General features: G+C 43.4%; 3 protein-coding genes and 1 non-coding gene across 7 annotated transcripts in view; all 4 read right to left on the bottom strand.

Moving 5' to 3' along the window:
• The window catches only part of LOC121307358 (solute carrier family 12 member 6-like), a 39,488-nt gene extending 25,890 nt beyond the window's left edge, over window positions 1-13,598 (bottom strand). The window contains exons 1-5 of one of the 3 annotated variants that reach the window (XM_041239553.1): window positions 12,998-13,598; window positions 2,625-2,719; window positions 1,717-1,848; window positions 1,369-1,515; window positions 240-294 (exon numbers count right to left, since the gene is read on the bottom strand). In XM_041239553.1, the coding sequence (XP_041095487.1) occupies window positions 240-294; window positions 1,369-1,515; window positions 1,717-1,848; window positions 2,625-2,719; window positions 12,998-13,226 (658 nt within the window). In that variant the 5' untranslated portion in view covers window positions 13,227-13,598. Of the gene's footprint in view, window positions 1-239; window positions 295-1,368; window positions 1,516-1,716; window positions 1,849-2,624; window positions 2,720-6,858; window positions 7,868-12,997 lie in introns of those variants that run through there. The other 2 variants (XM_041239552.1, XM_041239554.1) reach the window with 2 other exon arrangements.
• A 4,718-nt stretch (window positions 13,599-18,316) lies between these two features.
• Window positions 18,317-19,950, bottom strand: nop10 (NOP10 ribonucleoprotein homolog (yeast)). The gene is made up of 2 exons (XM_041239632.1): window positions 19,785-19,950; window positions 18,317-18,643 (listed from the first exon to the last, which is right to left on the bottom strand). Exons 1-2 carry the CDS (start codon window positions 19,836-19,838, stop codon window positions 18,503-18,505), a joined length of 195 nt encoding a protein of 64 aa, XP_041095566.1. The 5' UTR covers window positions 19,839-19,950; the 3' UTR covers window positions 18,317-18,502.
• LOC121307439 lies at window positions 18,963-19,073 on the bottom strand. Its single transcript, XR_005948338.1, has one exon. It is a non-coding gene; the product is annotated as a small nucleolar RNA U6-53/MBII-28 (small nucleolar RNA).
• Window positions 19,951-33,569: 13,619 nt separating the features above from the next.
• Window positions 33,570-47,297, bottom strand: lpcat4 (lysophosphatidylcholine acyltransferase 4). 2 transcript variants are annotated; one of them, XM_041239575.1, is made up of 14 exons: window positions 46,889-47,297; window positions 45,881-46,023; window positions 45,227-45,447; window positions 44,450-44,562; window positions 41,932-41,992; window positions 41,688-41,746; window positions 41,116-41,150; window positions 40,830-40,884; window positions 40,570-40,652; window positions 40,325-40,450; window positions 39,738-39,894; window positions 39,307-39,405; window positions 38,176-38,317; window positions 33,570-34,840 (listed from the first exon to the last, which is right to left on the bottom strand). In XM_041239575.1, exons 1-14 carry the CDS (start codon window positions 47,003-47,005, stop codon window positions 34,647-34,649), a joined length of 1,605 nt encoding a protein of 534 aa, XP_041095509.1. In that variant the 5' UTR covers window positions 47,006-47,297; the 3' UTR covers window positions 33,570-34,646. The 2 variants fall into 2 exon arrangements, with proteins under 2 accessions (XP_041095509.1, XP_041095510.1); XM_041239576.1 differs by lacking the exons at window positions 33,570-34,840; window positions 38,176-38,317 and adding an exon at window positions 38,328-38,657.
• Between the last annotated feature and the right edge of the window lie 24,792 nt (window positions 47,298-72,089).

Genomic DNA, 72,089 nt, shown 5'->3' with positions numbered 1-72,089 from the left:
TGAGAGATAGAGATGGGGAGAGCAGAGGGAAGGGATGAGAGATAGAGATGAGGAGAGAAGGAGGGAAATAGGGAGAGATGAGAAGAGAGGGAGAGATGAGAAGGGAGGGAGGAATTAGGAGAGGGAATGAGAAGGGGATGAGGTGGAGAGGGAGACAAATAGTACAATGTTAAACTCAATACATACTCTCACAGACACCTCCATACACCCCCAGACTGACAGAATAAAGAGTGTCCTACCTGGCACCACCCCATTAGTTGCAATTGCACTCATAGAAATGGCTGTAAGCAGGGTCTGTAACAGAGGAACATTAAAACTTACAGTGTATTACACAAGCCTGTCTGCAACACAAACCCCTCTCGCCACAGCTTTACATTTAAAATCACAACTAGCAGTGGGAGGAAAAAGCTGACTGTGACATGAACTGCACAGTGTAGTATAGAACAAGAATTAGCAGTGACATGGTTAAGCACACATGCAAAACATGCAAAAAACATATGAAAAGTATAAGCGACGTGTGTTGGTCACAATGGGCTGCTTGTATGATGCATGCAAATGATCATTTAATGATGGGACTATTTTGTTAAATACCTGTTATGGAAATAAGAATCCTATTGCAGAGCAGATCCCCCCCCCCCCCCCCTCTCTCTCTCTCTGTCTCTCTCTCTCTGTCTGCTGCTCCCTGTCTCTCTCAGCGGCTGTGTGCTGCTCCCTGTCTCTCTCTCAGCAGCTGTGTGCTGCTCCCTGTCTCTCTCAGCGGCTGTGTGCTGCTCCCTGTCTCTCTCTCTCTCTCTCAGCGGCTGTGTGCTGCTCCCTGTCTCTCTCTCAGCGGCTGTGTGCTGCTCCCTGTCTCTCTCTCAGCGGCTGTGTGCTGCTCCCTGTCTCTCTCTCAGCGGCTGTGTGCTGCTCCCTGTCTCTCTCTCTCAGTGGCTGTGTGCTGCTCCCTGTCTCTCTCTCAGCGGCTGTGTGCTGCTCCCTGTCTCTCTCAGCGGCTGTGTGCTGCTCCCTGTCTGCTCCCTGCGGCTGTGTGCTGCTCTCTCTCTCTCTCAGCGGCTGTGTGCTGCTCCCTGTCTCTCTCTCTCTCTGTGTGCTGCTCCCTGTCTCTCTCTCAGCGGCTGTGTGCTGCTCCCTGTCTCTCTCTCAGCGGCTGTGTGCCAGTCCCTCCCTCCCTGGCTCCCTGGTCTCACACCTCCTCACGGCTGTGTGGAGGGAAGAGTAGACCCCTCCAGGAGGAGAGGAGGAGTAGAGAGTGAGGAGGAGGAGTCCTCTCCCCTCCTGCCGGAGGAGGAGCCTCCCTCTCCCTCTCCCTCTCTCTCTCTCTCTCTTTCTGTGTGGCTGTGTGCCAGTCCCTCTCATGGCTCTACTCACACAGCAGCAACAGATTAGCACGATGAGCAGGGCCTGCAGCACACCGGCCGTCCCCACCACCCAGGTGAGTCTCAGGAACAGGATCACCCCGAAGATGTTCTGAAGGCAGGGCAGGTACACTCCCATGAAGGTGCCCATCTTAGGAGCCTGAGACAGTGGGAGACAGGGCATCACCATACACTGACATCACTGCACAAAACTACACACACTGCAGGACATCCCTGTGCAAAACTGTACTACACTACACCAAACTAATACTGTGCATCTATATCACAGCACTTGGGGAATGCCCCTGGATTGGATTGCAACCTCCCACCTCTAGAGGGTGTGGTGGTACTGTGTTGATACCTTGGTGGGTTTCCTCTTGTCCCCCTCGATGCTCTCCGCCTCCTCATGCTCCTTGGCACCCTGCGTCAGGTTGGTGTAATTCGCCAGGTGGCTGAGGAGAGACGAGACTTTGGGCCGAGTGTCCATCTCTTCCTGAAACGACAAAGAAAAAGCAGAACTGTCAGAAAAGTACGAGGAGAAAGAATTCACCCACACAGCTCACCGACTGCCAAGACCAGACCCGGCCACTTTATCAGGACCGGGTCACCGCTTGCCTTGATCACAGCATTGACAGGGCACAGACTCCACAAGGTGTTGGAAGGCGCCTTGAGGGATCCATTTAGCTGCAGGAGTTATGAAGGCATTTCTTTACGGGCGTACTTATATTAATGAAAGAGAACACGCAAATTAAAAGCTAAAAGAAAAATCCACTGATGGGACTAAAACAAAAACACACACAATGCCACTCCACATTCCCCCAGGGAAGCAAGGCATGAACTTAGTCAGCCAGGTTTTGAACCAAAAAGAACCGAAATGCCTTTTTGATTTCGCCAGCAGAGAATCTGAAACCTCCAAGGCCATCCCATACTGGACTGAGATCCAGGGGTGTCCATGGAAAATGCCGGCTGTCTCCATCTCGCTCTTCAGTTCCCCCTTGCTAACTTAGTGTGTTTGCAATCATTCCGAGTGGTTCTGGGTTCTATTTTAGTGTGTTTGCAATCATTCCGAGTGGTTCTGGGTTCTATTTTAGTGTGTTTGCAATCATAAAAGATCATTTTTAGATAAAAAATGAACTCAAGATTGAAACAGGACACAGCACCACTCAAAAATGACTGCAAACATGAAATGAGAGCAGAAATCTAAAAATAAATGAAAATGGCTCTTGAAGCCATAACATTAAAAACGCCCGTACCGTCCAGCACACTTACCTCAAACAGAGCCAGATTTCGATCATAGAAGTCATCGTCATCCACAAAGTGAGAGTTATTGATGTAGAGATTGGAAGCCTTTGGGTGACTGTCGGCTAAAAAGGAGAGAAAAACACAGGAACGCCTTTAACATCTTCCAGACCCACTGACAGCCTCTACAGGCATGGGCACTGTGTGCTTTTTTCTGAAAGTGACTGTAGGGAGCAGAGCAGTGCCCCTCGCTTCTCCACCATGCACCTCCATTCAGCACTCAAATGCGCAGCACTGAAATATGTTACAGATAGTAAGAATTCTCATTTCAAATCATCTGGTACTATTTCCAGGTTAAAGAAATCTGTTTGCAAGCCACGCTTTTAGGGGCTCCCGGTGAGTGACATTGTCCCACCCCTTCACTGGCTTCTTCCCTGTCAATAACCAACCAGCTGCTTCCCCTTGTGACTGACATGCTTTCAGCCAGTAACACAACCCAATAGAACAGTAACAGACCTCCCAGAAGGCATGGCAAGCAAATTGAGAACTTTGTGTTTTAAAATGTGTGCGTCTTTCAAAACTGTGTAGCTAATGGAAGTGCAGCATGGGTCAGATTCGTGGAATTATTGTTATTTACATGGTTAATAAAAAAGATGCACATGGTTTTATATTAGTGTTATACAGTGTGGTCCTGCCAGCATTGCCCTCTGTACAGCACAGCGAGTCTCTGCCCAGCACACAGCAGGCAATGCCAGCGCACTAGATTACAGCTTTATAGAGACACCACTGTATTGGGTTGCTGCTGGACTTCTATATAGGGTTTCATTGTGTTATACAGTGTGGTCCTGCCAGCATTGCCCTGTGTACAGTAATTTATTACAGGTTACATAGACAGACTAACCAATAACTTGTACTGCATTTCCTAATCTACATTAATGATTTAGATTCTGGTATAGTAAGCAAACTTGTTAAATTTGCAGACGACATAATAATAGGAGGAGAGGCAAACACTGCTGCAGCAGCAAAGGTCATTTAAAATGACCTAGACAAGATTCAGAACTGGGCAGACACATGGCAAATGACATTTAATAGAGAAGTGTGTAAGGTACTGAACGCATGCAATAAAAAAATGTGCATTATAAATATCATATGGGAGATACTGAAATTGAAGAAGGAATCTATGAAAAAGACCTAGGAGTTTATGTTGACTCAGAAATGTCTTCATCTAGACAATGTGGGGAAGCCATAAAAAAGGCCAACAAGATGCTCAGATACATTGTGAAAAGTGTTGAATTTAAATCAAGGGAAGTAATGTTAAAACTGTACAATGCATTAGTAAGACCTCATCTTGAATATTGTGTGCAGTTCTGGTCACCTTGCTACAAAAAGGATATTGCTGCTCTAGAAAGAGCGCAAAGAAGAGCGACCAGAATTATCCCAGGTTTAAAAGGCATGTCATATGCAGACAGGCTAAAAGAATTGAATCTGTTCAGTCTTGAACAAAGACGACTATGTGGAGATCTGATTCAAGCAATCAAAATTCTGAAAGGTATTGACAATGTTGACCCAAGGGACTTTTTCAACCTGAAAAAAGGAACAAGGACCAGAGGTCACAAATGGAGATTAGACAAAGGGGCATTCAGAACAGAAAATAGGAGGCACTTTTTTTACACAGAGAATCGTGAGGATCTGGAACCAACTCCCCAGTAATGCTGAAGCTGACACCCTGGGATCCTTCAAGAAGCTGCTTGATGAGATTTTGGGATCAATAAGCTACTAACAACCAAACGAGCAAGAATGGTCTTATCTAAGCTAATATTTATGACACAGAAATCTCCCTTCAAAGGAGATTAACAATAACAGGGGAGTAATAGGGCAGTCTAGGATTAAACAATGACACACCGACACCAGGGTTTGAAAGTCACACTAGCCCTGCTGCTGCTGCTGCACCCAGTCCTGGGATTCACAAGTCCTTAATAAAATCTGTTATAATTATTAATATTGAAATGATCACGAGTCATGCATTTGAGCAGGGTTACAAATTCACACTAGCCCTACTGCTGCTGCATCCAGTCCTGGGGTACAGAACCCCCCTCAGTCAAGTCTATTATTAATATTGAAATGATCAGGAGCCAGGAGTTTGAGCAGGGTTACAAATTCACATTAGCCCTGCTGCTGTTTCTGCACCCAGTCCTGGGGTTCAGAACACCCCTCAAATGAAATCTACTATCAAAATGAAACTGATAAGAAGTACAATTAAGAAAGTGGAGGAGGCACGATTTAAAACAGCAATTGTTACTGCCAGAGAGATTTTTGCCAAGTCTTGGCTGTCACCGTTGCATTGCAGAAACATGTTTTTGGGGTAAAACAAAGAATTGTCCCACACAGTCATTCTATTCGGGTCACCGCTGCACTGGCGCGATGGATTTGTAATTGTTTTGCTTGTATTTCATATGTATTCAGGGAGAGCAAGATAGTCATAGAGAGCGAGGAGTCCCAGTGGGAAACCAGAGTCTCTCCACATTCCTGACAACGGATTTGAGGGAGCGCTGCACCTGGGAGATGCCGGATCATTTTTAGAAGATGATTTGCTATTCAGGGATGATATTTCGTAAGGGAAGGGTCAGAGTCATTCTCTTTCTGACGTCACTATCAATTTGACCACAGCTGGACAACAGTCACTTGGGGGGAGGGGGGGAGAATAACATACAACCATACCTAACAGCCTATAGTCATCTGCAGATCGATTTCGGTCTGAAAATCATGCGATAATGAATGATGAACGGGTAACAATGAATTTGCAGTTTCTTTCAAACCACGTTCGGTCTGGTATGGCCGCGTTTCCATCACTGCAAGAGGTCCTGCTCAAGGCTTTGCTAAAGAGGCTGCATTTCTATTGCTGCTTATGTTTGAATGAGATGGTTTTCTCAATGAACACACAGGAGGGACTGACGATTCACACAACGTTGTTGGAGCATCGTGGAAAGTGAAGGGTATGTGGCGGATGAGAGGAACAGGAAGAATGTCTCAGACACACCCTGTATAATAACTCCCTTTGCAAGTTAGGGTTCAATTAGTTGCTGCATTGTATTGTGCACAAGCATACAGTTACCAATCGGAGACACTTATTTTTGGTTTGAATCTGGATGGAAATGTTACCATGTGAAAGCCATGTGGTACAGTGAAGCAGAATAAGGAAAATCAATATTACAGTTCTACATATCACAGGACACATTTCTTAATTCTAAACACAATACAAAACACACTACAATGTGGATTGTTTTAAACACTTACGTTGGCTGTTTTTGCTCTATGTGTTTGCACAAAATATATATATATATATATATATATATATATATATATATATATATATATATATATATATATATATATATATGTATTTTTTTTTAATTGTTTCATCTAGTTCAATGCAACGAGGCGTTGTGTTTTGTAGTCCTGTCTTTACGCTAGGGTCGTTTTCAAAAATGATCTCGAGGCCACTGCGACAGCATCCTATTCTGAACAAGAACTGGATCCAGCTGCAAATAAGCTCTTCAGCTTAACTTGAGTTCGAGAGGTTTCTGGGTAACTAGTCAGACGAGTTTCACGGAGGGTTGAAACAAAGTCACTGTGCATTTACACGCCAAGATTAACAAACGAAGCAGAACTTTTCAGTGGCATCGGGAATTGTGTATGAGTTTGTAAGAATAACTTGGTGAGCAGACATTTAGGTGACTGTGTGTGTATATCAGAAAAAGAAAACCAGGAACTGTTTTAGTTTATTTTACGCAGGGACACTTGGCATATGGTGTAATACTGTAATTGAGTCTACATAACAAACCTATGATGAATGTTTACAGTATATCATCAGGGAATGTAGATTTCAAATAGGGTTACTGTATTTTAAACAAGCTGAACCTCGATCATCTTCATGAGTGACAAGTAACTGAAGTTTTCTTAATTAAAAAATCAGCAGGTTGCTCGCAGGGCACTGTCAATGCATGCTCAAAGGACTTGTCCTGGGCACCAAAAGTCCTGGCTGTGACCCTGCTTACACTACTCGAGAGATGGTCCTCATGGGCTACTTGATGCATAACAGGATCAAACTATTAACGTTGGACGATTTGGTTAAAATCTCAACTATAAAACACACTTGGTTCCAGAAGCACTTGGACGGCAGCGAGCGCATCTGTAGTGTCCCGTCACTAACGACTCGCGCCTCGACTACAACACATCAAGAAAGGGCCCAGCAAGGGTTTCTTACCTGAATCGACTGCCTCATTCGTGTCTCCTTCCTCTGAAACATCAGGGACCTTTGTGACTGTAAAATGTGGCATTTCAATTCTGCAACCTCCCTCTCTCTCTGAAACTATTTCCTCTGGTAAAAAAAAACGATTTTCTTGTTTTGTTTGTCTGTCTTCTCTAGGTTTCCCTCAATTGTTAATGTTATTTTTTTAATACTGCTATTAAGTTGTCATATTCTTTTATCTTTACAAATCCCTGTAAACCAGCAAGCTGCTGACCAAACTAAAGACTTTAAGTCAATCAAAAATAACTCATACAATACAATTCTATGCTGAAACAAAGTAGAAAGCCAGTACTGTGAAATACAATACTAGCTTTAATTGAGTTAGTTAATGGCTAATATTAGCAGTGAACTTGAATAAGCCCATCACACATTTAAATAGACCCGTGCTTTGTGAATCACTACTTTTTTTTAAATTAGCTGCTATACTGACCCAAAGACTGACAGCGCCTTACATTTTAAATTAAATCCAGGATTAGTCCAGTTTAACTGGAAATCTAATAAAATGAAAGTTAAAAAAAAAAAAGTTTAATTACGCTTAAATACACACATTATCTAACCATAAAAGCTCGGATTGACATTTGTCTAATGATTTTTCAGACACGTTGCAGAGTGACTGAATTAATTAATTCAAGTGAAGCAGACTCCCCTGTAATACCTGACAGTTTGAAAATGCCCAATACTAAACTCGACAAGAAAGTCAAGCAGACGTACGTTTCGTTTACTGCCTGCGATTTAAAAAAAAAAAAAAAACTCTGTATCAAACTCTGAAAGTCAAACAAACAAACGTGTCAACTAATCCCTGTCATTTAAACACTGTCAATCTGAAACTGCTCGATACAAAACTGGAAGTCAAACTGATACAAATGAGTAACTCTGTTTCAAACAGTCTCTCTGATCTCCAGCAGACAGCCAGTCTCCCTCCTCTCAGCTTCCTCGCTCCCTCTGTAATCTTTCGTTACTCTTCAACACTTCTCTCTTCCCAGACTAATCCCTACTCTTTCCTCTCGCCACTCCCCTGCTCTGAGGTCACATGACTAAAGGATCATTTAAAGACGTACTGTCACAGAAAAAATGTAATCTATTTAAAAGCTGCAGGTGAGACAGTACAATTCCTCCTTCTTGGTGTCTGTGTGAGTTATTACATTCTAACAGAGTTAAAGCTACACACACACATACACACACACACACACACACACACACACACACACACACACAATCCTGTTCAGCCTGCAATAGAATTCCTTCTTTTAGTGTCAAACTGAAAAAGGATTGTGGGCTAAACTAAATGCACACCTACTGCAGGGCACTCCTCCTTCAAATAAGACTCATGTTGACTTTAGTTTGACAGCACAAACCACAGCTGCGCCTTCCTGCCAAGTTTAACCAGAGGGAGGGGGGAGAGTGAGGGTAAAGGTCTTACAACATTAAGTATTACATCACATATGGCAATAAATCATATATACCGTACCAGGCTTCTCCAGTGCCATCAACTGGACTTGCCTTTCATCTATATCTTTTATAATTGCGATGATCTTTGTCACAAAGCTCTGAGTATAACATGGCAAGTATTTCGTTTTCCTCCGTCAATCTGGATGCTGCTTCACCCTGGTGGACCACGTCCATTGAAGCGGTTCTCTGATTGCTCTATTCGCCCCCCCCCCCCAAGAAGAAATCTTAAAAAAACAGCATTCATTCCTAATGATTCCGGCATCGCTCCAGCATCACCTGGGCTCGGAAAGACAGGTTCTGTCCGTTTTGTCACATTGCATCTGGTGTGTAAGGGGACTGTGGTGTTGCAATGAAAAATATCACTTTAGCGCAGGACAAACCACGCCCAGTGTGAACAGGAGGAGGAGGAGAGACTAACATTGAAAGAGGAACGAGGGTAGGGATGGGCCGGTACAGATAACCATCTAAACAAATAGCATGCTGGCCATAACATCACGACGCCATGCAGGTTAAAATGAAGGCCAACTCAAAAACAGAGAGAGACCACTGGAATGTACTTCAATTGCTGTAATTTACAAACTCAACACAAAAACCTCACTGCCTTTCGCAGAACGCTTTCAGACTTCAGATTTCAAAAGCTGAAAAAAGGCAGAGGGATTATTTTAGTTTTGCTCGAAAGAATGTGGTGCAGCTGTTATAAAAATTGTAACGTTAAAAAAAACACAAAAGTGCTCTGTTTAGTTGATGATAAACAGAATTAGGAAATGTGGTCATGCTGCTTAAAAACACAAACCTTTCCTAACACACAGGTTATTATTTAAGAGCAAAGAACAGTTATTTATTTTTGGCACAGGGCTCTCAATACGTGTAGCAATGGCATTAAAGATTAATTTTTAGGACGTCTGTTATTGGATTTCTATCTACAGTTCATGTGACTTTGCACAAGTTATTACAAATCATTTACACATTGAGTTTGTGCAAAATACAAAAAGATTTCTTCACTGTGCATGCTGTAAATAAGTACCGGCGTGGTGTTATTTTGTGGTACGTGTTAATAAGTGGTAGACTGTGTACTGCGCATGCACAAATGCGTTTAGCTCAGAAAACACGGAAATGCAGATCAGAAAGGGCCCAATGTGTTGATGAGAAACACGTTGGGCTATCTAAGATTGCAAACATAGACGGTTTTGTGGGTGAACTACAGTTCGTCTTGTTCGTAGCGACGCGTGCAGTCGTGCACTGGCAGCGGTCCGTTTTCTGACAATGTACCACTTTCTGGCTGTTCATGGGTGAGCTATCCCGCTGCAGTGGCTTGTCTCTGTAATCGAAACATTGAAACTTGTATTCTGCGTTGCCTCCAAAACTACAAGCAAAATACGAATCAGTTCACAAAAAGATCTTCCTCAGACAGTGGGCCTCACTTACGAAAGGGCACGAAATTTGGCGTTAGCGCATAAGTGGCGAGCCCAGCGTGCATGACAAATCCAAATTTCCTGCCCCATTTACTAACAGAGACTGCATAAACTTACATGCTCACATTTTGTGAGTGACAATTTAATGCGTACGATAATGTCAGAGACTTACCTGGGACCACCAAAGCCCCTGCCGTCCAGGCGTATCTTTTGGTCAGTAGTTTATTGTGAAGGTGGTTTATACTGACCAAAAATGAGCGATCAGATGCAGCACTGAGCAGCAGGGAACAGGCAGAGGCAACGTTAAGTGAAACTGCTGTTTACCTTTTAATTTTAACGTGTATTCCTTGTCTTTAAAATTGCATTGTTCTTTAAAACAACCCGCCTCTAATATAACACGCGTATTCAACATGTGCAGTCTGGATTGTAAGAGTGACATTCCCATTAAACCAATCACAGCTCACAATTTTTTTTTCAGTCTTAAGTTAAATGTTGCTGACTAATTTTCATAACCAAGTAATTTATTTCGTGTTAGTGAATCAGACAAAGAAATCTGTCGAACTGATTCACGAAACTGAATGAATCAAACAAACTGAGTCAGTAACAAGAAAAGGATCAAACTGCACATCATTCAGGCCAGAAATATAGCATGCATATACAGTTAACGCCTGCTTCCTATACACGCTATCAAATGATCATTTTAATGTGTGCACTAAAATTAACGTCCTTTAGTAAATATCATGTGAACACCAGGCAGCCATAATGTCACCAGTGCTGGTCTGAGACAACAATGGATTTGAAAGAGGCCTTGGTTAGCACTCCAGTTTAAAGAACGTGTTTTTTAAATGGGTGATACTTTATTCATCTAACAATATTATCAGGGGTCATATTATAAGAAGTCTTGTATCACGTTTCCAAGAACCACAGAATTCGGTGGGTGCAAGTATTTCTGGGGGAAACCAGTGGCATGTCCTGCCCAACTCAAGTGATAACTCAGGTACAGTGGATCTCAAAAGTATTTACACCCCTTGGACTTTTCCACATTTTATTGTGTTACAACATGGAATCAAAATGGATTTAAATTAGGCGTTTTTGCCACCGATCAACACAAAAAAAGTCCATAATGTCAAAGTGAAAAATGTAATCTACAAATTGTTCCAAGTTAATTATAAATACAAAACAGAAAGTAATTGATTGCATAAGTATTCACCCCCTTGAGTCAATATTTGGTAGAGGCACCTTTGGCAGCAATTATAGCCAGGAGTCTATTTGGATAAGTCTGTACCAGCTTTGCACATCTGGACACTGAAATTTTTGCCCATTCTTCTTTGCAAAATTGCTCAAGCTCCGTCAAGTTTGACGGGGATCTTTGGTGAACAGCAATTTTCAACTCTTTCCACATATTCTCAGTTGGATTGAGGTCCGGGATTTGACTGGGCCACTCCAGGACCTTTTTGTTTTTAAGCCACTCCGGTGTGGCTTTGGCTGTGTGTTTGGGGTCATTGTCCTGCTGGAAGATGAATCTTCTCCCAAGTCCCAGGTCTCTTGCAGACTTCAGCAGGTTTTCTCTGTACTTTGCTGCATCAATTTTGCCCTCCATCTTCACAAGCTTTCCAGGCCCTGACGCAGAGAAGCATCCCCATAGCATGATGCTGCCACCACCATGCTTCACGGTAGAGATGGTGTTCTCAGGATGATGTGCGGTGTTAAGCTTGCGCCAGACATAGCGCTTAGCGTTGAGGCCAAAAAGCTCTATTCTGGTCTCGTCAGACCATAGAATCTTCTTCCACTTGGTCTCAGAGTCTCTCACATGCCTTCTGGCAAACTCTAGCCGAGATTTGATGCGAGTTTTTTTCAACAATGGCTTTCTTTTTGCCAATCTCCCGTAAAGGCCAGTTTTGTGAAGCACCCGGGCTATTGTTGTCGTATGCACAGTGTCTCCCAGCTCAGTCGTGGAAGACTGTAACTCCCTTAGAGTTGCCATTGGCCTCTTGGTGGCCTCCCTGACTAGTGCCTTTCTCCCCCAGATACTCAGTTTTTGAGGGCGGCCTGTTCTAAACAGATTCACAGTTGTGCCATATTCTCTCCATTTATTAATAATGGACTTTACTGTGCTCCGGGGATATTCAATGCCTTGGAAATGTTCTTATATCCTACCCCTGATTGGTGCTTTTGAAGAACCTTATTCCTGATTTGCTTTGAATGTTCCTTCGTCCTCATGATGTAGTTTTTGTTAGGAAATGTACCAGCCAACTGTGGGACCTCCCAGAGACAGGTACATTTAACCTGAAATCATGTGAAACACCTTAACTGCACACAGGTGGACTCCATTCAACTAATTATGTGACTTCTAAAGATAATCGGTTGCACCAGAGCTTATTTAGATGTGTCATAGCAAAGGGAGTGAATACTTAAGCAATCAGTTATTTTCTGTTTTATATTTATAATTAAATTAGAACAATTTGTAGATTTAATTTTTCACTTTGACATTATGGACTTTTTTTGTGTTGATCGGTGGCCAAAACTCCTAATTAAATCCATTTTGATTCCATGTTGTAACACAATAAAATGTGGAAAAGACCAAGGGGGGTGAATACTTTTGAGAGCCACTGTAACTCCGAAAAACATGGAAGCGCCACCGTTTTCCACCAACTCGCGTTGCCCATCAACTTGAGTTCCGGGAGAAATCAGGCCAACAGGAGCGCATCCGAGTCGACGCGAATCGCTGTCCATGGAAACGAGGTATTGATCCGTACTCCTTTAAAAGGGGCCAGCACCAATGTAGCCAGTGCTAATAAGAGGTAAGAGGGTGGATTTTAAACTCTAGGTTAACTTCAGTGTGTATAGAAAGGGGGTGTACAGGGAGGGGGTGTACAGAAAGGGGGTGCACAGGGAGGGTGTATAGAAAAGGGGTGTACAGGGAGGGGGTGTATAGAAAGGGGGTGTACTTGCAGAGCTCCTACTTTGCATCCACTTTTTAATCATCTTTATGCAATATCACCTTTTAATATCGTTCATATCTCAGAGTGCTGAACATAAGTTGTTTAAAAAGACCAAAAAAAACGAAATTGCACTAGTTTGAGAGCAGAGGACTCAACACACATGGGAAAACACAAATAAAACAACAGCCACCTTCAGTTCTGCAAAAACACCGCCAATAAAGGTGCACACACTCCTACAGAAAACTCCTCCTGTTTTGTTTTTTGTTTTTTCCCCCCCCCGGCGTCGCTTACCTGTTTCGGTCCCCACGGCGCTCCTGTCCGGCGTTTCAGCTCCGGTTGTGCCGACAGACGTGGTGAGCGCTCCGGACCCCTCGCTCAGCGGCTCGCTCCGACTCACACTCTCCCGGGAGCCGAACCGGACCCGTGAACTGGACCGTGAGCTGACATCGGGGGAGGTGTCGGGCAGGCCCGGTACGTCCTCTGCCTTGGTCGGCGTCACGGTGAACCGAACCGAGGCCATATTTACGCCGTACCAATCAAAACTATATCTCCAACAACCACAGGCGGTATAATATGATGCTCAATATTATTTTTAACAATGTAATGACAGAATATGGCTAATATTTTACTTGGCGTTTTGTTTTTATAACAATATATTGTAAACAATTTGGTTGACTTTAAAGGTTATTATTATTAGGACTGAGAAATACTGTTTTTAATGGATCAACGTCCTGTAACCAAAACATACTGTATTATCTCAATACACTTGAATACTGTTGTAAAACGACCTTATTTGGTAGACTTGTTATTGTAACATAGCAACCAACATTTAAAATGTAAAATAATATCATATAGAAGATATGTTTTTAACTAAATAGCAGCATTTCTTTATTTAAGAAAAAACAACGAATGCCTTGTCAAATTATAAAAAAAAATAAAATAATATAATAAATGTATTTTTGCGTGTGTTTTAATAAAATAAAAACGTAATCACAACGATGCTAGACAAGCTTAATAAGTACTAGATTGCATGTACTGACTTACTGTATTGCAAACCATTTGCCAGATATCACGTGTGCTAGAAGTGCATTGTGAAGGATTTGGACGAGACACGTCTTCTTTTAAATATGAAGGTGTGCAGCCAATATCGCAACGTCAGTGAAGAAGTCGTTTTTTGTTTGTTTTTTTAAACCCCTAATAGCGCTGTATTGTCGGGTTTATTGATTGTTTTGTCGTATTCAGTCACGGAATAATTTGAACTGATGAAAATAACAGAAACCGGTACAGACCTGTTTAGAGGAAGTAGTGAGGACGCTGCTCAGAATAACTCAAAATGAAGCCGTTAACCAAACCAAATTCCAAACTACAGGAGGTATTTTGTACAGATATTTACAGTCCTGCTACCGGTAAAAAGAAAAATAACAGTAAACGTTACATCGTTGTTAATGACATTGCATTTACGGCAGTATATTATATATATATATATATATATATATATATATATATATATATTATATATATGACTACGCTACGACACCAGGACCTATATTAAAACGTCAAACAAAAAACACTGCTTCTGTATTTTTGTTTTGTTTTTGTTTGTTTAGTTTTTTTGTTTGTTTCTAGCCAATGATTCAATTTAAACATGCACTATTGTCTCTTGTTATTGTATAATAAGCCAAATTAGATATACCCGTCTGTGGCGTTTTTGCTTTCACAAGGCAGACACCCCCCCCCCCCGGCTTGCACTCCAGTCGCGGCCCGAGATTAATGTTTAATAATTCATGATCGCAGTTTTTAGCATTTGCATGCTTCTCTGCCTGGACGGTTCTTCTATTTTGTTCCACGCTGTCGCAGCCAGTTTCTCTTTACTGATTCTCCCTTCGCTTGTGCGCTTGCGCGTGTCTGGGGTGATGATTGGTTATTAAGGAGTTGTGCATGCTGGGTGATGTAGTCTTTTAAAAAAAAAAATAAGACTGTGTATTTTGTACAGTCCACAATTTTTTTATGATTTTTTTTTTTTTTTTTTTTTTTTTTTTTATGATTTGTCATCCCGTCACAGACCCCAGGCTGCCCTGTGCCAATGCTACAGAGCATTAGGCAACAAGCATCACATTCCTATTCTCAACATAGGAAGTATGTTGGCAACTATCAAATTCCATTGAAATTCAGGAGTGGTCCTGCTTTTAAAGTTTTAACCGATTCAATTATTATTATTATTATTATTATTTCATTTAAAATTTGATTGATATAACCATGTGCATTTTTGTTTTCTTAAAAATGAGCCCTCCTCTCATGCACTGACAAACTGAGGTCCTGTGCCCGTTCCAAACATTGAAAACCATATTGGCTCAAATTTAAGCCGGCCTCTTACTTATCAAAGATTTTATTTTGCATTTCGCTTTCGTTTGCATTCATTTTCTTCACTCTGCTGTGAAATCAAAGGAAATAACTGTCGTAAGAAACAAAGGAACATTTCCACCCATTAAATTAAGCTCAAAATGTACGAACTGACACAGAGCCCGTACAGAAAGAAAATACATATATTTTAATTCTTACATTATAATCACACTGTTGTTATTTTATTTTATTTTTTTACAGGAGCAATCTAAGTAAAACACTTGCTTACTCGCAGGTACAGCAGTGTGCCCACATGGGATCAAACTCAAATCCTCCAGTCAGGAGTCCAGCGCGCTAACCACTGCGCCATACTGCATTATATACAGGTTACACCTATTAAATATATATATTATATAAATTGAATATATTTTAAAGACATGAAAGTGTATGGCAGGCTATTTTGCTATAGGACGGAGGCTCTAGAATATGGGCTGGCTAGCTGTGTTTTGTTAATTACATTTTTATAAAGGCAAGGTGTGGTGAGTGTAGTGGCATATTTAAAGGGGTTATTGTCTTCACAAGGTCTCCTTAGAAGCAATTATAGCATTTCTTTGGAATACCAGTCCTTCTCTTTCTTGTGTTTGTGGTCCGATTATAACAGCATCAAACTGTCTGGACCGCACACGCAACAATGACGTTGCTGACTCGCAAACCGAAAGAGAGACGAGCAAAACGTAGCTTTAAGATTCTGAAGGTTCTTTCTGCGTGGGTTCTTGTTTTTATATGACTCCTGTTATATCACAGCTCTGCTGGTGTTATAGGATTGCGCACAGATGTTAGAAGATATCTCTGTAAATGATAACCATGGTCACCCAAGAGGACTTCACAATGCAAGCCTTCCTAACCATGGTCACCCAAGAGGACTTCACAATGCAACCCTTCCTAACCATGGTCACCCAAGAGGACTTCACAATGCAACCCTTCCTAACCATGGTCACCCAAGAGGACTTCACAATGCAACCCTTCCTAACCATGGTCACCCAAGAGGACTTCACAATGCAAGCCTTCCTAACCATGGTCACTCAAGAGGACTTCACAATGCAAGCCTTCCTAACCATGGTCACCCAAGAGGACTTCACAATGCAACCCTTCCTAACCATGGTCACCCAAGAGGACTTCACAATGCAACCCTTCCTAACCATGGTCACCCAAGAGGACTTCACAATGCAAGCCTTCCTAACCATGGTCACCCAAGAGGACTTCACAATGCAACCCTTCCTAACCATGGTCACCCAAGAGGACTTCACAATGCAACCCTTCCTAACCATGGTCACCCAAGAGGACTTCACAATGCAACCCTTCCTAACCATGGTCACCCAAGAGGACTTCACAATGCATGGTCACCCAAGAGGACTTCACAATGCAACCCTTCCTAAACATGGTCACCCAAGAGGACTTCACAATGCATGGTCACCCAAGAGGACTTCACAATGCAACCCTTCCTAACCATGGTCACCCAAGAGGACTTCACAATGCAACCCTTCCTAACCATGGTCACCCAAGAGGACTTCACAATGCAACCCTTCCTAACCATGGTCACCCAAGAGGACTTCACAATGCAACCCTTCCTAACCATGGTCACCCAAGAGGACTTCACAATGCAACCCTTCCTAACCATGGTCACCCAAGAGGACTATTCAATGTTTCGCAAACAGCGATAACACCTGCATATTATTCGGGCAGATTGTTCTCACCGCGCAGACAGAACTTTCTGGCAATGGCAAACGTCTTCACCGATCTCGAGATCGGTGCATTGAGGCCACGTTGTAAAGGGGTTAGTACCACGTTGTAAATGTCATATGGAGTTATGTAAAAATGTATTTGATTAATTGTACCATTAACAAATTGGTTTTTAAAAAATGAGTACTCATTAACACAGACCACCATGTTAATGTGAAATTATATATTTGAGTCCTCTCTTAATTGAGATTATCGGATGCCTTTTATTTTCCAAAGGTATTTATAATATATATTATATATATATATATATATATGTGTGTGTGTGTCCGGATCCAATAAAATTTTCAATGTTCCATTATATATATATATATATATAATATCCGATATAGGCTATACTATCAATATGGCAAACTATAGCTGGATTTATGGCTATGAATAGTTCAGTTGAAAAGTCAATACATTTTGGGATTTTTCACATTTGTTCCACTTATTTCAGTACAGCAGTGGTTCCCAATCCTCGTTCCCAACACTGCCCTCCTGGTTTTGCTCCAACCAAGCGCTCAATTACATAATTGAACCCTTAATTGAACTAATAATTAGTTTAATTTGACTTTTTAAATAGAGTATTTTATAAAAAGTTTAAGAATTTAAGTTCATTATACAATTAGATTAGGCAAATTATTAATTCAATGTGTGCATGTGTGGATCTCTCTCTCATATATTGTATGTTACTGTGTTTGGATGATGTTTTTATTGAGTATGGACTACTAGGGTCTCACTTCGTAGCTGTACTGGCCCTGCCTAATGTTCGTATCAAGTTTGATCACAATTGAATAAGCGTTTTCAGTTATGTGCTAAAACGTAAGCGAGACAGACACCTCCTTATAGACACCGAATCTGACAGTCTCAGTAACTTTAACTCATGTGAATGCCAAGCAGAGGGCCAGTAAGGTATTTTATTGTATATTATTATATGTACCAACCATATTCAGAACTGTTTAATTGACAAATAACTCCTCCGTTCCACTCCCAAACAACCCCCGGCTTCCCTGTAGCTCTTGGAGCCAGTCCCAGGGCTGACTGGGTGGTGCTGAAGTTACAGTGTCTGTATTAGAGTCATAAAACCACACCCTCTTGCAACAGAATACTATTTATTTAAAGCAAACAGTTACAATCTTGCTGTGTTTTTTTTAAACAAATTTAGCTTGACTCAGACAGGGTCACTAAGATTTAATCTCCACATCGTGTGTATTTATTAGTGATAGGGTACCCTTTGAAAAATCAAACTCCTCGCTATAATAGTAACCATTCTCCCTGGTTAAGAGGCCATCTTAAACATTGGAATAATTAGTTTAACGAAAGACATTTTTCATCCAGAACAGGAATTTCATTGCTCAGGTTTTATGGAGAACCGTGTTTGTTTGACACGTTGTATTAGTTTGTGTTACAAGTGAACAGCTTCAACTAAAATAACAAAAACAAGGTTTTAAAAAGTTTAACAGAGCTGGGACATCATTTTTATTTGTTAAAAACACATAAAAACAAACAGCTTGCTTTTGAAGAAACTGATTTATTCCGAATGTCCGCTGGCATCCGAAACGGGTGGTTTTCACGGCATGAAAAACAGAGTTATGGTCTTTGGCAGTAGTTCGGGGAGCCTGGTTGTGCGGCAGCCGTTTCCTTGGTTACCGGTGCATGTCTGCGGTGTGTCGCGGTTTACAGGATGGGCCGCGGCTTCTGCGTCATCAGCACTCCGAAGCGCTTCTTCAGCGTGACGCGGTGTCGAGAATACTGGTCATCCGGGGAAAACCTCGCCGGGTGAGCCGAGCTGGTGGGTTTACCGTCCGGAGAGACTTTCTAAAAAGGAAAGAGAGAAATTCAACAACAAAGCTGCCTTTCCAAATTCAAAACTGTGCACAGGTTATAAAAAAAACACACACACACTACACAGGTGCTTTTATCTCCAAGTAATGGTTTTTAAAGCCCCTTTATAAAATATATTGTACTATTTAATAAGATACACATGAGGTTGCATCTCAAGGACCTGTAATACCCAAGCTCTAAACTCAGCTACTTGCTACACTATAGTGACCTCCATCCCAAAACGCTGCAGACTCAAAGGGTCTGGAATACTAACCCTTACACCCCGTGTTCAGCTTGATTTCCCCCCAAGTGTTTGCCTCAGATCCCACAGCAGTGTGAGAAGAGCGAGTTTAAACTCAGCTACACCCAGAACCGAAGATCCAGCCTGGTGTATCGTTATTAGCATGGAGACTCATCACTGGCAAACCCACCGGACTTATTTTAATGCAGAACCGGCACTGCGACTCGCCTCTCACTGAATAGCACTGTGGTCCACACCGGATTTTAATGAAGACACGCGAGATTGCTGCCACACTGTGGCTAAGCAAGCATGCATTAAAAACTAGAATGACGTAACTGTTGTGCAACAGCAATATTATTTCCATCCCTGCAGTACAGAGAAGATAATGAACAGACTTTTTATAGACAATACAAATTGAACTGTTTTGGTATCGCATGGGTTCGGTACAGCATATCAATTAAAAAAAAAAAGGCATTGCAAATAAAACGTACACCAAAAGCCACGGTTACACACTGTGCTTCACGGTAAAGCGTGTTGCTACCGTTCAAAAAACAAGGGGGCGATTAACGCGAATACTGACTTTGATCGGATCACCGCAACTGCGTTATAATCTGCACAGGCGTATGATCAATAACATCAAATACTCTAATCAATTACTCCCACGCTCAGTTTCATTAAACAAACCAAAATTGCGCTCTCTTTAGGTTTTAAAAGCACACATACAAAACACGTACACATTTAAGATGCTCGCTTTGAACTGTACAACTGCGGTAGATAAACCAAAGCGTGATCTGGTGCTTCTGGTAAATTCCTGCAGCAAACGCCGCATTATATATATGCACATACACATAAACATACATATATGTGAATTTTTATTTTTAAACTTTTACTTACTTGCAGGGTGTAGACACGATCTCCGTTCTCGTTCAGATAAAACTGAAGAAACATTTTGCTGTTTTATATTAACCCGGGAGAGGATCCGCACGCTTTCCGAGCCTCCTGGCGCTAACCGGACAATGAGGCCGATTTACAGACATGTGCTGCCTCTCCGAAAAGAGGCTTCCGCTCCCCCCCCAGCGCACCCTGGGAACGCCTCGGCGGGCCAATCCGAACCCGTGTAAATACCGCCACCTGGCGGCGTGTGAAGCGAGCCGGGCGCTGTGTGCGGGGGGTGTGCAACATCACTGCAACGCTACTGTGCGGGGAGTGTGCAACATCACTGCAACATCACTGCAACGCTGCTGTGCGGGGAGTGTGCAACATCACTGCAACATCACTGCAACGCTACTGTGCGGGGAGTGTGCAACATCACTGCAACATCACTGCAACGCTACTGTGCGGGGAGTGTGCAACATCACTGCAACATCACTGCAACGCTGCTGTGCGGGGAGTGTGCAACATCACTGCAACGCTACTGTGCGGGGAGTGTGCAACATCACTGCAACATCACTGCAACGCTACTGTGCGGGGAGTGTGCAACATCACTGCAACATCACTGCAACGCTACTGTGCGGGGAGTGTGCAACATCACTGCAACATCACTGCAACGCTACTGTGCGGGGAGTGTGCAACATCACTGCAACATCACTGCAACGCTACTGTGCGGGGAGTGTGCAACATCACTGCAACGCTACTGTGCGGGGAGTGTGCATCACTGCAACATCACTGCAACGCTGCTGTGCGGGGAGTGTGCAACATCACTGCAACATCACTGCAACGCTACTGTGCGGGGAGTGTGCAACATCACTGCAACGCTACTGTGCGGGGAGTGTGCAACATCACTGCAACATCACTGCAACGCTACTGTGCGGGGAGTGTGCAACATCACTGCAACGCTACTGTGCGGGGAGTGTGCAACATCACTGCAACGCTGCAACGCTGCTGTGCGGGGAGTGTGCAACATCACTGCAAGTGTGCATCACTGCAACGCTACTGTGCGGGGAGTGTGCAACATCACTGCAACATCACTGCAACGCTACTGTGCGGGGAGTGTGCAACATGCACTGCAACATCACTGCTGCAACGCTGCTGTGCGGGGAGTGTGCAACATCACTGCAACATCACTGCAACGCTACTGTGCGGGGAGTGTGCAACATCACTGCAACATCACTGCAACGCTACTGTGCGGGGAGTGTGCAACATCACTGCAACATCACTGCAACGCTGCTGTGCGGGGAGTGTGCAACATCACTGCAACATCACTGCAACGCTACTGTGCGGGGAGTGTGCAACATCACTGCAACATCACTGCAACGCTACTGTGCGGGGAGTGTGCAACATCACTGCAACGCTACTGTGCGGGGAGTGTGCAACATCACTGCAACATCACTGCAACGCTACTGTGCGGGGAGTGTGCAACATCACTGCAACATCACTGCAACGCTGCTGTGCGGGGAGTGTGCAACATCACTGCAACGCTACTGTGCGGGGAGTGTGCAACATCACTGCAACGCTACTGTGCGGGGAGTGTGCAACATCACTGCAACGCTACTGTGCGGGGAGTGTGCAACATCACTGCAACATCACTGCAACGCTGCTGTGCGGGGAGTGTGCAACATCACTGCAACGCTACTGTGCGGGGAGTGTGCAACATCACTGCACTGCAACGCTACTGTGCGGGGAGTGTGCAACATCACTGCAAAGCTGCTGTGCGGGGAGTGTGCAACATCACTGCAACGCTACTGTGCGGGGAGTGTGCAACATCACTGCAACATCACTGCAACGCTACTGTGCGGGGAGTGTGCAACATCACTGCAACGCTGCTGTGCGGGGAGTGTGCAACATCACTGCAACGCTACTGTGCGGGGAGTGTGCAACATCACTGCAACATCACTGCAACGCTACTGTGCGGGGAGTGTGCAACATCACTGCAACGCTACTGTGCGGGGGGAGTGTGCAACATCACTGCAACATCACTGCAACGCTGCTGTGCGGGGAGTGTGCAACATCACTGCAACATCACTGCAACGCTGCTGTGCAAACAATCAGCTTTTAAATATCACACTGCTGCTACTAATAATAATATAATAATAATAATAATAATGATTAATTCCTCAATATTACAGGTAAATGATATGCATTTGTAATTGTATGAATAATATAAAATGATCATTTCAAAGCGTATCGGTGCTATCTTATTGTATATAAGAGCATTGATGTGTGAAGTATTTCCTCTCCATTTATGTACATTCTTTTACAACTGCAGTATTTTGATTAGGCCTTTGTTTTTTTTAGTTTTTTTTTAAATAAACGCACAGACATTTAAAACAAACGTAAAATGACACAATGAATAGATTATTTAACGGATTTGTACAACATTAATATTTAGATTAACGGCCTGGTTTCCATGATAGAATATTACTAACTAACCTTTTAGCTTCAGTATTTAAAATGACGTTAATGGGGTGGCTGAGTGGCTCTCTTACACAAAAATGTACCATTGAGTACTATAGGAGTTTAGCATTGAATATTACCTTTTGTATTCCATTGCATTTGAAATGGGCATTCCAGTGGTGTTTTGCAACACTCAGTATGGTAGCTAATGGTAATAGAAATGATTCTTTCAATTGTAAAGTGAATAGTGATTGTGGCAGTCATATCCCTGCCTGTAAATAAAGTGTGTGTTTTGGTGGTGGCTGGCAGGGATGGGGTTAATCCCCAACCTGCCAAAATACATGTGAGAATGTGGGCCCTCTTTAACGAGGCAATTGGTGCTAATAGGATACAGCCACGTGCTATAAAAAGAACTTGAAGCTCCATTAGAACAGGACTACTGGGGAACTGGAACCAGAGCTGGGACAGGAGAAAACCAGTGATGGCTTTGCCCAGCCTGCTTAAAATTAGACTGGTTTTGTTGGGAAAGTGGCTTAGCCTCATGGCACTGGTAACAGGTGGAGTAAAAGGGAGTCCACAGAGCTTGTGTGTCACGTTGCTGGTTTGGCAACTGGAAGGAGTTCTACCACTAGTTTTGATCCAGGTGTGAAAGCTGGATTGCATTTCCGCCTTCCTTTGGAGGTGGTTTAAATTGGACATGGCATCAGACCTGAACGAAGTGCACCTTTTCTGTAAAACCAACAAGGGCACAATCGGTCTCAATTCGAAGAACATGAAATGCTAGTCAGGACAAATCTCAAGATAAATATTGACTGAAACCATTAGCCACAAACAAATATGCTAGAAGCATGCTTATTATTAATAATAATAATAATAATAATAACCTGGTTTCACATTATGCCTGTGTAGCCTATATTGTATATTTGAGTCAAGGTGAAAAGCAATAGAGGCGAAAGTTGTGTGTCGTGTTTATAGATCCTCTTGTACAATTACAATTGTAACATTTTTCAAACCACAACTAGTCTGCGCCATGTTAAACGTATATCCATGTCCTCAGGGTTCATGCGTGCCAATCGCAGCACATCCTGGATCTTTCTGCCTGACAGGTGAGAATTATACAGTTAAGATTATACAGAAAGATTCATTATTGTTTAGTTAATCCAATAAAAGGTACGTATAGTGAAGGAACCATGGCAGTAATGGAACTGGAGGCTTATTTTAACCAGACGGTTCTGTTATTGGAGGAGAAAGCAATAGCAATGCCAAACTTTTCTTCGTTGTTTTTTAATCTATTAAAGTTTTTTGTTGCATGTAATTCTTCATTTGCCACTAGATGGCGATGCAAAAGCAGACACGCCATGGTTTTACATGGAACTGCGAACTTGTGTGCGGATTAAATTCTTCCCTAAATCCTTATCTACTACACCGGCCTCGCATGTAGAGCGTCGGAAGAGAGATTAAACAGCACACTTTCAATTCCTGATCGGCAAATATCTCCAGAATTGCCTATTTCCAGTCAGATGATACTTTGTTATCAATTCCTAATATGATGTAAACACCTCATCTTTGTATAAGTCACCCAAGTTGTGCCTTTTGCCCATGCCTCTAAAATTGGGTGAGCTTTATCAATCCCCTTATTTCTTTGTGAATCGCTGTGATAAAATATCATCAAAGCAAAAAGGGTGAGTAAGTGATTTTTCTGTTTGAGTCCAATAGTCTAGCTAGCATGGCCATTTAAAAAGTGGTATTACATAGCTCTATGTTAGGGCCACATTTTGGTGCAAATAATTTTGCCATAGTGATTCTTTCCTTCCCAATTAGAGTCTTTTATCAAGTGGTCAAAATGCTTAAATGTTGAGATGGGTATAGTTATTGGTAACATCATAGCAATATAGTTAGATTGTGGGGCAACAACCATTTTAAAAATATTCATTTTTCCAAATAGGGGACGTTGAACTGCTTTCCATGTATTTGTTGTAGTAATGGAGCAATATTAGTATTCATGATTTCATTAAGATCTGGGGAAAGTAAGCTACCCACCTATTTCATGTCCCTTGAAATCCATTTGAAATTGTGGGGAGTTACTGAAGCACAAAGAAGCAACTGGATCACTGATTAGCAGCACAAAGAAGCAACAGGGGCTCCTTGCCACCTCCCTCAATTCCTTTCATTTGTGGGTTTCCTGTGGTTGCAGCAGCCAGAGGTTCAAATACAATAATGATAAGCAATGGGGAGAGGAGGCAACCCTGTCTAGTGCCCCTGGATAGTATAAAGAAAGGAGAAATTAAACCATTAGTAAGGACAGCAGCTCTTGAGTCAGAATAAAGTACATTTATCCATTTACCAAAACTCAACTTAGACAGGACAGTCATGGGGAGTTTCAGCATTTAAAGATTGGAGTAGTTTTGGACTGATGCATCCACATGAGATACAGTAGCCTTCTAGATTGTAGCCTGGTGAGCAAGTCCGGGGTAGACTGAGGCTGGCAGGGGAGAGTGTAGCATGCATGGGGGAAGGCAGCAGCAGGGCTGGTAGGTGGCGTAATCACATACAAAGACATAAGCCTAATATGCGCTCCTTGTAAAGAAGCTGGCTCTTCTGTACAGCGGTGTCAGCTCTATGCTTTGGTGCGTTTGCGCCCGCCCTCCGCCCGTGTGTGGATTGCCTCACCCTGCGTGAGGCGCCTGCCTGCGAGAACTGGGATTGCTACTATATATATATATATATATATATATATATATATATATATATATATATATTATATATATATAGGTTTCATGTCTTAGCAAAAGAACAAAAGGGAAAAGAAACATTTCTAAACTTGTTTTATTATAGTGTTTGGGTCTTTTTCATTTTTGTGTAAAGAGTGCAAAGAAGAGCGACCAGAATTATTCCGGGTTTAAAAGGCATGTCATATGCAGACAGGCTAAAAGAATTGAATCTGTTCAGTCTTGAACAAAGATGACTATGTGGCGACCTAATTCAAGCATTCAAAATTCTAAAAGGTATTGACAGTGTCGACCCAAGGGACTTTTTCAACCTGAAAAAAGAAACAAGGACCAGGGGTCACAAATGGAGTTTAGACAAAGGGGCATTCAGAACAGAAAATAGGAGGCACTTTTTTACACAGAGAATCGTGAGGGTCTGGAACCAACTCCCCAGTAATGTTGTTGAAGCTGACACACTGGAATCCATCAAGAAGCTGCTTGATGAGATTCTGGGATCAATAGGCTACTAACAACCAAACGAGCAAGACGGGCTGAATGACCTCCTCTCGTTTGTAAACTTTCTTATGTTCTTATTAGCAGCAGCTACACTTGTAATGTTTCTGAGTGTAGATCTCACACTCACAATGTCAATAGCAAAGCACTGTATACGTTTTTATATAAACAGATTAAATACCTTTATCAGCTTTTCATCTTATGTAGATTGAATGATGTACAATATTTCTATTCTTGCACACTTTGTGTGACGCACAGCAAAGCGTGCGCCAGAATGAAACACACCCTCAGCTTAGAGACAGCCCCCAAACACCAAGCATACATTACAGTAAAGCCCTGATGATGTCATCGGTGATGGCACCAACGCTTGCAATGACATCGATGATGTCAGAGATGACGACTGCACGGTCACAGTGGCTGTGATGTCAAGGGGATTATGACAAACTCTGTCTTGCAGGTTCACTGAATTTGCGCCTCTCAGACTCCCACACAGACGTCGATATTACTGAGAAGGGAAGGCTGTCAGAGGAGCCAAACCAAGCGCGAGTCGAGTCACAGATAGTGCCGGTAAGTAACACTATAATATTTAGAAAATACTGAAAGAAGCTTAATACATTATATGACTAACATTTCCACTGGAAGTCTTTCTCAGTGTCTTCAGTGAAACAGGTTTCCACTAGAAGTCTTTCTCAGTGTCTTCAATTCGATGACAAACGTTTCCACTACAAGTCTTTCTCAGTGTCTTCAATTCAATGGCACAGGATTCCACTAGAAGCATTTCTCAGTGTTTTCAATTCAGTGGCACAGGATTCCACTAGACGTCTTTCTCAATGTCTTCAAATGAACCCTTTTTTTGCCCAGTGCTAGGAAGGAGCAGGCCTAGCAGTCCATTCCAGTGCCTCAATGTCAGGAGGCTGGAGGTATCTGGTGCTTTACTACCTCTGTTTGCAGGCCATGCTTTCAGATAATGCTGCATTTCCCTGCTCATCCAGTCTGTGTCATTAAGAACCTGCTGCAGAGTAATCTGTTTGTTTTTATTACATATAAATGTTTACTGCAGTAAATTTGCATGGCGATTTTGCATTTTTCCATTGTTATAACATTTAGTTTACTATGGTTTGTTTTATGATATTTATCAGACCTCTCTTGCCTATACTTTGCCATGCCTTCACTGTGCTTTATTACACTCTGCACTACTATGGAAAACTTTCCTAAGGGGGTGCATTTTGAATAAAGTACTTTAAAAAACTGATTTTGAGTGTCTCCCCTAGTGTGCAGGCAGACCAATGACACCCTTCTGTGTCTCCAACAGGTTACGTGCTAAAGAAAACCAACAGGAAGGGGGGGTCTAGAGTGCCCCCTGGTGTTGAAGCTGCTGCTCAGCCACTGCTGTTCCCAGGGCTGCCTGAGGGGGTGGTGGAGCAGTACTCAGAGGCCATGAGGCCACAGAGGAAGAGGGGGGAAGAGGAGGAGGAAGGTGACCCAGAATTCATCCAACACCTGGAGAAATTGTGCGAGGAAAGCAGGTTAATCGGGCAGGTAACTTCCTGTGTGCTTCTCAGTGTTCTATGGCTCGTGCTAATCAAGTCGCGTGTGTATTTCTCAAACACTTAGAAACATATGATAAGTCAATAAATAGAACTTTTTAAAAAAGCCAAAAAGCTGATATTCTTATTCTATCATTATGCTTTACCAGACCCCTCTGTGCTTTACAATACCTCCCTATGCTTTACCAGACCTATTTGTGCTTTAAAATGCTTCCCTATGCTTTACCAGACCTCTCTGTGCTTTACAATGCTTCCCTATGCTTTACCAGACCTCTCTATGCTTTACCTGTGCACCCCCATTGATAATATACCTGTGCACCCCCATTGATAATATACCTGTGCATCCCCATTGATAATATACCTGTGCATCCCCATTGATAATATACCTGTGCATCCTCATTGATAATATACCTGTGCACCCCCATTGATAATATACATGTGCATCCTCATTGATAATATACCTGTGCACCCCCATTGATAATATACATGTGCACCCCCATTGATAATATACCTGTGCACCCCCATTGATAATATCCCTGTGCATCCCCATTGATAATATACCTGTGCATCCCCATTGATAATATACCTGTGCATCCTCATTGATAATATACCTCAAAACTAAGCACACACATACCAGATACCTGTAAGAGAATATCAACGAATTTGCTGAACTAGAAAAGAAATGAGATTACTACAAGGTAAAAGATGTAAGCCTACATGCATTACAGGAGGCTTGGTGGTCTAGTGGTTAAAGAAAAGGGCTTAATACCAGGAGATCCCAGGTTAAACCCCGGCTCAGCCATTGACTCACTCTGTGTGTGATCCTGAGCAATTAGAGACGTGAAACCGGGGTCCTACTGCAAGTGACTCTCGTTTCCAAGTCACTTTGGACTGTGGCAGTCGATTCTGCACTGAACCATTCCATAAGCACGGGGGGAGTTCTTCCACATTCTTAAGAATGGATTCCAGGGTACCACTGCACTTGTGAGACAGCTGCATCGTTAAAATCGGTTTTAAGATGATTATGTGTTTGGGGAGCAAGGAGTGGGAGAAAACATTATAAGATTCTAGATGGTTCCACACATGGGCTTTTTGCATCACCAGTGAGAGACTAGAGGTAAGACAGCGAGACAGATTGATTATTAGTCTTCAATACCAGTACAAGCTTCACGTTAATTGAATTATCAGCAGCAAAGAACTCAGCTAGCCAAAACCTGATCTACTTGTGAATACACATTGTTTGGAAAAAGGTTTAGAAGTTAGAATGCATTGCTGTAGGTTTGCTGCTCTGTCGCTCAATGAATCTCCCTTCCTTTGCAGAAGCAGACTTGTGAGAAGCCTAAAGCTCAAGCAGAGAGCTCTCTCTCCGCAGACAAGAACCAGTATCTCCCATCAACCAGCAGCAGCCACACAGAGGTCTCTGTGCAGCCTTCATCAGCGCCTGAGACTGCTTTAATAAACTGCACCCCCCCACCGCTCCAGACAGACTGCAACCCCCCACCTGAAATATCACAGCATCGTTCCGACATCCAGTTGTACTCCAACTCTCATGATGCACCCTTCCAGACAAACTCCAGCTCCCAGAGTTCACTTCAGGGGATCTTCCAGCTGTACACGAAGGCCAAGGATACCTCTCAAACGTTCCAGATAACCTTCAACACCCAGGATCTTCAGCCTGTTCAGTCAAACTTCAACTCCCAAGATGCTCTGAACAACCAGGCTTCAGACTCCAACTCCCAGGGTGCACTTCAAAGCCTTGAACTAAGCAGCAACTCCCAGAATGAGCTTCCAACCCTCCAACTGGACCCCGATTCCCAGAATAGCCAGTTAGACGTTAATTCCTATAATGACACTTTACACACTCAGCTGGGCTACATTTCCCAGAGTGCACCTCTTGATATCCAGCTGGACTCCATTTCCCAGAGTGCACCTCTAGATATCCAACTGGACTCCATTTCCCAGAGTGAACCTCTAGACACCCAGCTGGACTTAAATTCCCAGAGTGCACCACAAGAGATGCAGTTGGACTCCAATTCCCAGATTGCACTTTCTACACTCCAGCAAACCTCTTTTGATGCTCCTATAAGACTCCAGCAAGACTCCAACTCCCAGGATGTACCTATAGCCCATAAAAATTTCCAGGATGCACCTACAACACTTCAGCAAGACTCTGTCTTCCTAACCTCCCAGCAAGACCCCGCCTCCCACGATGCACCTCTGAGCCTCCAGTCTAACTCCACTCCTCAAGAAGCAACTCCACTCCATCTAGACAACCCCAACTCCCAGCATGCCTTGGCTGCGATGCACACCAATGAAGTCGGCGACTCCCTCCTGCCAATCTTGAGCTTGGCAGAGGTGTTGGCTCTGCTGGGGGAAGGCTTCGTGCCCTTCTCACCTGAGCCCACCATCCTCCAACTGCTGGAGTTTGTGCTGGAGAGCGAAGCAATCGCCTCCACCGACTGCCCCGAGACATTCCTGGGATCCTGGACAGGCATTCCCACTCAAGAGACCACACTGATCCCACCCAACACCTTCAAGACCCAAGCAGACCCTGATATGAGCTCCACTGAAGCAATGGAGCCTGTCCGACACCCAGAGAGCGACCAAGAAGGACTGACCTCCAAACCAAGCCTGGAGGGAGGGCTGCAGACCCCAGGCGAAGCTCCGGTTGCCTGCCTCTTAGACGAGAATAACCAGGTGCACTTGGAGTACCTGGAGCTTCAACAGCTGAACTTGGGTGGGGCTGAGATCTTTGAGGAAAGCTGCCAGACATCCGAGCTGAATCAAGAATCTTCCGTTCTCCGAGCGGATCAAGGAGAGCCGGCTAGAGAACTGAATCAGGAGGCAAAAGATTTCAGGGAAAGCCAGACCTTTACTTTAACGGAGGAACTGGCCAGTGTGTCAACAGCAGATGGAGAGATGGAAGAAAAGGACAGAGATGAAAGCCCTCTTGGTGACAGCCCATCTGAGGAGTTCATCATCGGGCCACCGAATTCGGCATGCTCCAGCCCGACTTCCATAGAGTCCAATGCCAACCCTGAAACCGTTCCGAAAGACAGCTCCCAGATGTCGCAGGAAAACACTGATATTGCAAACCAAACGGTTTTACTTGCTGCTGCATTTTTGGAAGATTTGGCCAAATGCAATAATGTACTAGACCTTCCTTTGTCCCCCGTCATGGATTCAAACATGGTACAGGAAAAAGACCACACCATAATTCAGGCTTGCCAAGACGAAGCTGATCGAAGCAGCACAGACGATCCGGTCTCTCCAAATCTGTCTTTTATTAATCGCAACAAGGTCTTCCAAGATTTGCTGAATGATCCAGACAATTCCAGCATTTCCACAGATTCCAATGCCTTGTGTGTCAAAGATCAAAGCACATTGCCCTCTGACAACTCCCAGGAAAAGGTAAGAGAAGGAAGCTCCCTAGATCTAGGCATGCCTGGTGCATATCTGTTCAACTTCACATACATCTGTACAGATACTGTAAGAAAATATGCAGATGTTTCTGTGGTTTTAACCGTAGGAGAGAAACCGGCATCAGATCACGACAAAGAACATTCCTCAGTTGTGGAAATCCCAGAAGATAGAGACCCATCTAAAGGGAATATGGAAAGGAAGGATATGGCCCAAGGTATCCCCGATTCAGACATCCAAGCAAAATTAGAAGCTATATCTAGTGAAGGACAATCGGACGCTCTGGAGTCTGAAGCGCCAAGTGGAACTCTAGAAGATCTTGAAATCCCAACCCTGGTGGAAGCACGACCGCCTGTGAAGCTTATACGATGTTGCTGCTGCCGTAAAATAAGAAAGAAATCTGCTTCGCGCTCTTCAGACAGCATTGGACAAGCGTGTCAAAGCGGCAGCCTAAATCCAGACCCTCTGCTGGGTACCAGGGAAGCCAACCAGCTACCCAGCACCACGGGAGCCAAGACGAAATTAAAAAGAGGTCAGCCCCTGAGGAAACAGGACAAAAAATCCAGCCGTCCAACTGGGACCAACTATCCTACGCAGCAGTCCGACGAAGATTCAATTTCAGAAGCAAACAGTGCACAGCTGCCGAAGAAACTCAAAGGGCAACGATGGGGGAGAAAGATTCCAAGCCCAGATTTGAGGCAGGTGAGCAACCACATTGCTGGGGAGGCCAGCATTCAAACTGCAGAAAGGGACTTAGTAGAGTGTGGCCAACTAGAAAGTGATCCAGGGTTAGGTGCGGAAAATAGGCAGGGTTGCGCAGTGATGGACAGAGGCGGAACAGCAGTGCCCAGTGCAAATGTGCCAAAACATTGCAGACGGAAAGGCAGGACCAATCTAACCACAGGGTCAAAAAAGCCAGGAAAAGGACGATGTCTGAGGACAGAATATCTGGATTCCGTCACAAGCCTAAGCCGTGCCCATGCTGTTTCGAGTTTGGCTGACGTGCCTTTTCAGAGTGAAGCATCTGGAAGTACAAAAAATGAGGTAACGAGAAGCAATCGAGACCAGGAATCAGACCACGCGCCCACTCTCACGGGCTCCAGGTCGCGACGTCGCCACAGGAAGCAGAAAGACGCGGTCCCAGTTCGCCCGAGGACCACCAGGCGACATTGCCGCGCAGATGACGACAGCATCGCAGCGCGGACCACCAAACGCAGAAAAAAAAACTGAACGGAAATAAAAAAAAAAAAAAAAAAAAAAAACAGGAACCAAACTGAGTTTCATTTTTGAATACCCAAGATCCATCACCCATAACTCGGTCCTTTATTACTCTTAAATGGGTTGAAAACGAGTCAATCCCTCCCCTTGCAGAGTATTTCCTGGGGTTCCTCATTGGAACAGCTTGTTAATCACACAACAGGGTTCAGCTGAGGAGTCGTTTGTGCCCAGCTGTGATTGAGTGGGGCGCAGAGATCCAAAGAGCTATAGGAAAGCGACAGGTATGATTGACACCTGTTTCATTGGACTTTCCTCAGCTTGCAAATCTCTGGTCAGAAGCAGAGAATAAAGTGAAAATGATGGCATTGAATAGCAATGCTCCTGTTGCACAATTAATAGGTTTTGTGATGTTTTAGTGAAGAAATAAATACATTACAAAGAAATACGATCGTGAAAAAAGGTGAGTGATTTATTAAGGTATTTTGTCAGCCTCTGGAGGAATTAATCTTAAAAAAGGAGCAGCCCTGTTTATAACCGAAACACTCAATAGTTACATTTAGAAGCACTAAGAAATGAAGCAGGTTTGACACAAACGTTTCAACTACGAAGTCCTTTTCAACGTTTTCATTGAAGACAGTGAGAGAAGCTTCTTGTCTAAATTTTTGTCATTGTAAAAGTTTGCCACAATCAATTTGCATGGTTTTGTGGACGTTTTTTTTACCATAATTTAACATTATTTGTTTTTAAATATGCTTTAACATACCATTTATTACACTTTGCTGTGCTTCTACTGTGGGAAACTTTGCCCCAATACCAAGTCTAGAGGCACAGGGCAGCTACAGAGGGTGAGGCTGGTAGAATGGAACCACAGTATGCCAACTATACCGTTCCCAAATGATCTTCAAACAAACAGACAGAGGTCTACAAATTTGAACCCAAACTGTGGCAGTACTGATTTACACCATGAAAACGCATGACTTCCCATGCACTTTGTACGCTTATACTAAAAGGTTTGTTTTAGTGTAATTTGGGGCTGTGTGTTTAATATATTGAGCTTAAACAATGATGCAGATTAACTTGACCAGATTTACAGTTAGCATTCACAAAGAACAAAGCAAGACGAGCTGCTTTTCCAACTGGTCTCACAGTATCATCACTCCCCCCAGAAGTGAGAGGATGTCACATGATCTGAAGGGAATGTGGAAGGCTGGTCAGTGCCTGGCGCTTCGGATTCTCCAGACGAGCACAAAGGCAGATTTAAAATGATAAGAACTCAATACTTGAACAGAAAATAGTAAGTGAAATGTACAAAAAAATAATAATAATAATAATTATTAATAATAATAAAATTAAACTTTATAAATACACACATTTTAATAACAACTAAATAAACATATGCACAATTATAAACATTCATTGGGTGTGACTTTTATACAACACTGAAACCCCCTTTAGAGAAATATTATTCCTTATATTGTAAAGTATGGGGTAGAATAGCAGAGGGGAGATATATTGGTCCCTGACAGAAAACTACATCTCCCAGAATGCAATGATCTAATGAGGCCAATTGGGTCTAACAAATTAGTTAATTGTAGAGCTGGATACAATTAATTAATTAAGGCTGGTATAAAAGACCAGTTCAACAGTCCTTTGTTGTCTGTTTTAGCATAACAGTGTGGATGCGAACACTGCTGCTGTCACACTAGTGCTGTGTTTTGGACTTGAATAAAAGAAGGGGTATTCACTGCATAGTACGTGTCAGTAATCTGCCTGCAAGCTGAAAACCCCAGACGTTACTTGCCTGCATGAGGACAGCAGCCTAGCCACACTACCAACAGGGGGTGCTCTCTCCAACTTATTAAAAAAAAAAAAAAAAAAAAAAAATATAGAAGTATTTTATGGTACATAGAAATAACAAAAAATATTCCAAAATTTAAAATAAATACATACAAAATACCTTTATAAATTTCTTTGTATATAATAACTGTACCAGAAATTAACAGAGCAGTCTGGCTAAATGTATTCAAAGTAACAGAGGACTGGGGAAATGGTGACATCACAAGGGTGGAAAATTACACCATGTCTTTTAAAATACAATATACCTACGTACAAAATAATAGGAGTCTGTATAGAAGTGTAAAAATAAAAAAAGGGAAATAATCAAAATATTTTATTTTTTATTATGGTTTACCACATGTGAACCGAATTTGTCTTTAAGCCTGCAAAATTGGAAAACTTCAAGATTAAAAACTTTTATAACCTAGCCTTACAACTTGACTTACAAATAGCAGTGTTTTGATCTACTTGACTTATCTATTTTTGTAATTTATCTTATTTATTTATTTTGTGCCGTTTATGCTTTCGCGCATTTTTAAAAAGATGCTTTGCAATGGGGCAAAGCACTCGGGTAAGAGACAGAGACACTTCCATACATGCCCATAATCCCAATAATTTAATAAAAGTTAATACCAAGTTTCATCACAATTTAATAAACCGCTTTCCAGATATATACACAAAAAGAAATGTGACACACAGATGCACAGACAGGCACCCCCCTACGCCCACAATATAGTCACATCCTTCCTGTAAAAGTGAACCTGAACCAACACTAAGTGTAGCACAGAAACGAGGACCACACAGCTGGAATACGGAGCTATAGGACAGAGCGGAGACTCTTCTTCACACAGAGGGGCGAGGGGGTGGAATGGGTTACCCATCCATGGTGCTGATGTCTTTATTCTTGCCTCTGTCTCCCTTCACATTGGACTAAGATAGCTTCCCCCATCAGTGAGGAGACATCGAGTTCTGCCTGTCCGCAATCCTAGCTGGGCTGAAACTAATCTCTGTTGTTGATTGAAGTGAACGAGTCTGATTTCAAACAGTTTAAGGAAAAGATTCGAGTTGGGAGCAACAAATATACCATGGTTGAATACTTTGAGATATATCCTCTATATCCAGAGACAGGAGAATCAATCCAAAAATAGATTAAAAAAAAAAATAATAATAACATTCACTTTTCAGTCCCACTTCTTAGTGGATGAGGCAATTCCATTGGATGAGGCCTTCCCAGTTAGCCCCACCCCATTTGAAGTATGTCCTCTCCCATTGGGAAGAGGTGTGGTCTTCTCCTGTTCCTCCCCTTCTGGTCTTAAGTAGCAAGTAAACAAACTTTTGAAGTTCTGTTTGGATTTGAATAAATCCTGAAGCTCTTCTGCAATTCAAATAAAGGAAAAGGTTATGTTGTGATGTTTGCAGAGTGCTGTTTCTTACTCCAGTTACTCAAATACTGTGTTATTGTTTATTGATAAGTCTGAGTTAGGGGAGGGGCAAGGAAAGGTCACGTGTGCATGACGAATCATTACCGTTTTGATCACTTGCATACCTTCTGTCATTTAGGGCACTTCTGACAGCGCACGTGAAGATGATGCCAGCGCCCAGAGCGAAAGGAAAGGTTGCTTCCTGTTAAACCTCATTCCGTTTAGAAAAACGTCCTCGATCACACGCGTGCCAGCGTTCACATCCCATATATGCAGAAAAAGACCCACAGACAAAACGACTGCTGCACAGCACGCAGTTCTCAGAAACCCTGCTACTATGGCAACACGAAACGTGCGGCCTGCAAGACTAAAGTGATTTTAAAAAAACTGACTGAATGAGCCAAGACTGCTTCTAACACAGAGTAACTATGAGGCACACCAGACATAGAGAACACTTCAATTCCTAAAAACGGATTTCTTGTAGCAAATCAGTGCGCAGACTGACCTTACTCGGGGTTCTTTTTACTGCACATAATCAGTTATAATCTTCATATTATTTCCAGAAAACATGTTTGTTTTTTTTTGTTTCAAAGAACAGATGTATAGAAATGGTTTTAAAGTTAGAAAACTGAAAGATCAAATGTATTGGTCTGCAAGCCATTCAAGACTAAAAAAAAAAAAAAAGCGGACGTGTTTATTAATTGAAAATTGTGTGCATGGAAAAACAAATCAAGCACACCTTTCCAAAAATTTCCAGTCATATTTTTCAGACCACAAATACTGGTTAAGAACACATATTGTAAAATGCACTGCCCTGCACTGGTTACAGAACGCATATACATGTGTGAATTTTAATGAACTGCTGGTAATTTCTTCACACATGTAATAATGATTCTAATCTGTTCATTATTTTTAAAAGCCTACCTTAAAGTGATTAGGTTCACAAGCTGCCTGCTATAGACACGTGTAGGCTAGACCAGCCCAAGTGTCTTTATACAAAAGCCAGCGCCACCTAGTGATCTGGATCAGGTTTGTTTTGCTGGCAGTACACTAGCTGTGCACTAGATGGCGCTTGCTCTTACTCATTTAAAGACACTTTGGCCCATATTTATAAAAAGTACCGCTTCCTTTATCATGCCAGGAATAGTGTTTAACATGACAGCATTTCAGTGGGTGATGCTTAAACGAAATTTAAAAACATCATCGCAACGCTAGAACAACGTGGCCCTACAGACCAATTCTCTCACTGGTATATTATTAGTCAGATTCATAAATATGTATTGTGCTGTTAACTGACCCTTACCGGCATCATAATTAACACGTTCCTCAGACCAGCAGGAGAATGAGTTGAGTCTTAAAGGTATCATTTCCTACCATAATTTTTGTTTGGAACATATATTTAACCCTACAGCAATAATAAAAAAAATAATAATGTTTATTTATGTTTAATAATCCAATAATTAGGTCATTTAAGTATTGTTTTTTTTTAATTTCATTGTTAACTTATCTGAACAGGATCAGCTACTGGCTGGTTGGAAATCATACAAATCAGGTTGGTTGCTTATTCATTGTCTAAGTGGAGAAAACAGCAGGCTTCAGAGCACATCAATATATACTGGAAGCTGATCCTCCAGGAAAGACCCTGCAGACTTGACCCTCTGGATTACCCTGAGGGAGTGAGCATGGATCAACTCAGCCGCAGCGCAATTACGCACCTTTGGGGAGAATGGCAAACAAAGCTGTCCGTGTATTAATAAGAGCGAAGCTCCCTGCTGGTCTTGGACTTTATGTTCTTTATCGTTCCTTTATTCATCACTGCCGTGTGCAGAAAGCCAGTACTTCACTTGACGTGTTTTTCATAGGATTCCATCTAGCGACAGCTCAAGTAATTTCAAAGAAAATTATACTTTACAGTCTCTGAACATGTACGTGTGTTTATTATTTACAGCTGTGGCATAGTGTTGCCTTGCCCTATAGAATGAAGACATTTTGCTTCATAAAGTTGAATGAAACCTGCTTGTTAAATGTTCACTTAACATTGAATTACACAAAAAAAACTGACAAAACTGAAGACGCGACACTATCATGGAATACTACTCTACTGCTATCATGGCAGACTTTCGCGACATCATTTTGTACTTTCTGTGGATTACACAATGTTAAATAAAATATCTAAATTATGCTCGTATAGTTTACTTTGCTTTTTTGATTGAGTCTAAATCCTAAAATTCTAGGTGGTGCAAAAAAATGTAGCCACAGCTGTGAAAAATAAATATTCATGCAAAAAAATTGCAGCGTTTTCTAATCCAATTTCACTATGAAACCAAGCAGTACTGTGAGACAGGCAGGGTTTTTGCAATCTAACTATTTTTTTTTTTAGTTTAAAAGAAGCTTTTTGCAGGGTCAGGTTCGCTGTATCATTGTAAACCCACATGTTTAAGACTACGACAAGAAGACTACAATAAACACTTATGATCATGAACTGCAATACACAGGCGGCACACCTCAGATTTAGTGAAGAGACACATTATTGTATTTGTGCCACGCGTCACTCAAAACAAAAACAAAATAACCGGAGCTTGAAAGATGCCCTAGTCCTGTCTACTTTCTTGGGTACTGCAAAAGAAATGTGCGCTAACGTTAGAGGATCCGTTTTTTTTATCCCCTCGATCAAAAAATAAAATATCATGAACTCTGACAAAAATGACATTTCTGGTGTTTACAGTTCTTTTTTCATGCATGTGCACACATAAATCAAAAAGCACACACTGTCCCAAGACATGTCCCGGAGGCATAAGGAGACGGTGTAAACAACAGTGTCCACTGAGGTCTTAAACAGGAGACACGGCTCATTTGCACACCTCAGACAATTGGTTAGATACAATCCCTCAGTAACAATCCGTGATGGTGAACCACATCTAAAACCCATTACTGACCCGTAAAATAGCCAGGCACTAGTTAAATACAGCCCATTAGTTTCGTTGAATGGCTGCAAAGTACCGGCATCATTTATGCATACGAGACACGCTCTGCCTGCATTCTATACACCTGGCAGTGTGTACGGACAGACAGACCGCCCCCTTCTGCATTTCCACAAAGTGAAATTCTCAATAACCCAAGCCAAATACTAGTACCACGCTTCCTCACAATGGGATAAGCGCTTCTCCAGGTAGGTGTTCAGATGTGTGCAGTGTGACATACCCGCTCTGTGTGATTCTGAAGAATGACCGGTCTATATTCCCCCCCACCCCCTCGAATACGGCGGGGGGGACCGCAGCGCCTCTCTTACCCAATAGCAGCTCAGATTTCTCTCTCATGTTTGTTTCTTCAATAATCGGCAACACATCGAGTTCAGGGCAGCTCAACAAAGCCTGAAGCAATCTGGAGAACTCTCCTTCGCACAGCCAGCCTTTACTCCCCGTGTCAAAGAACTGCAACAAACAAAACAGGCTGTGAGGGACCCGAGCCTGCACTGGAGATGTGGGCAGCTTGCACTGTCCTTCAGAATCATTCCGTAACCCTTACCTGCCCTTCCACTCGCTACACAGCCCTCAAAAGCACAGCAAACACGTCTCTTCATTTTAAACCCGATCTGGTGCTGCTTTAGGTTAGTTTGTATGCCTTACTCAGGAGATCCGTTGCCCTGCCGATTCCTAGACATTCTGGGCCACGCTGAAAGCATGTCAGTCAGGAGGGGAAGCAGCTGATTGGTTACTGACAGGGAAGACTGAAGGGGTGGGACAATTCCACCCTCCAGGGGACCAAGCATGGCTGCAAACAGAGATCTCTTTAACCTTGTGCAGTACCAGATACCAAGTTTTAAAAGGAAAACACTAAAATTAGCAAGAACATGCGTTTCTTTCAAAATGTGGAACCTATGAAGCTAATAGAAGTGCAAAACGGGTAAGATTAATGAAATCGTTTTTTGCTCCAATGCTCTCATGTGTTATATAATAATAATAATAATAATAATAATAATAATAATAATAATAATAATAATAATAATAATCATCATTATTTAACAGACGCTTTTATCAAGAGACTAGGGGGTGAACTATGCATCACAACCTCTGCTGCAGAGTCACTTACAATAGGACCTCGGTTTTACATCTCAAACCAACACACACTGAAGAATAACAGCCGCATTATCTAGGTACCCTATTGCTCATTACCTAGGTACCCTATTGCTCATTACCTAGGTACCCTATTGCTCATTACCTAGGTACCCTATTGCTCATTATCTAGGTACCCTATTGCTCATTACCTAGGTACCCTATTGCTCATTACCTAGGTACCCTATTGCTCATTCTGCACAGAGCTGGAGGTGTCAACAGGTTCCAGTACAATGGCCTAATGCACAAGCCCTCATCGTTCAATCCCATTCTGAGATGGGTGATTTGCAACAGAAAGACACCCTTACTGTGAAAGCCAGTTCCAAAACTCTCTCGACGCTCCACGTTTTATCCACAGCCAGCATCCCCAATACAAACTCCCTCGGGTCCAGTAAACCATCTGAGCCCTGCAACAAAGAAAAACGATCTTTGACACGGGCCAATTAAAAACCTGCCCTGCCGTAGGGGGCACGTGGGCAGAAAGAAAAGAAGCTTTTCCCGAAAGATTTCTAAGTACATGTCAAGTTTCAAGAAGAGTCATCTTGGGTGGGAACACACACACACACACACACACACACACACACGCCATCTCCCACAGACACACAAACACCTAAGCTTGTTAGACACTGTAGCTGATCAAGCTCACAGTAAAACCTAGAATAGGAGAAACTGCGGTGCAACAGGAGTTTTATTTCCAGTGCTGCACAGACACACGTTAACCCAGGCAGTGCAGGAGTACCTGGCAGTAGGAAGTGAAGAGCGCGTGTGTGTCAGGCTGGCTGGCTGGCAGGTTCAGGAGCTCAGCGCACTGCTCCGGGGTGAGTCTGTGTGCAGGGAGCCGGCGGCACTCTTCAACCAGCCCTCCCATCCCGTTCAGCACTGCCTGCATCCCAGCACTGCGGGACAGACCACAACATCAGCGAGTCAGGGCTAGTGAATACATCACACAAACCAGAACAAAAATGCCTTTCTGTGGAGGAGATAGCTTCCCCACATCGTCTAGATGAAAACATTTCTGAGTCAACATAAACTCCTAGATTTTTTTCATAGATTCCTGCTTCAATTTCAGTATCTCCCATATGATACTTATAATGTACATTTTTATTTCCTGCATGCAGTACCTTATACTTTTCTCTATTAAATGTCATTTGCCATGTGTCTGCCCAGTTCTTAATCTTGTCTAGATCATTTTCGAGTGTAAGAGACACCTTGAGAATAAGGTACAGCAATTGAAAGCTTTCTTTAACCTGGTGCAGTACCAGGAGATCCATTATTGCCACTGTTCCTTCACTATGCAACTCTCATTAGTAGATTTCAATGCCTTACCCAGTCTTCTGCAGCCGTGTCTCTATCACTCTGGCTCCTGGCTGGACTGGGAGTTTGAGCAGACCAACCCGAGTCACTGGTACCCTCCCCTCAAACTCAAACTCTGTGGCAGGCACACCCAGAGCCCTGGAGGGGGGGTTACAATAAGAGAAAAAGAAGTCAGCACAAACTGAACAGGACCTTGGAGCTAAGTCTGAGTCTGTCTGGCCTTAATGAAACTAAACTAAGGATTATATAATCATTACCTCGCCATTGTCTTCTGAACATTGCTGGCAAACAGGGCGGGGTTATCTTTCTCTTCCTGGGTCGGAGTATAAACAGGTAGGAACTGCAACCAATCACAGAGCAGGAACAAAAGTGACATATCAGTGATGATGCAACAGACCCCAACGCCCTTCTCCTGGCAAGGTTGTGCGTTGAAGTTTGCCGCAGATTCATTGCAGAAGCCATACTGATAAATCAAATGGAGATTCCTGTTTTATTCCTCCCCCCCATTGTAGCTTACCTCGATCTCAGCAGAGGTGTAGAATTGAGAGAGGGTATACCACAGCACCTGTATACTGACACACACAGAATAACATAGGGGTCAACTACTGCAGGATTGAGGGGCTATGTCTGTCTGCAGCTTTAATGAAACTCAACTCTGGAAGAATGTGGTAAACTAACACACCAAGAAGGGATTATATTGTAGCGTCAAACTGAACAGGATTGTGGGGCTCTGTCTGTCTGTCTGCAGCTTTAATGAAACCATGGAAGAATGAAGCAAGACATACATCACTATAGTAACTTACATGTTTATTCCTTTCCAGGTCCACCTGACCGTATCCTAGCAACAACGCAACACAAAAAGATTGTGATCAGTACCACTGCATATACAACAAAAGCTCTGCTAATCCTTACAGTTAAAAAAAAAAAAAAAAAAAAACAACAACAAAAAAAAACACAAGCCTGACAAGTAAGACAGTCAGTGATAATACCGATCCTGCGTTGAGCTTAAAAGCACCGATTCAGGTTAACCATTTCAACTCTGCTAAAGATTTTAAAGATTCCACTCAATTCTCCCGACTCCTCGTTGTTCCAGGCTGTATCACTTCTTGCAGCCTCTCTTCGTAGCTCAGCCCTTGAAACACCAAGCCCTCTCTCTTCGGGAGCCTGTTCTACTTCTATCCCCTCATTTGATGTTTGTTTCGTGACCGGCGTGTATCGCTTTACATTTGCTGACACCGAATTTAACTCGCCCCGTTTCTGCCCAGTCCTGCATCTGCCTATTTGGCTTTTCTTCGCGTCAGTGGAAAACGTGAACTCTTTCATTCAGCATTCCTTGAACTTGTTCTCAAAATGTAAAAACAGGAACAGTGCTTACCAGTTTGTTTGGATATCGTATAATCACAGGTTGGACTGGGACTCCAACAATAAAAGCCCCTGAAATGGATTGATAGATTTATATTATTAATACTCTGATAAACTTACAAGCACTAACAGCGACAATGTGAGAAGCGGTCCTCCAGTGTTGCAATGTGTGCAGAGTGACCTGCGTGCGTACCACCGCCTGCACCAAGACAAGAAGACACACCACATACTAGTTTACAAAACAAACTGATTTTCACCTGCTTTGAATTTGATAAGAGCAGTTCCATTTGTTGTAGTCCCCTCCGGAAAAATAAGGATCTGCAAGAAAAAGAACAAGCAAAACCCTACTGTAAAAACTCCAAAGAATCCCAAACCTCCTCCCAGTCCAGCACACAGGTCTCGACTGGGCAGTTGTGAAAGAAACACATGCTACGATACAGTCACATATCTGACCCTATAAAATGTTGACTTCAGGTGACAGTTAAACACGTGTGACGCATATCTGATTATTTAATTTTGGCCCGTTCCAGCCCTTGTCTGTTTCTCAGGGAACACAAAAATGATACAACATCAAAAATACACATTTGAAAGGGCAGTGTTTTAAAATAAACAGGCTTTCATTTAGATGTACTGTAGTTGGTTTTGTTGGTACAGTACTATATTTTCAACGGAATACTTATTTTAATTCCGAATTATAGGATTCTGAAAATATCCCTTGCCAAGTCTAAAGAGACGACTCGATGCAATACAGCACATGCTTTTAAATCTGGTATGTATTATAGCCGTATGTAAAATTCCCCGGTAACGATCCAACAGCAAAATGAAATCTAAATGTTATCCATGCACAGAACTGCATGAAATGTAAAAAGCAATTTAGCAAAACCAAAAGACTAAAAAAAATAAATAAATAAATTCTAGAATTAAAACAGTATCTAAAGTCAGTATTCAAAATTGCAGAATATAAAGACCCTAATGTCACAGTTCACTTGCAAATGAAGATGCACAAAAACAACTAAAGAACAAAAACAAATACACAACAGTATGTGAAGCTGTTTAATGATTAACTGTTACAGTATCCTAGCTTGTGTCTTCGGTTTGTTTTTGTCAGGTGAAACTGGAGGAAGCGTGTGGAACTGCACGATACAAGACGGACTGATTTGGCATTGGAGAGAATTAAAAAAAAAATGCTGGCTGTGACAGATATTCAGATTAATTATAACACTGAAGAGACAGGCTTTGTATCAGAAAACTGGTGACAGTCGGAAATCGCGTGTGACTATGCATTCATTTATTATATATATATATATAAATGGGGATTGATTTTATTCTCAATACAAGGGCGGTAAAACCCAACATGTATCAGAGTGTCATATATCCGAGTGCTGACTGTAACCCTATTTTTAATTTTAAACCATCCGGTACTACATTTTAAAGAAATGTTTGCCAGCCTTGCTTTCAGACAGTGTTGCACTTCCTTCGTCAGCTTGGCGACGAAGGCTTCTTTCCTTTCATTAACCAACCGCCTGCTTCCCCTGTTGACTGACATGCTTTCAGCCAGTAGCGTGACCCAGAAGAGGCGAAATGACCCAGGAAGTGCAAATGTGACTGAGAATAAGGCAGAGAAAGAGAACTTTCTTTAACCTTTAGTAGTACCGGATATCAAGGCTCTAAATGAAAATGCACATATGCTACAACGTGATGCTTTCAAAAAGTAAGAAATAAACTTTTTAAAGTCAACACGAAACACGAGTACCGAGCATGTTGTAATTTGGACAGTGTGTTACAAGAATGAATCCTTGAACAAACAAATGCATGAACCAGCTTTTCAACTACAGAAGCAGAAAGCACGGGTCACACCCTAGCAATGTATCCAAGCTGGAAAAATGATGCCTCAACAGTATTCTGCACACAAGGTTCAAAAGTTAATCCAGGACCAAAAATAACTCCCAGATTTCTAATTTTGGATCTAAACTCAAGCATAGTGCCATCAAGTGACAGGTTTACACCATTGTTTTTACATAACCTGTGGGCAGTGCCTAGCAACAGAACCTCTGTATTGTCAGAGTTAAGATGCAGAAAGTTTTATGACATCCAATTCTTAATATCAGAAATGCAATCAGCAAGCACAGAGCCAGCAACATCAAATGCATCTGCATAAAAATGACAATTCAGGCCATCTACTCCTAGCATGTCAAATTACAAAACAAACTGCACAGTAGACTGAACAAATTGCACAGACAGACACACAAACAAACAGACAGACAGACAAACAGTGGTCCCAATGCAGTGACACACTGTCTGTCTGCCTGCCTGCTGTGGCACTATAGCACTGGACTGGACTGCAGTGGACTGCCAGCACTGTGAATTGGTTCACACCATCAATTCACTGGCAGTCTCATCCCATTGTAGCTGTCCCATCTCTCATTAGAATAATACAGAACCATTGCATTGCCATTGCAGTACACAGTCTGTCTGCATTGCCATTGAAGATCACTTGGTTAGCACACTGTGGTCCCATTCTACCAGCCTCATCCCATTGTAGCTGCACTATGCTTGAGCTGCCACTGCCCCTCAGTATAACACAGAGCAATTATTGCATTGCCATTGCAGTGCCACTATCTGTCTGTAATTGATGATCATTTAGTAGGGGGTACATTTAATATACTGTGGTCCTATTCTAGCAGCCTCATCCCATTGTAGCTGCCACACACTCCCCTGTTGCCATGGTAGTGCCACTGTCTGCACTGCCACTGAAGATCACGAACAGCAGCTGACCTGAGACCACTGGCCACGAGCGGACACTCTCTTCTTGAGCTCCTCCACACAGCTCCTGCGGGATTCTGGGTCTTGTCTGGACACAACGATGGCTTGGTTGAACCGCAACAGGTCTGGAATCAAATCAACTGAATTGAAGAGACTGTGACTAACAAAGCAATCCCAGGGGTCTGCCCCTTCCTGCACGTCCATCAGCCACACATGGTACAGCAAACATGTCTTCATTTTAAAACATCTGGTAACTATACTAGATTAATGAAAGCTATCAGTTGCCTTCTTCTTCTCATGATATTTGTCACCTGGATCACATCACCAGTGTCTCCTGGGTCACTGGGAGTTACAGGAAAGACATTTTCACCCTCTGGGAAGTGCAACACTATTCAAAAGCATACCCTGCAAACTAAATGTGATAGCAAACACTTTAAAATGAGAATACTTGTGTGATAGACCTACATAGCGGAGGGAAGTGAAGGAGAAGCTGTCCCCACCCCTTCACTGGCTTCTTTCCTGTCAACCAATCAGCGTTATCCCTCATTGACTGTCACTGCTTTCAGCCAGTAACATGACCTGGATGACAAAGCTGTAGGCACAGTGAACTCTCTCTAACCTAGTGCAGCACTAGACAGCTGTATTCAACTTAAAAAACCTGCTCGCTAGAACATGCGTTTCTCTAAAAACTACCCATCTGAAGACCCGTGTAGCTCAGTGCAAATCGGGGAAAAACTGAGGGAATGGTTTTGTTAATTACGACTGACGCTGCATTGAACTTAAACTCACCTCCCACAATTGGAATGTTCAGATTCTCTGCGCGTGACATCACTGTGACAAGGCCGCACGGCACCATGACGACGGCATCCAGGAAGCTGGAGTGCGGCGCCACCACCAGGATTGGAGCTTCAGTGGGCGGAGCCATTCGACCCCTGACCTTTACCCTCATGAAGCCCAGGACAAAGAAGAGGACCCTGCACAGTGTCCAAGCCAGCGCCTCAAGAAACCACCTGTTTAAAAAAAAACAAAAAAACACACACAATTAAAAAAGGGGTCTGCAATTGGAAACCAATGCAAGCAAACGTGATCCAAAGTGGCAGATCACTAGATAGCGCTGTCTCTTACCTCTGTAAAAGCCCAGTCTGACCTAGCCTACATTGCAAGTACCTACGGCAGGCAACTGGAATTGCAGAGCAGCAAAAGCAGATCAGGAACGTACAGAATAATTGCACAGTACATAAGTTAAAAAAAATCTTATAAAATATTTAGAAAATCGCTATTCTCTGTGGTCATACTAGCTATCTGCCACTGAAGATCATTTGGGAAGAGTAGTTAGCACACTGTGGTCCCATTCTACCAGCCTCGCCCCATTGTAGCTGCCCTATACACTACTTCTGCTACCACTGCATTGCCATTGAAGATCATTTGGACATGCCCACTTACCACCTCCAGCCTATGATTGGCTGGGAGATCTGCTCCTTACTCAACCCCAAAAATCGGAGCCGGCTGATTGGCCAAAGGATCAGAAAGACTACGACTGTCAGGAGCATTCGGACTGGGAAGAGCACTGTGCCCAGCAGCGCCACCTGTGGACATGAGAAGGTAGTTATTAACTATTATTAGTTATTTAAAAAAAACAGAGAGTCGCCTGCATGGATCACAACTCAGGGACCTCTCTAAAAAATAAATAAATAAATAAATAAAGGAGGGAGAATCATTGTGCTGCAACAGTGTTTGCCACTCCTCCTATTTTTGTGTCGTCTGCGAATTTAACAAGTTTGCTTGCTATACCAGAATCTAAATCATTAATGTAGATTAGGAATAGCAGAGGACCTAATACTGATCCCTGTGGTACACCGCTGGTTACCACACTCCATTCTGAGGTTTCTCCTCTAATCAGTACTTTCTGTTTTCTACATGTTAACCACTCCCTAATCCATGTACATGTGTTTCCTTGAATCCCTACTGCGTTCAATTTGAGAATTAATCTTTTGTGCGGGACTTTGTCAAAAGCTTTCTGGAAATCTATATAAACCATGTCATATGCTTTGCAATTATCCATTATCGATGTTGCATCCTCAAAAAAATCAAGCAGGTTAGTTAAACAAGATCTCCCTTTCCTAAAACCATGTTGACCGTCTCCCAGGATACTGTTACCACGTAGGTAATTATAGTTTCCATAAATCTGCATATAATAGAAGTCAGGCTTACTGGTCTGTAGTTACCTGGTTCGGATTTGTCTCCCTTTTTGTGGATCGGTATTAAGTTTGCAATTCTCCAGTCTGTCGGTACCCTGTGTCAACAGACTGTTGCATTACCAATGCTAATAATAATAATAATAATAATAATAATAATAATAATAATGCTGCTTGGTTTGCACTTCCTAAAATGGTGATCGTGTTGCCAACGCTATCGAGCGGTTAGAAATGTGTGTTGAATACAGACTCGTACCTTCACTTTCTGCCTGTTTGTTACAGTCACTTCATGCACGAAAGGGTTGCAGGTCACTGTAGCACAGGCTTCTTTATCTTTTCTTAATTCCAAACGTGATAGCGTTAGCGTCTCCATTTAAAGAGTTAAAAATAGAAAACATAAAAAAAAAAAAAAATTTAAAAAAAAAAATCACAGCAGCAGGGCCCCCAAAATAACAAAAACGAAACAGAAGTTTAAAAAAAAAAAAAAACACGATTTTCAAATTAATCCAGCGGATGAAAAGCAAAAATGAATTTTAAAAAGTTCGCATAAATTGCTGATTTTAACAAATATTCATTTAATAAACAAGCACATATTCCACTGATGTCGAAGTAAGAGATTTTGAAAACGTGGATACACAAATATATACATAAAAAGGGTTCCAGAAGTTGATCTAAAAAAAAAAGACTAAAAAATAAATAAACAAATCCTTTTTCAAATGGGATGCAGGAGAAAAAAAACAAACATTCACCGTAAAAATATTTTTTAAAAAAAAACAAGTCCAAAAATGTGTGTCAAATTAAAAGAAATGTCTTAGTTGCATATTTCCACAAGTGTCCTTTTCAGGCGTGCAGCGTTACATCTCCTGACTGCACACCGTCTCTCGCCTTCAAAAACTCTCCCTATCCAAGCTAAGAAAATCCAGAGAACTAAATTCAAGAAGTCTAACACCACAATTCCAAAAACAGAAACAAAGTAACATTTAGTTACCTAACCCAAACGGTACCGGTATACGCCAAAAGAACTAAAACCAGAACACCCCTCTCTCTGTGCTTTCTGCTTGCAGGAACCGCATTCACACGCACGCCTGCAATTACACCCCCGCCCACTGCTTGCCTCCAGCCGAACCCGATCTGCAAATAGCTTGTCTGAGAGAGAAGAGGCTCGTTAATGTATGCGCTCAGAATTCAATGTATGCAATCGGTGCTTATGGAATGCGAGCGTTCCAAGCGGTGACAGCGAACTAGATCGCGAATACCCGGCTGGCGGGGTTGATCAACGACACAGGACAAACCGAAAGCAAGTCACTCCAAATCGGCCATTTTAATGCACTTTACCACCCTGGAAACCAGGAGAGGTCAACTGTCCCTTATTTGCCGGGACGCTCCCGGTTTTTGGACACGTCTCCCTGACAACACCCGGGATAGACGTTGGGAAAAAAAAAAAAAAAAAAAAAAAAATGCATATTTTCTGTAAACTGTACAGGACTGATTTAAACGACGGGGCATGGGAGCAATGTTTGGCGAGCGCGAGAGATCACAAAAACGCCCCCCAAAAAAGCCGGTGAAATCAGAAAACCGAGCTTCCATTTATAATGCCTTTATAAAAGCGGGGATCAAAAAAAAAAAAAAAAAAAAGTGACATATGCATAGACCTTTACTTGCTGGGACTAGTTGAGGAACTCTGTATACATCTTCCCAGGCTCTCACACTGCATAGTATTCTACAGGAACGTGTAAGAGTCTCACAGATAGTTAAAGACGTGTCTCTTACAGTGTCAGCGTCAACATAGCTTTACAAATTGAGATGGATTGATAACAGGTTTATATACACACTACGTGTTCATTTCAGACAGAAGGTATTTGGCAATGAAATGTTGCTGACAGTACATGTTACAGCGCAGTGTAATGAATAACGAAGCAATGCCACGCTGTTGGGTATTTACTTTTTTTCTTATTGAATTTACAGTGTGTTTTTGATGTGGTAAAGTAGGGGCCATAGCTCGTCCTTTTAGTTCCCTTTCATTTCGAAGACGACCACCAACGACATTGCGTATGGGATATGCCTGCCCGTTGGGTGGGTGTCGCCTACCTCTCTATACCAGAGCTGCTGATAGGCCCCTTCCTGGGATGACGCACTCAGTCCCGCCCACCGAGGGATTAAAACCGTCCTCCTGAGGAAGCCATTTCTCTTTTTCCTCTAGCTGAGTGCGTTGGTAGGAAACGGTTTTGAGTCGTGTCGTATTTCCCCTGCATTCGTGCTGAAAGCCATGTTCTCCCCTTTCTGTTCTACCGCGTTTTTGCTGCCTGGCTTCAGCTCGGCCCTTGTGTCTCTAGTGCTACGGTACTCGATGTGTGCAGTACTCTGTGCACACGGTGATCGGTGCCAATTGCAACAGCGTCATTGCACAAACACACGGTGCTGCATGGTGCATGCACGGTTGGTAGGCAGGTGTGCAGTACCTCGATGCTTATAGCGCCCTCAGGTGCTCGGTGTATGAGGTGCCTCGATGCCTGTAGACGGTGCTCCACTCCGCTGTAGGCTACGCGCTGCCCCGGTCGTGTGACTGCACGTAGTCCGGGCTAGACACCCCTGTCCAGTTGCTGTGATCGAGCCTGTGTGAAACATCTCTCTCTCTCTCTCTCGTTTTCTGGAGTTCCCCTGCATTTTCATTGCTGGAAGCCTGCTTGCCACTTCCCTGGAATCAGAAACCCTGCTTCTGTGAAGTCAGTTATAAATGCTGCTCAGCTGCTCTGTGTTTACTCTCTTTCTGTTCAACAGCCTACATCACTTTGCGGTGGCAGTCTTCTTTCTAACCTCACAGCACTCGTTGTTTTGTGTTTTCCTCTGCTATTGCAAGTTTAATAAAACAAAAAGAAAAAAACAAACAAACAGAGACACGTGATCCTCTGCTGGACCCCGGCTCTGCCACGCCCCGCTGTGGAGTTGTTCACGCTGGTTTGTTTCAGCCCACCTTCAGTTCAGCTGCGTTGCCGTGGTGTCTGTTGTATTTACCCTCACAGCTTTGCTGTTGCGTGCGTGTGCTGTATGTGTGGTTTTATTTCACTGCCTTGTAGTGGTTGCTGACCCCGCCTGCACCCGCCGAGCTTGTTACAAAACCGGATGTCAGCATTGCTGAGGCGGACCATGATGCGATTTCGATCGCAGCCTTATGAGAAGGTGGCTCCTTCCTTCAAAAGCAGCCCCTACCTCTCCTGACCCTTCCTTTGAATCAACGGTTGAGGAATTGCTGCGGCGTTCTTACCGAGAACACAAGGCGTCTCGGCAGGTAGCCTCAATGCTGCCCTACTCTGGTACGGGAGAGAACGAGATGCTGGCGCCACCATGGGCACCAGGCTGTCCGGCCAGGCGAATGGTTTATCAAAGTGAAACGAAAGGACGCGTATTCCACGTCCCTGTTCGTCCAGCGCACAGGAAGTATCTCCGCTTCGGCTTTCAGGGGATCGTCTTTGAGTTTTCCATGTTGCCATTCGGCCCCTCCTTAGCCCTCCACACGTTTTCAAAGTGCATGGATGTCATCCTAGCTCCCTTGCGGCTGCGAGGGATCAGGGCGATGAACTACGTGAACAGCTGGATGATTTGTCCCAGTCGCAGGAAGCAGCAGTGATCCACACAGCGATTGTGACTAGACAGTTAATACCCGTGCAAAGTACGGTCTACCTGGGTCTCCGGCTGGATTCCATTACGATGCGAGCCTGCCTGTCGGACGACAGAGTAGCTGCCATTCGCAACTGTCTGGCCCTGTTCAGCAAGGGTTCACAGTAAGATTGGTGTTCTGTTAAACTATTGAGTCTGATGGCCGTAGCTTCATCAGCAACCCAACTAGGGCTACTTTACATGTGCCCGATCCAAGTATGGCTCAGTGCCTTTCAGCTGCACCCCAAGCACGACAGGCTGACCGTGTCTCGCCTGTGCTGGGAAACTCAATGCTGGTGGAGACAAGAGGAGTTAACTCCATAGAGTTGAAGTATCTGTCTATGAAGACAGCCTTCCTCGTGGCTATCACCTCCGCTAAGCAGGTCAGTGGGCTGCAGGCGCTCTCCATGCACAGCTCCTGTATGCGTATTTGGGAGGATGGCAGCAGGGTGTCTCTGCGCACCAACCCTGCTTTCCTCCCCAAGGTGATCACAGCCTTCCACGTTAATCAGTCTGTGAAACTGGGGAAACAACACCAAACAATTACTGCATGTAACTACAGTATATACAGCGTTGTACACTACTGTACAATATTTAACATTCTGTATTTTTAGATGTATTAAAGATGGTCAGCTATATTGTAAATGAACAGGTAATGTAATGAATAATACTGTATTGTAATTTGTGAAATAATGTTGAATGAATGAATAAAAAAGTACAGTAATTGATAAATTATAGAAATAACAAAACTAATTGTCCATATTAAAAATATAACATATATTATTGGTATATATATATATATATATATAATATTATATATATATATATATATATATATATATATATATATATATATATATATATATAGTGTTTCGCTTATCTGGTTCTCAAGAATAGGTGGTTCTTATAAAAGTTTACAACAGTAATTTATACTATCCATTTACCATATTTTATGGTGGTTTGCATGTTTTTAAATATGCTGTATATTACAACTGCCTGGGCTTTATGGGTATGCTTTATCACACTTTGCTTTCACTTGGAGGGCTACCTTTTATAAGGGCACAGCCCCTGTGTTGTAATCTGTGTCTCTTGTAACTTTGTAAACAGACCAGTGTGGCGCTGCTAGGGTTAAAGGCGAGGCAACATTCAGTGAGGAGAAGTGTTTGTTTTCCACTCCCTATGCAAACTATTCAGAGAACTCTCCTGAGCAAACCCAGCCAGTCACACCTGTTAAGTCACATACCCAGTTCCTTCTAATCTAAGATGCCCTTGAATTTAAGGCACAGCCCAAATTTACCACCCTCAATAAAACATCAAATAAATGTTTGCAACCCTCTGCTGTCACACAGAGCATTACAGCTATGAGCTGCTTCTCATTCCCAGTCTGCTGTCACACAGAGCATTACAGCTATGAGCTGCCTCTCATTCCCAGTCTGCTGTCACACAGAGCATTACAGCTATGAGCTGCTTTTCATTCCCAGTCTGCTGTCACACAGAGCATTACAGCTATGAGCTGCTTCTCATTCCCAGTCTGCTGTCACACAGAGCATTACAGCTATGAGCTGCTTCTCATTCCCAGTCTGCTGTCACACAGAGCATTACAGCTATGAGCTGCTTCTTATTCCCAGTCTGCTGTCACACAGAGCATTACAGCTATGAGCTGCTTCTCATTCCCAGTCTGCTGTCACACAGAGCATTACAGCTATGAGCTGCTTCTCATTCCCAGTCTGCTGTCACACAGAGCATTACAGCTATGAGCTGCTTCTCATTCCCAGTCTGCTGTCACACAGAGCATTACAGCTATGAGCTGCTTCTCATTCCCAGTCTGCTGTCACACAGAGCATTACAGCTATGAGCTGCTTCTCATTCCCAGTCTGCTGTCACACAGAGCATTACAGCTTTTATGAGCAGCTTCTCATTCCCAGTCTGCTGTCACACACAGCATTACAGTTATGAGCTGTTTCTCATTTCCAGTCTGCTGTCACACAGAGCATTACAGTTATGAGCTGCTTCTCATTCCCAGTCTGCTGTCACACAGAGCATTACAGCTATTGCTGCTTCTCATTCCCAGTCTGCTGTCACACAGCATTACAGTTATGAGCTGCTTCTCATTCCCAGTCTGCTGTCACACAGAGCATTACAGCTATGAGCTGCTTCTCATTCCCAGTCTGCTGTCACACAGAGCATTACAGCTATGAGCTGCTTCTCATTCCCAGTCTGCTGTCACACAGAGCATTACAGCTATGAGCTGCTTCTCATTCCCAGTCTGCTGTCACACAGAGCATTACAGCTATGTGTGCTTCTCATTCCCAGTCTGCTGTCACACAGAGCATTCTTATGAGCTGCTTCTCATTCCCAGTCTGGTCACACAGAGCAGTACACGTTGCTGCTTCTCATTGTGTGTCACACAGAGGTACAGTTATGAGCTGCTTCTCATTCCCAGTCTTTCACACAGAGCAGTACAGTATGAGTTGCTTCTCATTTGTGTGTCACACAGGCAGTGACGTCTTTGTTCCATCTTTTCTCAGCAGTCAGTCACGTTGCTGTTCTTGTGTATTCAGCTTTTCTCGGCAGTCAGTGACGTGTTTGTTCATCTTTTCTCGGCAGTCAGTCACGTTGCTGTTTGTGTGTTCAGGTAGTGACGTCTTTGTTCATCTTTTCTCGGCAGTCAGTCACGTTGTAGTTTGTGTGTTCAGGTAGTGACGTCTTTGTTCATCTTTTCTCGGCAGTCAGTCACGTTGCTGTTTGTGTGTTCAGGTAGTGACGTCTTTGTTCATCTTTTCTCGGCAGTCAGTCACGTTGCTGTTTGTGTGTTCAGGTAGTGACGTCTTTGTTCATCTTTTCTCGGCAGTCAGTCACGTTGCTGTTTGTGTGTTCAGGTAGTGACGTCTTTGTTCATCTTTTCTCGGCAGTCAGTCACGTTGCTGTTTGTGTGTTCAGGTAGTGACGTCTTTGTTCATCTTTTCTCGGCAGTCAGTCACGTTGTAGTTTGTGTGTTCAGGTAGTCAATCAAATCTTTATTTAATATAGTGCCCTTTGCAACAAGTTGCCACGGCGCGCTTCACATGGGCAAAACAAGAAGATAGCAGGAAGCATTAGAAGCAGACCAACACATTAGTAAATACAACAGACAAAAAGAAGGAGATGTGATACCTTTTATTGGACTAACTAAATAATAATAATAATAATAATAATAATAATAATAATAATAATAATAATAATAATAAGTCCAATAAAATGAATCACATCTCCTCTTTGTCTATCATCTCTGGACTAATATGGCTACCATTTCATCTATCAATGAGTAAATATAATAAAATACATACAGTAAACAAAGCAATAGTGGTAGTCTTGTATATGCTAGCCTGTAAAGATCTGTCTTCAGCCTAGTTTTAAAAGCTGCCATTGTTGGTGCCTCCCTTACAGAGGCTGGCAATTCGTTCCACAGTTTAGGGGCTCTGTAGCCGAATTCTCTATGAATGAACCGGTGCTTTTTTTTTTAAATGTTTGGAATATTGAGATACCCAGCATCCCGGGATCGGAGCGGCTGACCTGGAACACGTGGGACCTGGTATAAAAGAAATTAAGAAATGTAGCAATGCCAGAATATTTGTTGCAGACACTATATTTCGTTTCAGATTCTATCAAACAAATCTTTTTTTTTTTTTTTTTTTTTAATGTAGTCATTGCCAATTTTTTGTTATTTTCTCCCAATTTGAAATGCCCAATTATTATTCAGGCTCAGCTCACCGCTGGCACCCCTGCACTGACTCTGGAGCGGCGAAGACGAACACACGCTGTCCTCCAAAGCGTGTGCCGTCATCCGCCCGCTTCTTTACACGCTGTGGCTTCACCATGCAGCCGCCCAGGAGCTACAGCGTCTGAGGACAACGCAGCTCTGGGCAGCTTACAGACAAGCCCGCAGGCGCCCGGCCAGACTACAGGGGGCGCTGGTGCGCGGTGAGCCGAGGACACCCTGACCGACCTAGACCCCCCCCCCCCCCCCGGTTACGCTTAGCCAATTGAGCGCCGCCTCCTGGGAACTCCCGTCCACAGTCGACCGTGGAATAGCCCAGACTCAAACCGGCGATGCCCAGGCTACAGGGGAAATCCTGCACTCATGCAGAGCGCCTTTACTGGATGCGCCACTCGGGAGCCCAAACAAATCATTTTAACAGTGATGTTGCTATCCAAATATGGGAAGACAAGTGCTTGCATGCATAAAGTTTTGTGTGATATTAATTATAAAATCACATTCAGCAATACAATGAGCTTAAGCAGGTTGACAAGACAGTGAGAGTTTAGCTGAGTGGCATCATAACCAATGAGGGTTGCAACTCGAGCTGTTTGGTTGACCAGTCGATTTGATAGGTGTTCTGATCTGTAGTCAGGAATATGCATTTGACTTCTACTAATGTGATTGGCCAGCTGCGAGGTTCCATGCAAACTGCAGCCCTATGAAGTCGACACAACCCTCAACTCTACTGCCAGTGTCAATCACGCCCTGTCTGAAATAAACCTAATCCTACTTACTTCAAATGCAAAAGCGATGAAATGCATTTTTATTTGTGGCAAAGCAACGTATAAAAGGGCAAGTACATAATTATTAGTATGATTTGAATCGAGGCACGTACCTCAGGTGTCTCATAGCTGGCTTATCAAAGCCACTGCTTTCAAAGTTGTCATTGTTTTTTGCTTTGCTGTGCAGGGTGGCTCCTTCAGAAATAATTTACTATTTTGCCTTTTATTTTATTTTTTGGTGGTGGTGACATTCAGATTTTTGTCGCTTCATACACAATATTATCACCTTCATTCTTTAATTATAATAGATTTCCATTACATGAGATTTATTGTTAAAACTTCATGCTGATATTGGACTCAGCTCTGGCCAAGATAAGCACATAGCTTATCTTGGCTAAAAGACATTTTTTTACTGTAAATGAATGTGATCCATCTGTGTTTCCTTCCGTCTGATGATGTAGATATCCTTCTGCCTGGTGCTGATGGGTGGAGTGTAATTCTGGCTCCAGGGATCAGCCTATTTTGCCTCCCCGGTGCATCAGCATGACAGCCGTCTGGACCGAGCTAGGTAGGGTACTTCTCAGGGGTCTTCAAGTGGGCCAATGGACTGTTACAAGTATCAACTACAACAAAACATCAATCTAGGCATTAAGCAGGTCACACAGGTTGATAAAATGAACTTATGCCATTCTACCGCTCTTGCAGTTAACCCATTTTGTGGCCAGTATGGCTGTTTCCAAGTAGGAAGGACTATACAGGAAATGACTGAGGGGTACATTTGCACACATTACCTGTACTTTGCACATGAATGTCTGTAATCTCTCATGATATGGAATCATTACAGTTGTACAATATATTCCCATTATATTTGCATAGGCCAACTGTTTAAACATTATCCATAGCCTACAGTTTAACCTAGGAATAGATAAGGACTATTTTACAAATACAATACAATAATACTTATGTTAAGTTGTTGAAAGGCACTGGTCTCATGAAACCCATAAGTGAAAGAGCTGATATAGGCCTTTATTGTAATGTATGCATGCGTGCGTGTGTGCGTGTGTGTGTGTGCATGCATGTATGTGTGCATGTGAGTGTGCGTGCGTGTGCATGTGTGCGTGCGTGCGTGTGCGTGTGCGTGCGTGTGATAGGTGAATATATATGTTGAACTCTGCTATGCTGTTTATTTAGAGGTCTGATAATACCCCCCTATGCATCACTATATATTGATGGGCTTTACATATGCAAATGAGATGTGCTTTTTCTGTAACAACAAAAACATGGGTTTTAATATTGACCTTTAATAAAACACAACACTGTTATGCACTTCCATCCCCCAAAACCGGGCCTGTGTTGTACCTCCATGCATACTGATCTTGGGCATCATTCATCAGTGACCGCAGTGCCTACAAAGGTACCACGAAATGTTCCTGTCAGGACAACTGAGGAAGTCAGCAACTTTTTTTAAAGTAACAAAAACGCTTCTTCACTGCCAAACATGAACTACTTTAGCTGTGTAATGCCTGCAGGGTAGGACACTGAGTTTAGGGTTAGGGTTTCGATGCAGGGAGAGGATTAGTCATTGTTTTATTAACAATAACATGATAGCCAATCAGAGTGCAGTGTCCTGACAGGAACATTTACCTTTGAATGGACAGCTCAGTGACCACTGACAAGCGACCAGGCTGTTTTATCAATTCCATAATCTCCTGCTTACGATACTCGGCAACTTTAGATAAGTATTCAGCTGGGCTGATGAAGAATTTCCAATTTTCCCAAGAGGGATATTTGCAAACGAATGCCTCTGTCAGGTCAACATGTAATGGGTTTTTGTGCTTCACAGGATTTCAATGGACTTTTGGAACATGGAAATGCAGGTCAATAGACGATTGGCAGTGACCTACATTAGCGCTGAAGACGTACAGAAGAGCTTACCTCCATCGTTGAGTGAAAGTCCTGCTGGATTCTGCTTTACAAGAGCTGCTGCAGGCACCATCACACAGCAGAGTTGTACAGTTTTGTTGATGATATATGATATATATATATATATATATATATATATATATATATATATATATATATATATAGATATAGATATAGATATAGATATATTGTATTCAATACAAATAATTCTGAAATTATTTTTTAATGCTTAAGAATATTGAAAAAAATTGCGGTGCTGAGCTAATTTTCACAATATCTGTGCAGTCTGTGAAATCGCGGTTTACACAGGGCCTTACTAATTAGAAATGTTTGCTCCCATCTGTGTGAGGCAGGACAAGAGGGATAACTCGGTGTAAAGCCACATGTACCCTCTGGTTCCGTTCGAAGACCTCTCCCCGAGAACTCCAGAGCCCCGAGAACTCACGCCCCCCGAACTCCACGCCCCGAGAACTCCACGCCCCGAGCTCTTGAGGTGCGGGAACTCCACACCCCGGGACTCTTGAGGTGCGGGGACTCTTGACATATGTTCTCCTAAAAAGACGACCCATAGGCTGTATACAAGAGTTTTTTGACTCCTGCTACAAACATACAATACATGTTTTCTTTTGTCAAAAACTGAGGTTAATATTGTATGTTACGCGACTGCGCTGTAAATGACAGACCTACCTCTGTACAGTAGACAAACATAATAAAAAATAACATAAAAATTTACAATCATAAGCGATTTTGTTTTTATATAATTTAAAATATTAAGAGGTTAAATCTTAGTCGGGGATTTATTTTTTTACTGACCATATTTAGAATCCGCCCCATAAATGCATGACTGGTATCAACAGAGGACGTGTATTTTTATTTTTACAAACACTAAAATAAAAACGCAATACACAACAAACTATAAAATCAAAGTACGTCACGTCGTCGGGGCATGCCTGCAGCTAGCCCCTACAAAATATTAGGGATCGGCATCCTGTGTAGGTATACCGACGACAAGCTGAGACTGTCCATCTGGCTGCTGTTCCACTCGACAGGTAGTGTCTAAACGGATGTATTATCACAAGTACATAATGTGTTAAGGGGTACACTCAATTCCCCGCGGGTGAGTGGCTTGCGCCCTGTCACAGATCTGTATGGATATTTAAAACATTACTGACAACAACAAAAATTGTGTTGTTTTATTTAAATATCTCGATTTCTAAGATTAAATACTGTATGTCACAGTTTCGATCCCTTTTGCTTAGTTTAAAATACCAAATTTTTGCTATGGGTCAGAGGCGCTGAGGCTTTGCGACTCCAAAACAAATGTTTCTATTGTTATACAAGATCACAAGGTTTTAGTGTTTGATTTGTCTACAACTAAACGTGCACAGCTCTTGCACGTGGAGGGAGTCTCTCACCTCGCTTGACCAGAAGCAACCTAGTCTGGAAGTGTATTCATCCCTTGTGAGTTCATGCTTCTATTCTGCTCACACAACTCCGTTCATAATCTGTGCAACGAAAATGTGAAAGAACAAATTCAAAAGTGTGATTTCACAACCCCAAAATAAAAAATAAAACATCAACACTGACCTACTTGGGTGGGGTTTTTTTGTTTGTTTTTTTTTGGTGGGGGGTGGGGTGGGATTTATTTATGTTATGATTCTGGGGGCAGGAGGAGCTAGGGCTGTTTATTTGTTTCTCTCCTTCAGTGTTCCTGTCTCCCTGCTCCCTAAGCGTAGGTCGAGCCTTGTAAGCCAGGGAGATGTCTAGTCTTAAGGAAGTTTACTAACGAGAGGAGGCCATTCGGCCCATCTTGCTCGTTTGGTTGTTAGCAGTTTATTGATCCCAGAATCTCACCAAGAAACTTCTTGAAGGATCCCAGGGTGTCAGCTTCAACAGCATTATTGAGGAGTTGGTTCCAGACTCACGATTCTCTGTGAAAAAAAAGTGCCTCCTATTTTCTGTTCTGAATGCTCCTTTATCTAATCTCCATTTGTGACCCCAGGTCCTTGTTTCTTTTTTCAGGTTGAAAATGTCTCTTGGGTCAACATTATCAATACCTTTTAGAATTTTGAATGCTTGAATTAGGTCACCGCGTAGTCTTCTTTGTTCAAGACTGCATAGATTCAATTTTCAGCCTGTCTGCATATGACATGCCTTTTAAACCCAGAATAATTCTGGTCGCTCTTCTTTGCACTCTTTCTAGAGCAGCAATATCCTTTTTATAGCGAGGTGACCAGAACTGCACACAAGATTCAAGATGAGGTCTTACAAGTGCATTGTACAGTTTTAATATTACTTCCCTTGATTTAAATTCAACACTTTTCACAATGTAGCCGAGCATCTTGTCTGCCTTTTTTTATAGCTTCCCCACATTGTCTAGATGAAGACATTTCTAAGTCAACAAAAACGCCTAGATCTTTTTCAAAGATTCCTTCTCCAATTTCAGCATCTCCCAAATGATATTTATAATGCACATTTTTATTTCCTGCGTTCAGTACCTTACACACTTCTCTGTTATTCTATATTTTGATCTATCTGTGACCCTTGGAGGAAGTAAAGGTTGCTTCCCAGCCTTTGATTGGTTTTTTATTTGTTAATTGTTTACATATTTGTAGTCAGATTATTTTGGAATTAAAATAAGTGGAGTTTAAGGTGGGGTTGTTTCATGTGCAATTCTGGCCTACAGTACCATCTAGTGGTCAGAGTTAGTGCTTTCTCTCAAAAAGTTCATGGGGGGGAGGTCACACACTGCTCTGCTTGTATATAATGTGCATTTCTGAGGGAAAGCCATTAACTTACTGTGGTAGTCTTAAACCACACCCTATATTGCTCATTTAACCAATGGCTGTGCATACATATTAAATAAGTCATGTAGCAAAACACAAAATTAATTAACATGATATATGTACAATTTTTATTATTCCCCCCCCGAAATTCTAAAAACTGTTTTCAGGTCTATCACTCTGTCCTATTCGTATGATTCTGTATGAAGCACGCGTCCACAGTGTTTAGAATTCACATCCTAGCCTTGTACTGAATGCAATATGCCTGTAGTTAATCAGCACAGATCTCTCCCTGTATTTGCATTGTTCATTCGAAAATCTTACAACCCCATGCCTTCCCGAGAGAAAAAGTCTGCGTTTTGATGCAGCTTTCCTGCTTGGACTACCCTGAAGGCATGGCTGCAAGGCCAAGTACCACCGCTGATTCTGGCATTGCTATCTTTCATCCGGAGAAGCCATGCATGATCTGTATTGTAATGTATTACTGCATTGACACTCTTCTCACTATCTTGTAAAGCGCTTTGTGATGGTGGTCCACTGTGAAAGGCGCTATATAAAATAAAAATTGATTGATTGATTTAATTATATTTACATATTCGGGATGAATATATACACTCCCCCCAGCATCATTCATGAATATATACACACCCCTAGCACCATTCCCGAATATATACACTCCCCCCAGCATCATTCATGAATATATACACACCCCTAGCACCATTCCCGAATATATACACTCCCCCTAGCACCATTCCTGAATATATACACACCCCCAGCACCATTCCTGAATATATACACCCCCCCAGCACCATTCCTGAATATATACACCCCCCCAGCACCATTCCTGAATATATACACCCCCCCAGCACCATTCCTGAATATATACACACCCCCAGCACCATTCCTGAATATATACACACCCCCAGCACCATTCCTGAATATATACACACCCCCAGCACCATTCCTGAATATATACACCCACCCAGCACCATTCCTGAATATATACACCCCCCAGCACCATTCCTGAATATATACACCCCCCTAGCATCATTTCTGAATATATACACCCTCCCAGCACCATTCCTGAATATATACACTCCCTCTAGCATCATTGAATATAAGAACATAAGAAAGTTTACAAACGAGAGGAGGCCATTCAGCCCATCTTGCTCGTTTGGTTGTTAGTAGCTTATTGATCCCAGGATCTCATCAAGCAGCTTCTTGAAGGATCCCAGCATGTCAGCTTTAACAACATTACTGGGGAGTTGATTCCAGACTCCATTTCTGAGTCAACATAAAAACTAGGATTATAAGGCAGAGCAGCCGTGACACAAGCCTTGCTTAATCTTTTTCATAGATTAATTCTTCAATTTGTGTGGTCTACCCTTATTACAGGGGACTGGTGCGGCTCTCCCTCACGTGCAGGGGACTGGTGCGGCTCTCCCTCACTTGCAGGGGACTGGTGCGGCTCTCCCTTACGTGCAGGGGACTGGTGCGGCTCTCCCTCACGTGCAGGGGACTGGTGCGGCTCTCCCTCACGTGCAGGGGACTGGTGCGGCTCTCCCTCACTTGCAGGGGAAGGTGATGGAGGCAGAGGCAGCACCTGCTCCTCTTCTCCAGGTGGTGACGGTAGGGGAAGTGATCCCAGCAGGCACTCAACCTCTGGTGGTGGAGATGGGGTCATCAGGCATTCCTCCTCTGCTGGTGGAGATGGGGTCTGCAAGTAGTCTCCCTTCAGCCCAATGAGAATGCAGGTAGGCGTGGCTCCTCCCACTTGGAATGCAACCTGCTGGGACAGTCCCATATCAGCAGCCAACTAGTTGATCACCATGGCTGCCGGGTTCACGAAGGGCACTGGGTAGAAATGTTGTTCCCAGCGTTCCCAACGTTCCCCATCTCTGGCCCACAGCAGGTCAACAACCAGTGGGAGGTCCTCACCGCTCTACTCCTGGTCCGACACCCAGTCCAGCATCTCCTCAGAGGACAGGAAAGGCTCTGTCTCCTCCCTCCTGGGCTCTAGTTCCTCCTCCTTAAGAAAGTTTCCTTAAACAAACAGTGGACTAACAAACAAACACGACGAGTGAAAACAACGGTTACATATATTTTTCTTTGTTTACTTTTCTCGTTTTTAATTCTCTCCTCTCCACACCCGTTCTCCACTCATCGAAAGCTGTACCGAGACTCGATTGCTAATCAGTCATTCTATTGGAGTCTCGGTACAACTGCATGTGAATTAATAAAGTGCAAGTCCCCGTGCTCACATATTATTACATTTTACCTGCTTGTGAAGTGCTGTGCAATCCTCGTGCCTAAATACAAATATTTTACGAAATAAAACGGAGAGTAATGGATAATTTATTACCCATACTATTGTGTTTAAATTAATCGGCTCTTATTTCAATTTCAGTGAAGATATGATTGGCCAAATTAGTAAGTGTAATAACTAGAATTACAACACGTACTAAATTCAATTTAGAACTTGTACTAAATATGTGAAATGTGTACTAAACGCGTGTGTGACCTGAATGCCCTTCCATGCTGGATCTAGACTTTGTTGTTAAACATACACATCGCAGAGCATGTATCGTGCTAGTTTAAACAGCACGCTCAGCTATTGTTTCATTTATAATCATCCCCCCCCCCCCCTTTCCACTCACAAACACCCAACCCCGAGTAAGTGACTGGTGCATCTATATATACAGCTGTGCTGGGATTCAATTATTAATTAATCCTGCACTTCAATCCCAGCACGTGAATTAATCTGTGCAATCCCCGTGCTCACATAATGACACACACTTTACTTACCCCATCCTGCATCAATCCCAGCACGTGAATATATACACCCCCCCAGTGCTCACATAATGGGACAAGGCTGTGATGAGTCAAAGGGTTTTCGGTCTGTGATTCAGCCTCCCGACAGTAGGTGGCATCAAACCAACTCGGGACTTCCCTTACCAAGATCTCGTGACCATGGCAAAAGTCATCTTTTGAGGGGCGGCACCTTGGTGAGGGGCGGAAGTACGAGTATGTAACTTCCAGCCACTGGAGTCAAGTGAAGGAGAAGGACACGTGTCGGTTGGGGATTGGTGTTCCACTGACTACAGAGGCGGGACATTACATACTAAAGGGAACGTACTACTGTGTTCGGGGTTGGTCTGAAAGTAAAGTAGGAGGAGTCACGGGTGGAGGGAGAGTCTGGTTTTGTGCAGCGGGAATTTTTGAAACACTAACATTTCTTTTGTCTTTTTTTTGTTTATGTATGGTCACCACGAAGACAAATTAAAGACGAGTCATCACAGTTTGTTTTGGATTCCACCCCTGCACTCCTTCCCTCACACCATTTTGTTTTTCGTTTGTTATTTAATCCTTTTGTTGTGTATAGAAAATAAAAATAAATTATTTTATTTCTGTACACATAAATTACTGTCTGGACATTCCATTTAATACACTCTCGCCTCACACGTGGTGTCAGCAGTGGGATGGATCCAGCTACAGTTTTGACAATGTTTAGGGAGCAGGAGGAGAAGCGAGAGGAGAGAGAGACACGGCACCTGGAACAGCTCGCCCAGTTCTTGGGACAGCTGGTAGAAAAACTATCAATATCAACATCAGAGAGAGCGGTTGCCCGGATGTTTGCAGCTCAGCCTAATCTTCAGAAGATGACCTCGGAAGATGATCCCGAGGCTTTCTTGATTACGTTTGAGAGAGTGGCAGAGGCTGCAGAGTGGCCTAGGGAACACTGGGCCATGAAATTGGCACCCTGCCTGACAGGGGAAGCTCAGGCAGCGTATCGAGCCCTGACGGCCACGAATGCAGGGGACTATGTTAAAGTTAAAGAAGCCATTCTCTCACGCCTCGGGATCACGGAGGAAACATACCGGCGCCGTTTTCGGGAATACCAGCTGTCCAAGGGGATGCGGCCCCGGGTTGCGGGACAATATCTTTTAGATCAGTGCACCCGGTGGCTGCGGCCAGAAGAACATACACCCCAAGAACTGGTGCAGAAAATAGTTATAGAACAGTTTGCGTCTATACTACCGCCAGGGAATCGAGAGTGGATTAAGAGGAATAGACCTACCACTCTCGAGGATGCCCTCCTCCTGGCGGAGGCCTACGAAGACGCAAACGAAGGTGCCGGGTCAGACCCCACTCCTGCCCCTAAACTAACTCGGACCAACCAACCAATGAAGCCCAGAGGGGGTAACCGGACCTTCAGACCATGGAGGTCGAGGTTAGCCCCATCCTGGGCGAGAGAGAATCCCCCTAACCTGCCGGTCGCGGACTCGCAGGACAGATTAACTCCGTTGATGCCTCCTAACCAAGTGTGCTACCAATGTAATGAGCCTGGACACATTGCCAGGAATTGTCCAGTAATAAAGGTGGACCTGGCGACAAGATCCTGGTCAGCAGTAACAGGTAGGAACACTGGGGAATGTCGGGAGGGCCCTTATCAGTTAAGAGTACAGGTCGGGGGAAAGAGTACTTACGCATTTGCGGACTCTGGGTGTGCACAAACATTGATTCGGCAAGCTCTCTTGGATGGGGTAGCCTGGGAGCCACAGGGTAAAGTGGCTATCTCCTGTATTCATGGAGAAACTCGGGTTTATCCCACCACTAAAGTTAGACTTATTGTAGGTGATTATTCAGCTTGCGTTAAAGTGGCTGTAGCGCAATGTTTACCATACCCTGTTCTCCTGGGAAGAGACTGGCCGTTTTTTGATCGTATTTTAGGTCGGGAAATGGTCTTAGTTTCTACCAGGGGACAATTAAAGCAACAGGAGAAAACAATTGGCGAGATTTTTCCGTTGCAATCCGACCTGTTTAACCCTAAAATCCGCCCAAGAAAAACAAAAAGAGAGCGTCGGGTGGAAAAATATGAGGGAACTCTGAGACGACAAGGGGAGGGGTCTGACACAAAAGTAAACCAATCGCTGAAACGGCAAGGAAAGGGAGTAGGTATTCAGTGTAACCGGGGCTGCGAGGTTACTGAGGTGGAAGGTCATGTAATAAAAGACACTCCTCTCTGTGTACCTAACCATTGGGACCGAGATATTGACTTGGGATATGAACAACAAAATGATCCCACGTTACAGTATGCTTGGAAACGGGTTAGATATATCGAGGGGAAGGATATGCAGGAAGGACAACCGGTGGTATTTCCGCATTTTTCTGTATCTGGGCACTTATTATATAGAATAACCCGGGCTCCCGGGACGGGACAGCTCGTAAAACAGTTATTGGTTCCTAGGCCTTTTCAGTCAGAAGTCATGAGATTGGCGCATGACATTCCATTTTCAGGTCATTTGGGAACTGAAAAGACTCAGGAACGAATTCTGGCCCGGTTTTTTTGGCCTGGGGTTTATGGTCTTGTGCGGAAGTATGTATCGGAGTGTCCTGAATGTCAATTAGCTGCCCCTAAGTCAGTTCGCCCCGCACCTCTGGTTCCACTTCCAATTATTGGGGTACCGTTTGAAAGGATTGGTGTAGATTTAGTAGGCCCTCTGGAGGGAACAGAGTCAGGATATCGGTATATTTTAGTAGTAGTGGACTACGCAACGAGATATCCAGAAGCTGTTCCCTTACGCTCTATGAATGCAATAGCTGTAGCGAATGAATTGGTAAAAATATTCTCTAGGGTGGGAATCCCGAAAGAAATTCTCACTGATCAGGGCACTAATTTTATGTCAGACTGTATTCAGCAACTATATAAATTATTGAAAATTCGTTCAATTAGAACCTCAGTTTTTCATCCACAAACGGATGGGCTTGTTGAACGATTTAATCAGACTTTGAAAAATATGTTGCGCCGCTTTGTAGATCAAGAAAAACGCAATTGGGCTAAACTGCTTCCCTACTTGCTCTTTGCAGTTCGCGAGGTACCACAATCCTCAACGGGGTTTTCCCCGTTTGAGCTCTTGTACGGTCGGCAGCCGCGGGGTATCTTGGATCTCATAAGAGAAGGCTGGGAAGAACAGTCAAAGGAGTCTAAAAATGTAGTAAAATACGTGTTGCAGTTACGCGATCGCTTAGAATTAGTCGGTCGATTGGCACATGACAATCTCAAAGCGGCACAGCAGAAGCAGCAACAAAGCTACAATAAAAATGCAAGAATTCGGAACTTTCGACCTGGAGATAAAGTGTTGTTATTGTTGCCCTCATCGGAATCTAAGTTGTTTGCTAAATGGCAGGGTCCCTTTCAGGTTATTCGAGCAATTGGTAAAGTCAATTATGAGATCCGACAGCCTGGGCGTCGGAAAGAAAGTCAAATTTATCATGTTAATCTCCTGAAACCGTGGAAAGAACGGGAAGTCCATTTTATATCTCCTGTACAGGAGGGAGAGGATTTTGGACCCTCAATTGAGTCAGAGTCAGCAATTGAGGTCCCGATGGGGGAACAATTAACTCCTGATCAGCGTGAAGAGGTAAGCAATCTAATTAAAATGTTCAGTGATGTGTTTTCTAACGTGCCTGGAAGAACGCATTTGATCGAACATGCTATTATCACTCCGCCAGGTCTAAGAGTTAGACAGAGACCGTATCGCATTCCAGAGAGTCGGAGAGATTCTGTTCGAAGGGAGGTGGAGTGTATGTTGAAACTTGGGGTAATTGAACCTTCCCGAAGTGAGTGGTGTAGCCCAATAGTACCAATAGACAAGCCAGATGGGTCACTACGATTATGTATCGATTTTAGGAGGGTGAATGCTATCTCCAAGTTTGATGCATATCCCATGCCTCGAGTAGATGAACTCTTAGACAAACTGGGGCAAGCTCGGTTTATTTCAACTCTGGATCTGACGAAAGGATATTGGCAAATTCCATTAACGAAAGCCTCTCGTGAGAAAACGGCATTTTCAACCCCAGAGGGTCTTTTTCAATTTTGTACTATGCCGTTCGGACTTCATGGAGCGCCTGCTACTTTTCAGAGACTAATGGACAGGGTTTTACAACCTCATCGAGAGTATGCAGCTGCGTATATCGATGATGTAGTCATTTATAGTTCTTCCTGGAGAGAACATTTGACTAGATTAGAAGCCGTCTTACAGTCTCTGAGGAGGGCGGGGCTCACAGCGAACATGGCAAAGTGCGCTATTGGAAAAGAAGAAACTAAATATTTAGGTTTCATAATGGGTAAGGGTAGAGTGAAACCGTTGGTTTCAAAAGTCCAGGCTTTGTTGGATTCACCGGTACCTACCACGAAAACCCAGGTGAGATCACTGTTAGGGTTGGCTGGTTATTACCGCCGCTTTATTCCACACTTTTCCACTATAGCCGCCCCTCTCACTGATCTCACTAAAAAGAACGCTCCAAATAAAATTAAGTGGAGTGCAGAGTGTCAGACAGCCTTTGAATCTATTAAAACTAATTTGAGTCAGGCCCCAGCATTAATAAGCCCGGATTTCAGCCGAGAGTTCGTCCTGCAGACAGATGCATCGCAGACTGGTCTGGGGGCGGTTCTGTCCCAGGAGAGAGATGGTATAGAACACCCGATACTATACATCAGTCGGAAGTTACTGCCCAGAGAACAGAGGTATTCGGTAGTGGAGAAAGAATGCCTGGCAGTGAAATGGGCAGTGGAATCTTTAAAATACTATCTTCTGGGACGACCCTTTGTACTCATCACAGATCACGCTTCTTTAAAGTGGTTAGACACGATGAAGGATTCAAACGCTAGGATTACGCGGTGGTACCTGGCGCTCCAACCCTTCGCCTTTCAAATAAGGTATCGTGCGGGTAAGTTACATCAAAATGCTGATTTTTTTTCCCGGGAGGGAGGTAAAAGGGAAGGGTTAGAGGTTTCCGAGTGTTCCTTCGGCTCCACTCTGAGGGGTGGGATATGTGATGAGTCAAAGGGGTTTCGGTCTGTGATTCAGCCTCCCGACAGTAGATGGCATCAAACCAACTCGGGACTTCCCTTACCAAGATCTCGTGACCATGGCAAAAGTCATCTTTTTGAGGGGCGGCACCTTGGTGAGGGGCGGAAGTACGAGTATGTAAATTCCAGCCACTGGAGTCAAGTGAAGGATAAGGACACGTGTCGGTTGGGGATTGGTGTTCCACTGACTACAGAGGCGGGACATTACATACTAAAGGGAACGTACTACTGTGTTCGGGGTTGGTCCGAAAGTAAAGTAGGAGGAGTAACGGGTGGAGGGAGAGACTGGTTTTGTGCAGCGGGTTTTTTTTGAAATACTAACATTTCTTTTGTCTTTTTTTTGTTTATGTATGGGTCACCACGAAGACAAATTAAAGACGAGTCATCACAGTTTGTTTTGGATTTCACCCCTGCACTCCTTCCCTCACACCATTTTGTTTTTCTTTTGTTATTTAATCCTTTTGTTGTGTATAGAAAATAAAAATAAATTTTATTTCTGTACACATAAATTACTGTCTGGACATTCCATTTAATACACTCTCGCCTTACACGTGGTGTCAGAAGTGAAAATGGATCCAGCTACAGTTTTGACAATGTTTAGGGAGCAGGAGGAGAAGCGAGAGGAGAGAGAGACACGGCACCTGGAACAGCTCGCCCAGTTCTTGGGACAGCTGGTAGAAAAACTATCAATATCAACATCAGAGAGAGCGGTTGCCCGGATGTTTGCAGCTCAGCCTAATCTTCAGAAGATGACCTCGGAAGATGATCCCGAGGCTTTCTTGATTACGTTTGAGAGAGTGGCAGAGGCTGCAGAGTGGCCTAGGGAACACTGGGCCATGAAATTGGCACCCTGCCTGACAGGGGAAGCTCAGGCAGCGTATCGAGCCCTGACGGCCACGAATGCAGGGGACTATGTTAAAGTTAAAGAAGCCATTCTCTCACGCCTCGGGATCACGGAGGAAACATACCGGCGCCGTTTTCGGGAATACCAGCTGTCCAAGGGGATGCGGCCCCGGGTTGCGGGACAATATCTTTTAGATCAGTGCACCCGGTGGCTGCGGCCAGAAGAACATACACCCCAAGAACTGGTGCAGAAAATAGTTATAGAACAGTTTGCGTCTATACTACCGCCAGGGAATCGAGAGTGGATTAAGAGGAATAGACCTACCACTCTCGAGGATGCCCTCCTCCTGGCGGAGGCCTACGAAGACGCAAACGAAGGTGCCGGGTCAGACCCCACTCCTGCCCCTAAACTAACTCGGACCAACCAACCAATGAAGCCCAGAGGGGGTAACCGGACCTTCAGACCATGGAGGTCGAGGTTAGCCCCATCCTGGGCGAGAGAGAATCCCCCTAACCTGCCGGTCGCGGACTCGCAGGACAGATTAACTCCGTTGATGCCTCCTAACCAAGTGTGCTACCAATGTAATGAGCCTGGACACATTGCCAGGAATTGTCCAGTAATAAAGGTGGACCTGGCGACAAGATCCTGGTCAGCAGTAACAGGTAGGAACACTGGGGAATGTCGGGAGGGCCCTTATCAGTTAAGAGTACAGGTCGGGGGAAAGAGTACTTACGCATTTGCGGACTCTGGGTGTGCACAAACATTGATTCGGCAAGCTCTCTTGGATGGGGTAGCCTGGGAGCCACAGGGTAAAGTGGCTATCTCCTGTATTCATGGAGAAACTCGGGTTTATCCCACCACTAAAGTTAGACTTATTGTAGGTGATTATTCAGCTTGCGTTAAAGTGGCTGTAGCGCAATGTTTACCATACCCTGTTCTCCTGGGAAGAGACTGGCCGTTTTTTGATCGTATTTTAGGTCGGGAAATGGTCTTAGTTTCTACCAGGGGACAATTAAAGCAACAGGAGAAAACAATTGGCGAGATTTTTCCGTTGCAATCCGACCTGTTTAACCCTAAAATCCGCCCAAGAAAAACAAAAAGAGAGCGTCGGGTGGAAAAATATGAGGGAACTCTGAGACGACAAGGGGAGGGGTCTGACACAAAAGTAAACCAATCGCTGAAACGGCAAGGAAAGGGAGTAGGTATTCAGTGTAACCGGGGCTGCGAGGTTACTGAGGTGGAAGGTCATGTAATAAAAGACACTCCTCTCTGTGTACCTAACCATTGGGACCGAGATATTGACTTGGGATATGAACAACAAAATGATCCCACGTTACAGTATGCTTGGAAACGGGTTAGATATATCGAGGGGAAGGATATGCAGGAAGGACAACCGGTGGTATTTCCGCATTTTTCTGTATCTGGGCACTTATTATATAGAATAACCCGGGCTCCCGGGACGGGACAGCTCGTAAAACAGTTATTGGTTCCTAGGCCTTTTCAGTCAGAAGTCATGAGATTGGCGCATGACATTCCATTTTCAGGTCATTTGGGAACTGAAAAGACTCAGGAACGAATTCTGGCCCGGTTTTTTTGGCCTGGGGTTTATGGTCTTGTGCGGAAGTATGTATCGGAGTGTCCTGAATGTCAATTAGCTGCCCCTAAGTCAGTTCGCCCCGCACCTCTGGTTCCACTTCCAATTATTGGGGTACCGTTTGAAAGGATTGGTGTAGATTTAGTAGGCCCTCTGGAGGGAACAGAGTCAGGATATCGGTATATTTTAGTAGTAGTGGACTACGCAACGAGATATCCAGAAGCTGTTCCCTTACGCTCTATGAATGCAATAGCTGTAGCGAATGAATTGGTAAAAATATTCTCTAGGGTGGGAATCCCGAAAGAAATTCTCACTGATCAGGGCACTAATTTTATGTCAGACTGTATTCAGCAACTATATAAATTATTGAAAATTCGTTCAATTAGAACCTCAGTTTTTCATCCACAAACGGATGGGCTTGTTGAACGATTTAATCAGACTTTGAAAAATATGTTGCGCCGCTTTGTAGATCAAGAAAAACGCAATTGGGCTAAACTGCTTCCCTACTTGCTCTTTGCAGTTCGCGAGGTACCACAATCCTCAACGGGGTTTTCCCCGTTTGAGCTCTTGTACGGTCGGCAGCCGCGGGGTATCTTGGATCTCATAAGAGAAGGCTGGGAAGAACAGTCAAAGGAGTCTAAAAATGTAGTAAAATACGTGTTGCAGTTACGCGATCGCTTAGAATTAGTCGGTCGATTGGCACATGACAATCTCAAAGCGGCACAGCAGAAGCAGCAACAAAGCTACAATAAAAATGCAAGAATTCGGAACTTTCGACCTGGAGATAAAGTGTTGTTATTGTTGCCCTCATCGGAATCTAAGTTGTTTGCTAAATGGCAGGGTCCCTTTCAGGTTATTCGAGCAATTGGTAAAGTCAATTATGAGATCCGACAGCCTGGGCGTCGGAAAGAAAGTCAAATTTATCATGTTAATCTCCTGAAACCGTGGAAAGAACGGGAAGTCCATTTTATATCTCCTGTACAGGAGGGAGAGGATTTTGGACCCTCAATTGAGTCAGAGTCAGCAATTGAGGTCCCGATGGGGGAACAATTAACTCCTGATCAGCGTGAAGAGGTAAGCAATCTAATTAAAATGTTCAGTGATGTGTTTTCTAACGTGCCTGGAAGAACGCATTTGATCGAACATGCTATTATCACTCCGCCAGGTCTAAGAGTTAGACAGAGACCGTATCGCATTCCAGAGAGTCGGAGAGATTCTGTTCGAAGGGAGGTGGAGTGTATGTTGAAACTTGGGGTAATTGAACCTTCCCGAAGTGAGTGGTGTAGCCCAATAGTACCAATAGACAAGCCAGATGGGTCACTACGATTATGTATCGATTTTAGGAGGGTGAATGCTATCTCCAAGTTTGATGCATATCCCATGCCTCGAGTAGATGAACTCTTAGACAAACTGGGGCAAGCTCGGTTTATTTCAACTCTGGATCTGACGAAAGGATATTGGCAAATTCCATTAACGAAAGCCTCTCGTGAGAAAACGGCATTTTCAACCCCAGAGGGTCTTTTTCAATTTTGTACTATGCCGTTCGGACTTCATGGAGCGCCTGCTACTTTTCAGAGACTAATGGACAGGGTTTTACAACCTCATCGAGAGTATGCAGCTGCGTATATCGATGATGTAGTCATTTATAGTTCTTCCTGGAGAGAACATTTGACTAGATTAGAAGCCGTCTTACAGTCTCTGAGGAGGGCGGGGCTCACAGCGAACATGGCAAAGTGCGCTATTGGAAAAGAAGAAACTAAATATTTAGGTTTCATAATGGGTAAGGGTAGAGTGAAACCGTTGGTTTCAAAAGTCCAGGCTTTGTTGGATTCACCGGTACCTACCACGAAAACCCAGGTGAGATCACTGTTAGGGTTGGCTGGTTATTACCGCCGCTTTATTCCACACTTTTCCACTATAGCCGCCCCTCTCACTGATCTCACTAAAAAGAACGCTCCAAATAAAATTAAGTGGAGTGCAGAGTGTCAGACAGCCTTTGAATCTATTAAAACTAATTTGAGTCAGGCCCCAGCATTAATAAGCCCGGATTTCAGCCGAGAGTTCGTCCTGCAGACAGATGCATCGCAGACTGGTCTGGGGGCGGTTCTGTCCCAGGAGAGAGATGGTATAGAACACCCGATACTATACATCAGTCGGAAGTTACTGCCCAGAGAACAGAGGTATTCGGTAGTGGAGAAAGAATGCCTGGCAGTGAAATGGGCAGTGGAATCTTTAAAATACTATCTTCTGGGACGACCCTTTGTA

This window comes from Polyodon spathula, chromosome 55 (assembly GCF_017654505.1).
Source record: "Polyodon spathula isolate WHYD16114869_AA chromosome 55, ASM1765450v1, whole genome shotgun sequence".
Taxonomy (NCBI): Eukaryota; Metazoa; Chordata; class Actinopteri; order Acipenseriformes; family Polyodontidae; genus Polyodon; species Polyodon spathula.
The sequence above is the reverse complement of the archived record's forward strand: the minus strand, read 5'-3'. Positions and strand labels throughout refer to the sequence as shown.

Coding starts and splice junctions, on each gene's coding strand:
- nop10 (XM_041239632.1), bottom strand. CDS start 19,838: ATGTTTCTTCAGTTTTATCTGAACGAGAACGGAGATCGTGTCTACACC. Junction 18,644..19,784: donor ATCGTGTCTACACCCTGCAA/GTAAGTAAAAGT, acceptor TTTCCTTTTTAG/AAAGTCTCTCCGGACGGTAA.
- lpcat4 (XM_041239575.1), bottom strand. CDS start 47,005: ATGGAGACGCTAACGCTATCACGTTTGGAATTAAGAAAAGATAAAGAA. Junction 41,993..44,449: donor CTCGTGGCCAGTGGTCTCAG/GTCAGCTGCTGT, acceptor TTTTTCTTGCAG/ATCCTTATTTTTCCGGAGGG. Junction 40,885..41,115: donor ACCTGGAAAGGAATAAACAT/GTAAGTTACTAT, acceptor TGTGTGTGTCAG/TATACAGGTGCTGTGGTATA.